At 46.1% G+C, this 70,886-nt stretch overlaps 4 protein-coding genes across 5 annotated transcripts in view; 1 reads left to right on the top strand and 3 right to left on the bottom strand.

The window, feature by feature from the left end:
* The window catches only part of LOC307221292 (homeobox protein otx5), a 70,758-nt gene extending 65,633 nt beyond the window's left edge, over nt 1-5,125 (bottom strand). The window contains exon 1 of the mRNA XM_079985722.1: nt 5,077-5,125. The gene's annotated coding sequence lies outside the window, so the exon portion shown is untranslated. The remainder of the gene's footprint in view (nt 1-5,076) is intronic.
* Nucleotides 5,126-20,378: 15,253 nt separating this feature from the next.
* Nucleotides 20,379-27,035, bottom strand: LOC307222955 (histone H3.3A). The gene is made up of 4 exons (XM_079988567.1): nt 26,898-27,035; nt 22,865-23,020; nt 22,182-22,335; nt 20,379-21,100 (listed from the first exon to the last, which is right to left on the bottom strand). The coding sequence occupies exons 2-4, from the start codon at nt 22,990-22,992 to the stop codon at nt 20,972-20,974; spliced, it is 411 nt and encodes a 136-aa protein (XP_079844693.1). The 5' UTR covers nt 22,993-23,020; nt 26,898-27,035; the 3' UTR covers nt 20,379-20,971.
* Nucleotides 27,036-33,712: 6,677 nt separating this feature from the next.
* Nucleotides 33,713-42,115, bottom strand: SELENOW (selenoprotein W). 2 transcript variants are annotated; one of them, XM_079985846.1, is made up of 6 exons: nt 41,956-42,115; nt 39,275-39,299; nt 38,426-38,479; nt 37,742-37,816; nt 34,998-35,115; nt 33,713-34,357 (listed from the first exon to the last, which is right to left on the bottom strand). In XM_079985846.1, the coding sequence occupies exons 1-5, from the start codon at nt 41,982-41,984 to the stop codon at nt 35,041-35,043; spliced, it is 258 nt and encodes an 85-aa protein (XP_079841972.1). In that variant the 5' UTR covers nt 41,985-42,115; the 3' UTR covers nt 33,713-34,357; nt 34,998-35,040. The 2 variants fall into 2 exon arrangements, with proteins under 2 accessions (XP_079841972.1, XP_079841971.1); XM_079985845.1 differs by having other exon boundaries at nt 33,713-34,354.
* Nucleotides 42,116-54,932: 12,817 nt separating this feature from the next.
* LOC307221303 (homeobox protein Nkx-2.4-like) lies at nt 54,933-58,869 on the top strand. Its single transcript, XM_079985740.1, has 2 exons — nt 54,933-55,313; nt 58,302-58,869. The coding sequence occupies exons 1-2, from the start codon at nt 55,055-55,057 to the stop codon at nt 58,844-58,846; spliced, it is 804 nt and encodes a 267-aa protein (XP_079841866.1). The 5' UTR covers nt 54,933-55,054; the 3' UTR covers nt 58,847-58,869.
* The last annotated feature ends 12,017 nt before the right edge of the window (nt 58,870-70,886 follow it).

Raw genomic sequence — 70,886 nt, 5'->3', positions numbered from 1 at the left:
TTTTTCAGGCAATCGTGCGGCTGGCGGAAAATTAGGCTTCTTTCTGCACAGAGAAGTCGACATTAATTTAATACGCTAAATAAAAATAACCGCCTGGCAATCTGACAGCAGCAGTGGCATGGGTGGGGGTGGGAGAGACTTCCAGCTCCTACCACCTCCCTGAAATTGTATTTATTTCGTTTCATAAAACTTATGTGCTGCCTTGATTGTTGAAAAAAACACACACACCTCAAACAGTTTGCAAAGACTCTTTGAATTGTTAAAACTAAAAACAGATTAAAGCTATGTGTTGGCATTCTACATATCTGGGCATGCTTCCCTAAACAAAAATGTTTTTAGCAGGCACTGAAAAGAGTCCAGCAGGGACCGATGTCAACAGGCAGGGAGTTCCAAAGTTTAGGAAGCAGAAAAATTGGGAGGAAGGAGGCCAAGAGGCAGAGATGAACCCGGCTGGGGAAGAGTCACGGATGTATCCCCCTCCTGCTGCAACAAGCTCTCCTCCCTCCTGGTCTCCCAGAACCAGAAGAGGCATGAAGAGGGCAGAGGAGAAGTTAGCTTCATGCAGGCACAGTCTCCGCTTGCTTGAGGAAAACCCTGGACAGGAAGGGACTTAGGCAGCTGAGTAATAATAATAATAATAATAATAATAATTTATTTATACCCCGCCCATCTGGCTGGGCTTCCCCAGCCACTCTGGGCAGCTTCCAAAAAAATATTAAAATACATGAAACATTAAAAGCTTCCCTAAACAGGGCTGCCTTCAGACGTCTTCAAAAAGTCTTTTAGTTGTTCTTCTCTTTGACATCTGGTAGGAGGGCGTTCCACAGGGTGGGTGCCACCACCGAAAAGGCCCTCTGTTGGGTTCCCTGTAACTTGGCTTCTCGCAGTGAGGGAACCACCAGAAGGCCCTCGGTGCTGGACCTCAGTGTCCGGGCAGAACGATGGAGGAGAATTCGCTCCTTCAGATATACTGGACCGAGGCTGATTAGGGCTTTAAAAGTCAGCACCAACACTTTGAATTGTGCTCGGAAACGTACTGCAAATCAGTCTTAATGCGAATCAATCTCTGCAACTTTGTCCCAGGGGCAAGACTTACTGAAGAAGAGCCGTGGTGCTCATTAGGCCTGACACTCCTGTGCAGATCCTGTTTTTTCTAATCAAGTGTTAACTTCACCCACACCGTGTGATTTACTGCTGGTTTGCTCCCGACAGTTAGGGAGCCTGGGGCAGCTTGCCTCCAGCTGAGGGGTGAGGAACCTGCAGGCCATTTCATGTTGCCCTGGGAATGCCTCAAGGCCACACCATCTCTTCCCCAGCCACACCCCTCACAAGCCCTTCCTTGCACCCTCCTGCAGTGTTTTTGCCTGGCTAAAAACAATTCTTGCTTGCCTGATAGAGAGAGGCACATTCCAAGAAGCCCACGGCACTGAGGTAGTGTCTACATTTGTTGCTCCACCCACTTTTGCCTCTGGCTCCACCCACCACTAGCATGTGGCCCCCAGGAGGCTGCCCAGAAAGGAAAGCGGCTCTTGGGTCTGGAAAAAAGGCTTCCTAACCCTTCCCCAGCACTTTGCATTCTTCGCTTCCGGGAAGGAAGACATTTCCTTGCATTCTGGTTTTGTTGCTGTTGTTGTTTGCTTTTTAAAAAATTGAGAGAGAATATTAACTTACAGAACTAGCTTATATAGCTCACTTAATGCAAATCAGTTACTACTCAATGGTGCTTTGATCACCTTGCTAAACTTGCAAGGAGTGTTTTCTTGCAAGACATGACTCTTCTCACTCAGGGAATCTAACCCACTTTAGCTGGGGCTGAGAGTTCGGAATCAGGGATGGCAGATCCTTGCAAGTTAATTGACACGGAGTACAAAGAGTATGGGGTGTTAGTGGAGGGGTAGTACCTCTGGTGGGGGACAGACGTGCTCCTTCTGGGGTAGTTTGTCCCCCTTTGGTCCCCACCCTGCACTCGGCTCTCACCTGGGGCTCCTAGAAGCTGTCAGCAAGCGACAGCGACCACACCCCAGGAATGGCTTTGACTGGCTGGCTAAACCAGGTGAGGGGAGCTGATAGGTCTCAAACCCTGGTGAATTAGGGACTTCTCCTGCATGCAAAAAGGGACGCGGGTGGCGCTGTGGGTTAAACCACAGAGCCTAGGACTTGCCGATCAGAAGTTCGGCGGTTCGAATCCCCGCGACGTGGTGAGCTCCCGTTGCTCGGTCCCTGCTCCTGCCAACCTAGCAGTTCGAAAGCACGTCAAAGCGCAAGTAGATAAATAGGTACCGCTCTGGCGGGAAGGTAAACAGTGTTTCCGTGCGCTGCTCTGGTTCGCCAGAAGCGGCTTAGTCCTGCTGGCCACATGACCTGGAAGCTGTACGCCAGCTCCCTCGGCCAGTAAAGCGAGATGAGCGCCGCAACCCCAGAGTCGGTCACGACTGGACCTAATGGTCAGGGGTCCTTTTACCTTTTACCTGCATGCAAAGACAGGCACCAATGGATTGAGCCAAGAGTGGGTCCAGCAGTCAAAAAGGTGATTTCTGCAAGTGCTATAGAGCAGGGGTCAGCAAACCTTTTCAGCCAGGGGCCGGTCCACTGTCCCTCAGACCTTGTGGGGAGCCAGACAATATTGTGGAGGGGATGAACAAATTCCTATGCCCCACAAATAACCCAGAGGTGCATTTTAAATAAAAGGACACATTCTAGGTAAATGTAAAGGTACCCCTGCCCGTACGGGCCAGTCTTGACAGACTCTAGGGTTGTGCGCTCATCTCACTCTAGAGGCCGGGAGCCAGTGCTGTCCGCAGACACTCCCGGGTCACGTGACCAGCGTGACGAAGCTGCTCTGGCGAACCGGCACCAGAGCAGCACACGGAAACACCGTTTACCTTCCCACTATAAAGCGGTACCTATTTATCTACTTGCACTTAAGGGTGCTTTCGAACTGCTAGGTGGGCAGGAGCTGGGACCGAACGACGGGAGCTCACCCCGCCGTGGGGATTCGAACCGCCGACCATGCAATCGGCAAGTCCTAGGCGCTGAGGTTTTACCCACAGCGCCACCTGCATCCCTCGGACACATTCTACTCATGTAAAAAAACCAGGCAGGCTCCACAAATAACCTAGAGATGGGTATTAAGTATTTAATTTGTTACTGAGGTCTGTTCTTAACATGAAACTGTTCTTAACCTGAAGACCACTTTAGCTAATGGGGCCTGCCGCTGTGCCACCAGAGCACGATTTCTGTTCCCATCCTGAAGCAAAGTTCATAACCTGAGGTACTATTTCTGGGTTAGTGGGGTCTGTAAGCTGAAGCGTATGTAACCTGAAGCATATGTAACCCGAGGTAAAAGGTAAAGGGACCCCTCACCATTAGGTCCAGTCACGGACGACTCTGGGGTTGCAGCACTCATCTTGCTTTACTGGCCAAGGGAGCTGGTGTACAGCTTCCGGGTCAAGTGGTCAGCATGACTAAGCCACTTCTGGTGAACCAGAGCAGCACACGGAAACGCCGTTTACCTTCCCGCCGGAGTGGTACCTATTTATCTACTTGCACTTTGACGTGCTTTCAAACTGCTAGGTTGGCAGGAGCAGGGACCGAGCAACGGGAGCTCACCCCATCGCAGGGATTTGAACCGCCGACCTTCTGATTGGCAAGTCCTAGGCTCTGTGATTTAACCCACAGCGCCACCCGAGGTACCACTGTACAAACATCCCAAGGCTATAAATTCACTCTCTGAATCAGATCAGTGCTTTATATTAGCCCATTCTTGCAATGCCACAGGTTGCCACTCTTTTTGCCCTTGACAGAAGCTGTGTGCATTGCAACAGCTGTAGTACAGGCTGCAATTCAACAGATGGAGCTTTCCAATGACAAGGAATAGCTGCTTCTGTTAAAGGCACAGAGACTGAAAAAGGGATGGGCAGAGAAACACAGAAAGTTTCCTTACCATTAGTCCATCTATAGAATTACTCACAGGATGAAGATAGCGGACCCAGAAACGTTTTTTCTCCAAGCAACATAATTAGCAGGAAACTAAAAAATTGTCTTATAAAGATTTCGAAATTGAACATTACGAAGGAGGCAAACTACGGAATGCACATTTAACGCAGCAAAGTTAACAACAACAACAAAACTTAAGCATTTCCAAAGAAAACACGACTAAAGGAAGCCAAATGCAAAATGCACATTTAAATCAGCATAATTTACAAGAGAATAAAATATTATCCTAAGCACCTGTAGGGTAACTTAGTTGGCAGAGCAAGAGACTGAGGTTGTAGATTTGGGCACCACACATTCCTACCTTCCAACTTTACGATTCAATCTTAGCCCCATTCTTTTGCAAGGAGAGAACGAGGTGGCAATTGTAATGTCTCGCATAAGCCATCGTTATTTTACAAACCAGGGTAGTCAGTGCCGGATTTACGTATAAGCCAAACAAGCTATAGCTTAGGGCCCCACTCTCTTGGGGGCCCCAAAAAAATTTAAAGGAAAAAGAAACTGGATGTACATTTCTAAAATATAAGATAAAAATAAAATAAAATAAAATAAAACCTACATACAGCAACAGTGTTTTGTGTTGTGTAGGCTCCTAGGATGTAAGTCATGGGTCCCACCTGCTAGCCTGTTCCCTAAAGTATCATTGGTTTGCTCATTTCTATATATAGGGTACCTACATTCTGCTATTTATAATTAGTAGTAGTTTGCATTATATATTTACACCTATTATTATTTCATGTTATAACAAGTTTCTAGAGACTAGATTATGAGCCTTTGTAAATTGTGTTTCTAAAGGGACTTTTGTTATTGCCAAATGCCAATGTGCTTGCATTATTAAGTTTGTTATGAATAAAAAAATCATTTTAAGTTAGAGCTTAATAATTATTTCACTATTGATATACTTCTTAATTGTATGTATTTCAGTTCAACAATTACTTTGATAAAAGACATATTTTGTTACGTGCAAATGGCTTTAGATACGTATTAGGTCCGTAAATTACCATATAGCATATATTCAACACAAAAAACAGCGACAATTTGTTGCTGACAAAGAACAGCTGGACATAGAAAGGGCCCCATTACCTTCTGTATCTTAGGGCTTCAAATTTGTTGAGTCCCCATTTCCATCTGAGTGACCCAACCAGCGTGAACCATGGCAAAGGATGATGGGAGTTGTAGTCCAGTCCCTCCCTTTCCTGGGTTGGAGCAAAAACTTCTGGGGGGGGGGGAGGGTTTTGTTCATAGAAGCCGACAAGGATAAGGGAGATCGGTTTGTGAAAGAGGTGCAACTTCTGCAAAGCAACTTATATATATATATATATATATATATATATATATATATATATATTTATTAAATTTTGTATAACCAATAAAAAACATACATAATAACATAATATTTTCCATTATCCACATTTCATTCTCTACTTTGGACTTCCTCACATCTCTTGTTCCTGCTTTCTAAACATAAATTTTACCAGCAAATTATTAACTTGATTTAATTCATATAATATAATTTTCCAATATTTAATATCTCAAATTTTGGGATTTAACATACACTTATTAAAGCTTAATCATAAAATATTACTTATCCCAGATTTATCTTTTCATCTTCCAATTGAATTTAAATTTATATTCTTTATAACTAGTTTGTTGAAGCCATGTTTTTACTTATCTTACATCTTTCTTAACAATCATACAATTTACAATATTTTAGATAGTCCTTTAATTTCTTCCAGTCTTCCTCCACCAGTTCTTCTCCCAGGTCTCAACTTCTGCAAAGCAACTTATAGTTGGGTTTAAAAAAATGCCCCTGCTAAAATAATGCACTGGGGGTTTGGGGTTGTTGTTTTTTTGCAGCTCGGTTGTGTCTTCGCAAAACAGGGAATTGGATATTTCACCTGCAGAGGCAAGGATTTCACCTTGGAGCCCAAAATGGAAATTTTTAGTTTAGAGAAAAAGTGGGTAAGGGGCGACAGGATGGAAGTTTATAAAAATATATATTCGTGGAATGGAGAAAGTAGATAGAAAAACGCTTTTCTCCCTCTCTCATAACAGCAGAATTTGTGGGCATCTGAATGTTGGGAGATTCTGGCCAGACTAAGTACTTCACTTCTTTATGCAGCAAATATTTTCTCCCCTTAAATCTTTTTTTATTGATTTTCTATCTTTTACAAATTGGTCCCCAATTAAAACAAATTTAATATTTATTTCCTTCCAAATCTGACTTCGTGCAAACCCTCCTAGATGCATCGATGGTTTTCCTGACTGCTGCATATATCCCCCCCTTCCAATTTATCTGCAAACGTTACAGATTACTTTACATGACAATATATTTACTTTTTAACTCAACTCCTTTTCAAATTATTTATTTATTGATTAAATTTATATACCAGCCGTCATCAAAATACCTCAGGGTGGTTCGCAGAATAAAATACAAGATAAAACACAAGTAAACGATTAAACTGAAACAACAAAACAATAACACACAAACCCCTTCCCAGATAAAGGGAAGTCATAAAGGTAAACGACCCCTGACAGTTAAGTCCAGTCGCGCACGACTCTGGGGTTGTGGCGCTCATCTTGCTTTACTGGCCAAGGGAGCTGATGTTTGTCCGCAGGCAGTTTTTCCAGGTCCTGTGGCCAGCAGGACTAAGCCGCTTCTGGCAAGGCAGAGCAGCGCACAGAAACGCCGTTTACCTTCCCGCCGGAGTGGTACCTATTTATCTACTTGCACTTTGATGTGCTTTCAAACTGCTAGGTTGGCAGGAACTGGGACCGAGCAACGGGAGCTCAGCCCGTCGCGGGGATTCGAACCGCTGACCTTCTGATCGGCAAGCCCTAGGCTCTGTGGTTTAGACCACAGTGCCACCCGTGCTCTAGTCTGCCCTGGTCAGACCACACCTGGAGTCCTGTGTCCAGTTCTGGGTGCCACAATTTGAGAAGGACATTGACAAGCTGGAATGTGTGCAGAGGAAGGCGACCAAAATGATGATGATGATGATTAACAACAACAACAACAACAACAACAACAACAACAATTTTATTATATATACCCCACTCATCTGGCTGGGTTTCCCCAGCCACTCTGGGTGGCTCCCAACAGAACACTAAAAACAGAAGAAATCTCCAAACATTAAAAACGTCCCTAAACAGGGCTGCCTTCAGATGTCTTCTAAAAGTCAGATAGTTGTTTATTTCCTTGACATCTGATGGGAGGGTGTTCCACAGAGAGGGCGCCACTGCCAAGAAGGCCCTCTACCTGGTTCCCTGTAACCTCACTTCTCGCAGTGAGGGAACCCCCAGAAGGCCCTCGGAGCTGGACCTTAGTGGGTCTGGAAACCAAGCCTTATGAGGAACGGTTGAAGGATCTGTGTATGTTTAGCCTGGAAAGGAAGAGACTGATAGGAGATTGAGAGGAGATATGAGTTACAAGAAAGGAGATTCCGACTAAACATCAGGACATGGGCAGATTTTGGTAGTATGGCACCCTGAACGTGGCCTAAATTTGGCACCCCCAAATGAATATTCTCAGTGATGGATCTTCTCAATTGTGCACCCCCCTCGTCCCAGTGCTCTGTGGGGGGGAACTTCCCACACTGCCCTAAATCTGGTGCAGATCAGGAAGAACTTCCTGACAGTAAGAACAGTGGAATGGACTCCTTCGGGAGGTTGTGAACTCTCCATCCTTGGATATTTTTCAGCGGAGGTTGGGTGGCCACCTGCCATGAATGCTTTAACTGAGATTCCTGCATCGCAAGGGGTTAGACTAGATGGCTCTGGGGGTCCCTTCCCACTCTACCCTTCTATGATTCTTTGAAGTACCATCTCCAGAAGACAAACTCTCCAGAGCACCTATTGCTAGCGTTCCACACCAGCCCTTGAAGAAACAGGGGAGGGATTTTTAGAAGTTTAACCCAGAGACACCCTAACTCCCCCACCAGCCTCCCCAAACTGCCCCTCCCCATCTCTGGCTCCGCAGGCTTCTGAGGCCAGGCCGCCAGGGAGCAGCTGGGCGGAGAGTGTGGAAATCTTGATGATTAGTTTGTTTTTTAGACGCAGGGATTTGTGGCTGATTAACCTTAATCCGTTCAGTGTGATGGAACCCCATATGCGACTGGGCTTCAGTGAAAGGGGGGGGCCACGGGACAGGGAGGGGAGAAAGCGGGCACAAATAAGGAGAACGAAGCAGGCTGCCGTCCATGGAAGCTCACACCGCAATAATTTTGTTAGGGCACGCTTCCCCAACTTGGTGCCCTCCCAGTGCCCTGTCTGGGGCTGCTGGGAGTTGGAAGTCCAACGCATCTGGAGAGCAACAGGTTGGCAATGTTTGCCTTGAAAGCTTAAGGCTGCTTTAAGATGACACAGTGCAGTACTGGCAGCAGACTAAGAATGGTGGCTTTCCGGTGAAAACGCCCAACCTTCGAAAATATATAGATAAATGCCGCTCCAAGCGCATACCTGTCAAGGCTCCTCCAGATGACCTGTTTACAGAGCATACATCCTGATTTTGCTTCCGCAAAGCTCATGCAGATATTTTAGATCGCATCCGGGTATTTACTGAGCTTCTGCTCTGCTTTGCTTGCAAGGTTGTTCATCTAAGACGTGGGTAGGCAAACTAAGGCCCAGGGGCCGGATCTAGCCCAATCGCTTTCTAAATGTGGCCTGCAGACGGTCCGGGAATCAGTGTGTTTGTACATGAGTAGAATGTGTCCTTTTATTTAAAATGCTTCTCTGGGTTATTTGTGAGGCATAGGAATTTGTTCATTTTTTATTTATTTTTCAAAATATAGTCCGGCCCCCCACAAGGTCTGAGGGACAGCAGACTGGGCCCCCTGCTGAAAAAGTCCGCTGGCTCCTGTTATAAGACAATGAGCGTTCCTCCCAATTTGATCGCATATAACTTCCCATTCACCTTTTGTCCGCCCCACACTTTTCAATGCGTTCCCCCCATCTCTTCCCTAACTATGCTAAAAGTCTGTGTCCCTTAAAGTGGACACGGGTTGCGCTAAAGCAAATGGAGCCCCTGAAACCAATTTAATTGTGTAAACCTAAATATACTGTATGCGCTGGAGCCCGTCTCCCCAAAAAGAGGCAGGCTGGACAGAGGCACCCTCGATCACACGGCAAAAGCGCCATAGCTCAGAGACAGAGCATCAAATGTTGATGTACCCTCTTCTCTTGTAGGGGGCACACACACACAATGGAAGACTCTTCATGAAGATCATAGAATTGCAGAGCTGAAAGGGACCGCAAGGGTCATCTAGTCCAACCCCGTGTTGCAGGAATATTTTGCCTCCAGGAATGTCTTGTTCTGTACCACAACTGCCTACCTAGCAACATGGGAAGTGAAGATACAGCTGATGGGAAACGATATACGATATACCGTATATATGATATACGATATACGATATCTTTATTGTCATTGTCCCATGCAGAACAATGAAATTGAAAAACTACATAAAACTACTACAAAACTACATAAAACTACTACAAAACTACATGAAACATTCAAAACCCCCTAAAAACTCTGAAACCCCATTTTAAAATACACTATACTATAGAGACCCCTTATGCTGCGTTTAGAACCAGAATTGCATTTGCGTAGAAACTGTTTCTCAGGCGGCTAGTCCTGGCCTTTATAACCCTGTATCTTCTTCCAGAAGGCAGAAGCTGAAAGAGATCGTTTCCGGGGTGAGCACTATCCTGCGCTATCTCTGCTGCTTTCTTATGGCACCTGACAGCATAGATTTGATCCAAGGTGGGAAGAGTGCACCCAATTATTCTCTCTGCAGTCTTTACAACCCTGGACAGAATTGTTTTTTCTCTGGCTGTGCAGCTCCCAAACCACACACACAGGCCATAAGTTAATACGCTCTCCAAAGTGCAATGGTAAAATGCCATCAACAGGTCCTTTGAGAGATTGTTTTTCCGCAGGATTCTCAGGTCTTTGTTCTTCCCCAGGTCTTTGCTGTTTTCTCCCCAGGTTAGGTCGTACCCAATACTGCAGAAAACCACTGCGCCCAGCTTTTCAAGCCGCATGCACACACCATACACTTAAAGCACGTGGCTTCCCTTTAAAAAAAAACCCCATGGGAATTGTAGTTTACCCCTTGCAGAACTATAATTCCCATCAACAAATGGAGGAAGTCATATGCATCCAATACATTGCGTGTCTTTAGCCTTCAGCACAGGCCAAGTCCCATTTACTTATTTTTTTTGGCCACTCCAGGCATAGGATAGTTATTTCCAGTGCTTTTTTCCTGGGGGTACACATACCCCTAAACATTTTGTGAACCTTTGTACTTTTGTTCATTTACTGTATTTGCTTTTCCTGATTTGAACAATAAAATGGTGATTTTCTTGAGTCAAAATGAGAGTAAACACTTTTTTAGAAGAAAAAAAAAGCACTGGTTCTTTCCCTTACTAGCCTGGGTCTTCAACAACAGCCTCGCATGCAGGCATCTAGCACAAAGATTTCCCTAATCGACATGACCCAAAGTTTCACCTGTTAAATTTCTGTGTATCTCAGGCAGCTTGAATGGCCATTGTGTGCAGGGGCTGTGCTGGAAAGAACAGCAGCAACCTTGAGTGAGTTTTGCACATGTGACACATAAACACACACACACACACATGGAATCTGATCATAATTTTTCTGAACGGCGCGGTCTCTTCCTAGTGGCAGAACCTGGCACGGCCTCCATCCTGTTCATTATATAAATGAGAGCAAGCTGGGAGGAAAGCTGGGCTTGAATGCTCTCCAAAAGCAAGGGCAGCCTTGCCTCTCGAGCCGAGCATGAGATGTGTGTGTGGCAACTTCTCTCCAGAAAGAGATGATAGCCATGAAGCTTCTGATTCGACCCACCACACACACACACACACCAAAAAACCACCCCAGGCATTGCCCTTATCCAAGTTGGGAATACATGCCGGACAAAGGGGTGGGAGGTGGGTGAGAGATTATGCTGTTCAAAGAGGATTAACACTTGGCGACAAGGCATCGAGCATCCTCTGATGTTCCTCGCTGTTTTCTTGTGTACCATTTTCGTTCAATGATAATTTCCTTTTGCGCAGATTGTTTTCCGTACCAAGTAACTTAAAAGACCCACGTTATGAATTCATCAGCTACAGATCATGCATACCCTCCAACACTTCTCTCATGAAGATTGGGACGTCATATTCAGTTGTTGTTGTTGTTGTTGTTGTTGTTGTTGTTGTTGTTGTTGTTCTCTGCCCCAGTGCTTTCTTTCTTTAAAAAATGTTTAGGGGTACGCTCGTTTTGACTCGAGAAAATCTCCATTTTATAGTTCAAATCGGGGGAAATAGATACAGTGGTACCTCGGGTTACATACACTTCAGGTTACAGACTCCGCTAACCCAGAAATAGTACCTCGGGTTAAGAACTTTGCTTCAGGATAAGAACAGAAATCGTGCTCCGGCGGCACGGCAGCAGCAGGAGGCCCCATTAGCTAAAGTGGTGCTTCAGGTTAAGAACTGTTTCAGGTTAAGTATGGACCTCCGGAACGAATTAAGTACTTAACCCGAGGTACCACTGTACAGTAAATGGACAAAACTACGAAGATTCACAAAATGTTTAGGGGTATGTGTCAGTATATTTCATTCTCCCATTGCTGGGTGTGTGATTGTTACATCACATGTCTGTGTTTACTTTCCAGGCTTGGAAAGTGTGAGAACGGAAGCCAGTCTTATCTTTTCCGCTGTATTGTACTTTTGTACTTTCTCTCTTGAAGAAGATGTGAGAGGACACCATGATTGCTTTGTCCTGTACATATTGCTGAATAAATTACTTAGAATGCCACACCTCATCTCCACATCGCTTCTGCTATACTCTGCTGTGTGAGTGTGCACATATCTGAGGATATGTGTCGCTGGTGCACACCGGGACTGAAGATTTATGAACGTCCTGGACTGTGCTTCATAAGGAAGACACCCGGAGAGGTTTGTCTCATTCCAGGGGCTGTGGGTGCCCCCCCAGGCATGTTCCGCTAGTATGCGTACCCCTGCGTCACCCAGAAAAAAGCACTGCTCTGCCCATCTGATTTGGTTGCCCCAGTAATTCTGGGAGGCCCCCAACACATATAAAAACATAATTTAATATTTAAAAAATTCCCTGTACAGGGCTGCCTTCGGGTGTCTTCAGAGGCTGTATAGTTACTTATCTCTTTGGCTCAGGTGTCGCAAAACTTCATACCCTCCAACATTTCTTCACTGCAGATGTGACAGCAGTCACGAAATTAAAAGACACCTGCTTCTTGGGAGAAAAGCGATGACAAAACCAGACAGCATCTTAAAAAGCAGAGACATCACCTTGCCAACAAAGGTCCGTATAGTTAAAGCTATGGTTTCCCCAGTAGTGATGTATGGAAGTGAGAGCTGGACCATAAAGAAGGCTGATCGCCGAAGAATTGATGCTTTTGAATTCTGGTGCTGGAGGAGACTCTTGAGAGTCCCATGGACTGCAAGAAGATCAAACCTATCCATTCTTAGGGAAATCAGCCCTGAGTGCTCACTGGAAGGACAGATCCTGAAGCTGAGGCTCCAATACTTTGGTCACCTCATGAGAAGAGAAGACTCCCTGGAAAAGACCCTGATGTTGGGAAAGATGGAGGGCACAAGGAGAAGGGGATGACAGAGGATGAGACGGTTGGACAGTGTTCTTGAAGCTACCAGCATGAGTTTGACCAAACTGCGGGAGGCAGGGGAAGACAGGAGTGCTTGACATGCTCTGGTCCATGGGGTCATGAAGAGTCGGACACAACTAAACAACAACAACAACAACAAAGGAAAAGCAGGACATTCTGGGATCAAATCAGAAACCAAGGTGGCTTTTCTAAATCAAGAACTGTCCCTGGAAAATAGGGACACTTGGAGGGTCTGGCATGCACTGCAAACATTTTATGTTAAATCCTTTAAAAATCATTAATTCTGGTATTTCCCCCCCTAGAAAGAACAAACAAATGCTGGGAAATTGTAGCACTGGTAGTTGGACTCTGTGAGGACCCTTTTTGCTCTCCAGTTCCCGGAGGGCGCAGGAGTAACAGTTAAACCCATGTAGGTTTTGTGGTCACATCTGTATCCCACTCTGACAGATGTATAGCATTCCTTCCTGTGTGCAAATCATTGAATAATATTTACCTCAGGTAATTCCCATAAGCAGAAATGCAGCTTTTTCTTTCTTTCAGGGCTGCTGCACATTTTAATGGCTTCGTGAAAAATGAAAGCACTACAGGTGAAACATTTTTCTAGCCCGGATGGATTTTTTAAAATTAAGGGGTCTCCCTAGGGTTGCCATATTTCAACAAGTGATAATCTGGACACAAAAGTTGTTGAAGTTTTTTTAAAAAAAGTTTTGCAAAATCTCTCTGCTTTTTAAGCACATATCCAGATTTTCCTTGACATTTCAGTGATTTCCACCCAGACACTGCATCCAACAACCATATTCTGGAAATTTCAGACATATGGCAACCTTAGTCTCCCCCACTCTTTAGTTTTCCTTGCAGCGATCAATATTTTGCTACAAAACCTATTTTAATATATTGTGAGTCTTTCTCTTTTCCACTGAGGGGGAAACAGAAATCCAGTTGTTTTCCAGGGCCGGCTCTACCATTAGACAATATGAAGGGATTGCCTCAGGCGGAGCATCAGCAATAACACCCTGGCTGTTGCTTCTGAACCCCTGAACTTATCCCCCCTACAATCTAGCCTGCTGCCTTTGGTGTGGCGATGAACTCTCTCCCACCACTAATGTCAAATTAAGTTTCAGCTGCCAGTGTGCCTGGTTTCTGTAACTGGAATGACGAGGAGCCGCCATCTTGTCAAATAAACCCCATAGCAAAACGCTAAGAGAAATGTTATTATTTGCTTATATCCCACCTTTTTCCTCCAAGGAACTCCAAGGTGGTATATGTGGTTCTCCCTCTCCTCATTTAATCCCCACAACGACCCTGTAAGGTAGCTTAGGCTGAGGGGCTGTGACCGGCTAACACAGTGGTTTCACTTCACCCTCAGTGGCGTACTCCATTGCCTCTCGAGACAGATGGATCATAGAATCCTAGGATGCCAGCAAAATGGTTGTTTCTTCCAGACCCTCCAAATGTCCCTATTCTCCAGGGATGTCCCTGATCTAGAGAAGCCATCCCGGTTTCTGATTTAATCTCAGAATGTCCCGCTTTTCCTTAGGATTTCCCTATTTTCATTGGAGAAATGTTGGAGGGTATGGCGTTTCTGACCCCCCCCCCCCGAGCCATCTGAAGGCAATCCTGTTTGGGAAGGTTTTGTTAAAACCTTAAATGTTTTATGCTGTTTTTTATATATGTTGGAAGCTGCCCAGAGTGGCTGGGGCAACCCAGTAAGATGTGTGGGGTATAAAGAGTAAAATTATCCTTATGGAATGGGACATCCCTATTTTCATCGGAAAATGTTTGAGAGTTTGTCCTAAATCTGGGAGCAGGAAGGGGGACCATGGCAGAGGGGCTCTTTGACCCCTTCTCAGAACCCACTAGTACCAATCCCCTTTTCCCCGCCACAGCCAAAGTCTCTCGCTTTGACCTGCCTTTACGCACAAGCGCATTTAATGTGCAAAACAGGCTGTGGCTTGGACAATTTAAGGTGCTGTTTCAGTGAAACACTGCTGCCCTCTGTTGATGGAAAATATAATTTTATTTTTTCAAAGGATTTTGCACCCGCTCAATTCACTTTTCGGTTTTAACTGCAATCTACCTTTGGATAGCTCTGGGATTCGACTCTAAGAAAAAAAATGTTCTTTCTGACCACCCAGTGTCAATATTTCTTTTCTTTTAATTACCCTTGAAGTTGCTTTAAGAAGGAAATTCGGGGGGGGGGGGAGGGAAGCCTGCAAACATTTTTGCTGCTGGATCATACTGCAACAGGCATAGGCAAACTCGGCCCTCCAGATGTTTTGGGACTACAACTCCCGTCATGCCTAGCTAACAGGACCAGTGGTCAGGGATGGTAGGGATTGTAGTCTCAAAAATATCTGGAGGGCCGAGTTTGCCTATGCCTGTACCACAGCTTCCATAGAATCAGTGTTGAAGGGGACTCCAAGAGCCATTTAGTCTGACCTGCTGCTATGCAGGAATTTCAAAACATGGTTCCCCATCCAATTTGAAACCATACTGGACCCTGCTTAGCTTTGTAAACGTGGTAGCATTTTTATTGCTGCATCACTAGGACGCTCCATTAAATAAAAGATGCCTCCAGGCCTTCCTCATTCCACAGAAACCAGCACCAACTTTCTGCCATCGTAGTGCCAATTCTCTTGAGGTCGCACCCACAGAATACATTTTAAAGCACTCTTATGCCTCTTAAGCATCTGTGGCTTTGTTGGAAATTAAAATAGATTGAAGGAATAAAACCAGTCATGACTTCTCCCAGAGAATCCTGGGAACTAAGCGACGATTATCTTGACTTGATTGCCTCTGACAGGTTCGCATTAAATTTAGCATGGTTGCCACATGGGCCCAGCCCTGCGCCGACCAATTTTAGCTGCCTTAATAAGTATTAGGCGTCTGGTATCTCAAGCAGGGTTTAATTTTGACAGGTGGGTGGGCACATCCAAGGACAGGTTGGCTTTCCACTCCAAAAATACAGCCTCGAATCTCCGTTGGAGCTGGAACAAAAGCAGTGTTCACTAATGGTTAAAGCTGGGTTTGTTTTGTTTTTTTTAATTTTGTTTATTCGAAATTAAAACAAAACATATTATCAAAACAAACAAACAAACAAACAAACAAAAACCTGGGTTAATTGGAAGAGAAACTGCAGGGAAAAGCTCAGAGTCCAAGGCTGCGGTCCTAGCTTCACTTACCTTGGAGCAAGCCCCATGAAATAAAGTAGAACTTGCTTATCGGTAGACATGTTTAGGATTTTGCTGTTAAGGAGAGTCTGGCTAGATTGCTTGTTGGGTAGGCAGAAACAGGGTCATAAGGGGGAAAACATAGGAAGAGAAGGCTTGAAGAACAAAGATCTCTGGCTTACTGCATTACAAGGCCTAGGGCAGGGAGGGATCACCTTTGGCCAAGGGCCGCATTTGCTCAGGGGTAATCTGTTGAGGGCCACATGCCAGGTGGAGGACTGAGCGAGCGGAGGTAGTCAGAGACAAATTAGCTCATTTGGAATAAAGACTGCTCTGCTGCAAGCCTTGCCCTGGCAGCAACCTAAAATTAGAATTCCCAAACCTCTTCCAGAGTACTCGGAAATAAACCCTTCTGAGTTTTACGGGGTTACTCTCAAATAAGATGATTTTGTGTGTCTGTGTGCAGCGGACCTGATAACAGCTGCAGGAAAGTGAAAGCAATTCCTTTCTGACTTTAGTGTACTCTACAGAAGCCTACCAATTTGTTCACAGATAGCCGACAGGGAAGACTAGGATACTGCTCTTAAACTGCATGGGCTTTTGAGAGTGGGGACATATTTTAAAGCCAAGAAAAACAAAGAGGAAATTACAACAAATTACAACAAAGAGGATGGGACTACAACTCCCATCATTCCTAGCCAGCAGGGCTGATGGGAGTTGTAGTCCCAACATCATACAGGGACCTAAGCTTGAGAAAGGCTGCGCTAGAATGTACAGTGGTACCTCGGGTTAAGTACTTAATTCGTTCCGGAGGTCCATTCTTAACCTGAAACTGTTCTTAACCTGAGGTACCACTTTAGCTAATGGGGCCTCCCACTGCCACCGCCATGCGATTTCTGTTCTCACCCTGAAGCAAAGTTCTTAACCCGAGGTACTGTTTTTGGGTTAGCGGAGTCTGTAACCTGAAGCGTCTAACCTAAAGCGTATGTAACCCGAGGTACCACTGTATATTACTTTCCAGGCACAATTCAAAGTGCTGGTTTGAAGGTAAAAATCTAGGATGATTTGGGCTGTATGTACGGTACTTTCCAGACAGCTTCTTTCCCCCCATCCACATCTGCATCTTGAACTCACAGCAATCTGCCACAAGCAAAGAGAGTAGCCACAGGATGGCACCCTCCAGCCACCAAATCTAGGCAGGAGATCATCAAGCAGGAGTGTTGAAAGTGAGGCTCTTTCCTTTGTACAGTAGGCCACCTTTAAACCCCAGACTTAAGTGAAAGGTATGTGGACACACCTCTCTCTCCTTGAAGGCAGGCAAGAGGTGTTAACACAGTCCATCCAGCCATAAACATTCAAGGGGGTGGAGGAAGGTTAGTGCAGCATTGCCAGAAGCCTGAAAGGCTGTATTTGGCTTCTGGACCCAAGGCTCTCCAACCCACCCTGCAGCTCGTTTTTGCGAAGGAAGGCATTTTCCCTTATATTTATTTATTCGCTTTAAAGGTACCCCTGACCGTTAGGTCCGGTCGCGGACGACTCTGGGGTTGCACACTCATCTCGCTCTATAGGCCGAGGGAGCCGGTGTTTGTCCGCAGACAGCTTCCGGGTCATGTGGCCAGCATGACTAAGCCACTTCTGGTGAACCAGAGAAGTATGGAACGCAGTTTACCTTCCCGCCGGAGCGGTACCTATTTATCTACTTGCACTTTGACGTGTTTTTGAACTGCTAGGTTGGCAGGAGCTGGGACTGAACAGGAGCTCACCCCGTTGCGGGGATTCGAACCACCGACCTTCTGATTCGCAAGCCCTAGGCTCTGTGGTTTAGACCACAGCGCCACCCATGTTCCCTTATTCGCTTTACACGTTGTCTTATTGCCAAGGCACCCAAGGTGGTTTACAGCTTTGCCATTCTCCCACCCACTCGCCGGCAGAGAGCAACACCAAGGCATGCAGAAAAAAATAACTGCCCTCCTTCTTGTCCGGCAGAATGGTGTCCTCAGGCCCTGGTTTTGGGGACGTTCTGACCAAAGCAAGTCCTGATGATGTCTTTGCCTCCCTCCCTCCCCCTCCAGGGAAAGGAGGAAACCTGCTTGTTCATTAAGACTGCTGGAAGGTCTCCTGATGGTGGTAGTGCCATTAGCTGAGTCAAGATACATGGGGTACTGCCTCTGCCCTCCAGAAATAAGGCAGGTACAAACTGTGATACATCTTAGTCACCTGCTTAAGGCCTGTGTCTGTAGACTTTATTAGCAAGCTTGGAATATACACTTCTCATGGGCAGGATTTTATCTGACTGTGTTTTGTGACCTGCTCCTGCGTCATTCAGATGGAGAGTGGCATATAATTATTTTAAAATGAATACTTCAACTAAACCAATGGACGGTTTCTACAAAAACCTGCGGCTTGATTAACCAGGGACACTCACCTTGTTAAAAGCATCTTCCAGGACGCAGGTGAAACCACCCAGCTCCACTTTTCATTGCAGAGTTTATACAGAAGTAGACATACTACATAGTTCTTCAAATACACTGTCAACTTCACAGTCGTAAACAATGTCCCGGCATTTCTGCCACTATTTACACCAGAGCTTTTATTTGTTAAAGAAGAAGCACCCGAGACAAAAAATATTCCAAAAAAACCTATTCATCTTTGCCATTAGAGAGTTCTTTTTAATCACACCCAATGGAGTAAAAAAAAAAAAAGTCTCATGCAATTTTTTCAAACAAACCAACCTTCCTTGGAGGATTTTAAGCAAAGGTTGGATGGGCATCTGTCATGGGTGCTTTAGCTGAGTTTCCTACCTCGCAGGGGGTTCGACTAGATGACCACAGGGTCCCTTTCTGCTCTACAATTCTATGATTCTGTAGATCAAGGGAAGCAGGTTAAAATGCCCTTCTTCTGATTCAACACACACAGCTTGGTTTAAGACAAACTTCTACCCCGAGATACAAAGATGCAAAGTCCACCCCGAATCCTGTGCCAATTGATTGGTTTTTGTTAAGAAAGGTTAACTCAATCAAAAGGATTTTAATGAATTGACTTTAGACTGCAATTTAACCCCAAACACGAGGTAGGGTTGTATTCAGGATAGCATTATCAACTTTTTTCTAATGTCATTAGAAATGGGCCTATAACAGCAGCTGAACAGATTTTCTTTTCCTTCCTAACCATGATCTTCATGCCAGGAAAAGGTTCAGTTCCTAAATTACTCTTTTTGATAGGTGTCAAGGGTTCCCAAATTTCCATGTGCCAAGTTAATTCAACGCTGTTATCTCCAAACATCCAGTTGTATAAAACAGATGTCACATTTGCAGAGAGCACTAGAGTAAGGGACCAAGGCTGCAATCCTAACCCCATTTGCCTGGGAGTAAGCCCCATGACATGCAGTAGGACTTGCTTCTCACTAGGCATGGTTAGGATGGTGATGTAAGCTGAGCCAAGCGTTCATGGTTCAAATGTCACCACTGCTACGAATGCACTGGATAGACTTAGGCAAGCCACTCTTCCCTTAGCCTCAGACCTGCAATACAAGTACAGTGGCACCTCGGTTTACGAACTTAATCTGTTCCAGAAGTCCGTTCTTAAACCGAAGGCGTTCTTAAACTGAGGCATGCTTTCCCTAATGAGGCCTCCTGCCGCTGGTACCCTTCCACTGTTCGGCTTCCGTTCTTAGACCGAGGTAAAGCTTGCTACCCGGAACACTACTTCTGGTTTTGCAGAGTCCGTAAACCGAATAGTTCGTAAACAGGCCTGTTCTTAAACCGACGTACCACTGTATATGGTAAAGGTAAAGATAAAGGGACCCCTGACCATTAGGTCCAGTCGTGGCTGACTCTGGGGTTGCGGCGCTCATCTCGCTTTATTGGCCGAGGGAGCCAGCATATGGCCAATAAAGCAAGATGAGGCGCACGGAAACACCGTTTACCTTCCCGCCGGAGCAGACCTATTGACCTACTTGCACTTTGACGTGCTTTCAAACTGCTAAGTTTGCAGGAGCAGGGACCAAGTGACGGGAGCTCACCCCATTGCGGGATTCCAGTGAGGTGTAGTGGTTAAGAGCGGTGGACTCATAATCTGGTGAACCGGGTTCGCGTCTCCACTCCTCCACATGCAGCTGCTGGGTGACCTTGGGCCAGTCACACTTCTTTGAAGTCTCTCAGCCCCACTCACCTCACAGAGTGTTTGTTGTGGGGGAGGAAGGGAAAGGAGAACGTTAGCCGCTTTGAGTCTCCTTCGGGTAGTGATAAAGCGGGATATCAAATCCAAACTCTTCTTCTTCAAGCTCTCTTCTGATCGGCAAGTCCTAGGCTCTGTGGTTTAACCTGTATACGGTAATAATGGCTTATCCTACAAAGAGATTACCAAGACAAGGTACGTGAAGTGCTCTGTACACTCAAAGAGGTGCTGTATGAATATTACTGGCAACCCATACTTTTTGGCTTTTTAAAATTTTCAACAGCACTGCAAACCACAGGGTGGTCTCGCTTTGTGTGAAAGTGGGATCTGGCAAGGTCTTCCACAAACCACCATTAAGCAAAAATTAAGGAAGCCAATATGTTGTCATTCAACATTTATTATTTTTTCTTTACTGCCTCAAGATGAGTAGTCCCTATTGGTACAAAGGTCAGAGTCACAGACACAAGACACATGGAAAATAAGGGGGGTGGGATTTAGAAAGCACTCCTTGCCTAGACAAAAATAAAAAAGACTAACCAAAGAAAAAGAGTGTAGTGTTCTTTGCAGATATTTTACAGACCGAAGACCAAAAGCTCTTTATCATTGTAATGCCTATTATCTACTTAAAGTTGTGTGTACAAAACCAGGTATTTCAAAAGTGTCCCCTGTTGGGTTTTTATTATTTTTTTTGCAATTCTGAAAAAAAAATACAAAAAACAACATCCAGAAGTCTTACAGGTTTCAAAGGATTATTTTTTTTTTGCTTGTACATGATGAATAGGAATCAAGTCTCCCGATCTTGGAGAGGTACTACAATAGATTATCTAACATTTTCTCACATGTCCTAGCCACTACAAACAGGAGTAGGGGGGGGGGAATAAAACCTGGAGTGTATTCTAAGTACACTGCACAAGCAGGGGTGGGGCTGCCTGGGGAGGGGCATATATGTTAGAAGGGGGAGGGGAGGAGAACTTAAGCCCTTTCACCACGGATGCGGCGAGCCAGCTGTATGTCTTTTGGCATGATGGTGACCCGCTTGGCATGGATGGCACACAGGTTGGTGTCCTCAAACAGACCCACAAGATAGGCCTCGCTGGCTTCCTATTGAGACAAGGAAATTCAAGTAAAAATAATGGAGGGAACAAGTTTTGAAATGCACAAGCGTGGAGGGGGCAGATACAAAACACAAGCAGCAAGGTTTTGCAACGCATTATCTGTGTGTTGACATACTGATGGATTTCAAAATGCTAGCTCTTTGTCTTGCACGCAACAGAAGGCCGATCGCATACATTACCTGCCTGCTGAAGGGATACACGCAATTCAATTCCCTTCCCTTCAATTCCCTGTAGAAGGGAGCATCGCCAGATGGAACAGGAGAGAAATATTGACAACATCTTATTCACACCCCAAGCTCCTAGGAGGAGGAGACGCTGCCACACTCTTATCTCAGTTTCATCTTTGACAGCGACACTTACCTTCTTTTTAAAGAAGTGGAAGGAACTCGCTTGCTATGGCAGCAGCTGTTCCTCCCTTACTTTCGAGCACAGATGGTCGCTGCCAGAACAAGCATGACCTCCAAAGGAGGAGGAGGTGGTGGAAGACTGGAAGGGAGAGTGTGACAGCTCCTGCTCATTTCTCTTCCCCAAGCCTGCCTCAGCCCATCTAATAGTTTCAACAGTGGCGGAGAAGCTGTGGCTCCCCAAATGTTGAACTACAACTCCCATCATCCTTGGCCACGTTGGCTGCAGCTGATGGGACCTGGGCGTCCAAGAGCATCTGAATCAGCACAGGTTCCCCATCCCCTCTTTATCAACTGAGCTGCAATAATAAAGGCAGAAAGCACCTCTCCAAACCGCAGCACAGCAGAAAGCGGCACAACACATCCCCCACCACAACTCTGCTCAGACACAAGTCTCCAGCTCACATCTAGCATGTCCAATGGATGCTAGATGCAGCTTATGAATTTAGAAGGTGACAACGGCGGAAGTGTCAGAGGGAGAGTTTCATGAAATATCGAGCAGCTCAAGAGAACAATCTGAGGGCATGTGACACAGTTTGTGCTGCAAAAAGCAAGCAGGGTTTCTTTTGGGCCTTCAAACTCCCAGAAAGGAGCAGCCTTCAGAAACTAGGCATAGTCTTCAGGACGAAGAAGGGAGAGGCAACAAGGAGACGAGGCACAAACCTGCAGAGCTCCGATGGCAGCACTCTGGAACCGCAGGTCTGTCTTGAAGTCCTGAGCGATTTCACGAACCAGACGCTGGAATGGCAACTTGCGGATCAGCAATTCTGTGGATTTCTGGTACCGCCGGATCTCTCGCAGTGCCACAGTGCCAGGCCTGGGAGAAATTACAGTCATACCTCATGTTACATTTGCTTCATGTTACATTTTTTCAGGTTGCGTACCGTCGCGACCCGGAAGTACCAGAAAAGGTTACTTCCTGGTTTCGCCGCTCGCGCAGACGCACAAAATGACGTCACACGCATACGCAGAAGCAGCGAATTGCAACCCGCACATGTGCAAACGCGCTGCTGCAGGGTGTGTTCTTTTAATGTTGCAAACAGGCCTCCAGAACAGATCCCGTTCGCAACCAGACGTACCACTGTATAGGGAAATAGCAGTCATCTCCCTCCAACCTTGCTAACACAGCCAGAAGTCATGAGGGTGGAGGGAAACAGGGTACAGAAACTGAGCAGCGGCCCCTCCTTCCCAAATCCCCAGCCCCATGACAACTTTGGAGAGCACTTTTACTTGATGCTAGGGTCTGACCAGATTGTAGGCTTGAGAGCAGTTGCCTGGCTTCTCTGTGCTCCCCACCTTGTACTGGCCAAAAAACTGAGCTGCTATCGAGTGCCTGTTCCAAATACCTGTAACGGTGAGGTTTCTTCACTCCACCAGTGGACGGTGCACTTTTCCGGGCGGCTTTGGTGGCCAGCTGCTTTCGAGGAGCTTTCCCGCCAGTGGATTTACGGGCAGTCTGCTTAGTACGGGCCATCCTGGGTGGTCCTTAAGCTGCAAGAAACCTGCCAAGGGAATGGAGTGCAGATGAGTTTATGGGGAAACAGGGACACTTTTGATAGCTCTGCGTCCAATTTGCACCGTAAGGTACTACACACTAGCAACTCTGGGGCCTTGGGCTCAGTTTACAAACCCCATTTCATGGTAAAAACATCTATGAACAGAATATATTTATTAAAAAAAGGGGGGAACCTCTAGATTTCCAGTGAACTTTCCCCAAAACCAGAAAGCACCACCCTGTCAATAACAGAAGCTAGGTTTTGGAAGGAACCTAATGGGTTATCCATAGCAGCACCCCAGAACCACCACCTGCTGTATATATGACTCCTCAATTTTGTCCAAAAGCCTGATGCATCATCTTCATGCACAGCTTATTTAAGCAATTCAGTTGCCTTATTCAGCTTCCTGAACCAATTCACTTTGGCTATCTAGCCGGCACAGTACACAGCATCAAGAGAACTACTGAAGCTTTAGCAGATGGACACATGACATGCCAAGCCCCACTTTCTTTGGAAACTTATTTCAACACCTGATAAAGTCCTAAATTTAAAATATTTACATGATGCATTACCTATATCAACTTTTTTGTCATTTCATCTGAGGCACACCTGCATTTAACAGTTGAAAGAGCAGGAGCCTTAAAGTTCACTTGCACAGAAAGATGAAGTGCGGGACAAATATAAAGTTTTACACTAGCAGTAAAGTAGTTCTTGCTGGCTACACTGACACCACAGTAGGAAGTGAACTACTCCTGTTTACTTGTATCTGCACCTACAGAGATTAATTACTTCACTCAGGGAAAGAAAAAGCCCTTCCGGGAGCGCAAGTTGTTTTTCTTCTGATCAGAAATCACTTAAGTCAGCAGTGTCTGGCATTATACACGGGGACATGCAAAAAGAGGGTCTAATAAAAGAACGTATCTCATTCGTGTGTCTCAGCTTCACAATATATTCTCTCCGTTTCACCCTTTGTCATACACGCTGTTCCACAGACCTTTCCCTCTGCTCCTCCCCCTTTAAAAAATCAAGCAGGCATCAGCTAACATAAGACTGCAATCCTATATTTGGAATTAAGTCTCATGGAACTCAATCTTACTTCTGAAAATGCACAGATAGGCTTACACGGTAAAAACTAGAAGGCCCAAGAAATGCATGTGCCATATTTTAATACAGAGAATTACTTTAATACAGAGCATTAATTTCCAGAGGGATTAATTTCCAGAGGTCTGTTGCAGCAAAACAATAATCTTGTCGCACCCTAAAGGCTTATGGTTACAGCCGTTGCTAGTCCTACTCAAGAGTAGGCTCAATGAAATTAATGGATATGACTAACATGGGTTTATTATTTCTTAGGTACCTTATTTATGTGATTGCAAGCCGTTTCAAATTGTTTTTAATATTGTGTTTTAATTGGTGTAACCTGCCCTAGTACCTGAGAGTGAAGGGTGGGTAATAAACTATAATAATAATAATAATAATAATAATAATAATGAAAATGAATTTTAATCAGTCTACTCCGGGTAGAACTTACTTGGATACAACTCTTAAAAATTATTATGGCAGAAACTTTCATGGTGTTAGAATTCACTTTATTAGACGCAGTAACTTTTCCCAGTAGGAAAAGGTCAGAGAAAAGTCAGCAGAAAAACAACTTAAGACAACACTTCCTAGCTTCCTAATTCTGGGAGAGAGTAAAAACTAGCAAGGATGCAGTATTGGAGAGGGAAACACTGTATGATCAAACTAATCAAAAGGCAGTAATGCCTCTGAATCAGAATCTGGTTCTGTAACATTGCTGGCATTTATTATTCCTCAATGAACAATTACTGGGTGTGAGAAAGTGGATGTTTTGTAGAAGCCATGCTTCCTTGCTCATATCTCAGTTCTGTTCTGGATTCAAAACTCTACCTTCACTGCTAGCAATAAAAAGTAACATCAAACATGCTGAATTCAAAGAGCTTCCTAAACTATCTCCAGTATTTGTAAAGCAATCTCACAAATATAAATTAAGGCCACAAAACAACATAAAAACCTTAACAACAACCAATGTTACAATATTATTTTTATACTTCTACATTCTCTGGGGTGAAAAAATCTGCTATCAAAATGCACAAGCAAATTTATAGTTTTTTTTTGAATTTCTAAAATACCTGAGGGGAGGAGAACCTAGACAAACCAACCGTTTCGTCTTCAAGTGTGTGTGTGTGTGTGTGTGTGTGTGTGTGTGTGTGAGAGAGAGAGAGAGAGAGAGAGAGAGAGAGAGAGAGACACCAGTATTGTGTGAACAGCAGTGAGAGAGCACCACACCTGGCTCACAGTGAAGATAGCCTGCACCTGGCTCAAAGTGGAATTCATCAAGGCTTGCTTCTAAGTAAACTTGCTCAGGATTGCACTACATCTGCACCACCATCCCCAGCAAAAAAACCCCCTGCCATTGCAACTTACAAACGGCTTTGTTCCGCCTGGCCTTTAGCTTGGAGCCAATTTGATTCCCTCCCCCTCTTTCTTTTTCCTTTCTCCTCCTGTGATGAGGCTGCATTTTAATATTTCAATATTTTAATGTTGTATTTTAATCTTGTTTTTAAGTTGTATTCATTCAACTTGTTTTTATTATTGCTTGTTAGCCGCCCTGAGCCTGGCCTTGGCTGGGGAGGGCGGGGTATAAATAATAATAATAATAATAATAATAATAATAATAATTATTATTATTATTATTATTATTATTATTATTATTAAAATCCTAGACACATACTGTGTTTAGAGACCGAGCCTTATGAGGAATCCTGGAAAAAAGGAGACTGAGAAGAGATTCTATAAGCCATTTTCAAATATATTAAGGGCTGCACATGGAAGATGAAGCAAGCTTGCTATCTCCTGCTCTGGATGGCAGGACTCCAACCAATGGCTTCAAGTTAAATAAGAAAGGAGATTTCAACTAAACATCAATTAGAACTTTCTGACAATAAGAGCAGATTGATGGTGGAACAGTCACCCCTCTGGCCTGGATGAGGTTGGTGGGGCAGTTCCCCAGTCACCCTAAATGGACAAGTCTCCACAGCTGATTCTGTAAAACCTAACTTTAGAAAAACCAGAGTTAACAGCAAAGGCCAAAGAAAAGGAACCGCCTGTCGTCATTAGGTGGTCCTGGCAAACAGAAGAGGCAGTTGCCATGGTAACCACAGCCCCCCATCCCCTACTGGTTAGGTGGGGAGCACGTGCAGTAACAACATTAGGAAAGCGGGGGGGGGGGGTTGTTTGTTCACGGGGAGGGGCTGCGATGACCTCTGGGAACAGGAAGCATTGGGGCGGCGACATGGCCAGGACACCTGGGGAACACCTATGAGCCACATCGCAAATGGACTACACGCCCCAGGAGCCTTTGCGGAGAACGCTTCCTCCTATTGGCTGCCCGGAGTCAGGTGGCACAAAAGGACTCTCGCCCCCCCCCCACCCGCAGGCCGCAGAAGCCTTTCTTCCCGACTGGCCAGCGCGCGGCCGGCCAATTGGTTTGTAACCCGGGAGAGCAAAAGGGGGAGGGGGAGGGCACAGAACCTCCGAAAAAAAAATGCTCCTCGGCGATTGACACCGGCTGCCGACCAATCCCATCCCGAGCTCCCTCAGGAGTTTCGGACCTATCAGCGAAGCGGCCGTCAACCTCGCTCTTTCAGCCAATAGGCGGCGGGATGCAGACGGAAGGCGGGACTTGGCGTCTTAGCGTTGGCGTGTGTGTGTGGGGGGGGGAGAGAAATGAAGGAGCGAAGGCATCGCCTCAGACGACCTCGCTTTCCAGTTGCCCCCCTTTACTTCCCTCCCCTCACCCAACAGGACAAGAGCGGGCGGGGAGCGGGGTTCGGCCGGCGGCCCCTCGCGGCGTTTTCGTTACCTGAGCTGTACGCCTCGCGCTTCAGCGGCCGTTGGTGCCGTTTGGTCGTCCCGCGGCGGCGCTCGCGCTGCTCTCCGCTCCCTTCCCGCTTTTCCCGCCAGCCCCAACAGAAAATGGCGGGTTCCAGGGCCAGGCTATTTAACCATCATGCAACGGGGCTGGAGCGGGGTGGGGGAGGGGGAGGGAACGGCTGGAAGAAGCGGCGGGTCGGCTGAGGTGAACGAGGCTCCTCGGGAGCCATCTTGCGCGCCTTGCCAACGCCTCAGCGAGGCCCTCTCCGCCTCGGAGAGAGCCCCAGAAAAAGAAAACCATGAAACGCCAGGCTTTCCTTTCACATTTCACATATGGCAACGGTTGCCCTCTCCACAAATACCTAGCCGTCGTTTGAAAGAAGCTGCTCTGGTGCAGACTATAGACACTATAAATGGTGCCAAAAGCAATATGTTTTAATGGAACAGCGCCCAGCCAAGCCGTGCACCCTTCTTACAGGAGAATGGCCGGTTTACATGCGAGTCGAACTGAGTCTCTCTCGCGTGTTGTTCTGAAATAATCGCCTCAACACGTTTTGTAACAAAAAATCAGCACACCTGTAATAATATCAGGAATGTGAACTTCAGTTGCGCAGAATTGGGCCTACGTAAATCATGTCAACAGCAACTTAAAATATTTTTTGTAAGTGATCACTCTTTGTTCACAATCATCGCCGTGATCTCAAATCATGATTTGATTTCCATAGGATCCTCACCACAGATTCCATGCAATACTAAATGGATTCTGTGTGCCATGTGGAGAGACTAAAATTGCACAATAGTGAACTTACCATATCTAATTGGACATCATGTTTCCTCAGAAACAAACTTGGTGCTTTTAGGGCAATTCAAATCTTTTGTCACTTTCCATTCTAGTCTTTGTTAACTACTGGATTTGCTTTTAGGTGAACATGGATAAAAATAGGCAGGGTGGCTGCAATTCTAAGAGCGTATACTAGGGAGTAAGTCCCATCAGGACTTAGACCTGCTTAAAAACACATAGGACTGAATTACACAGCAAACACTTATTTATGGGTTGGCAGGCAACTATAAAAAGAGGAAATTCCTACAGAAATAAGAAGCTCTTAATTAAAACTCTTAATTAACAGAAAATGCAGCTTGATTCTTTACATTAAATGCACACACTTCATTGAAAAAACCCAAAAAACTATGGGACTCTAAGTGTACTGCTTGACAGCAGTTTCCCTAACAGCAGAGGGGGAAGAGCGGTGGGTCTCAGATGGTTTTGGTCTCGATTTGGTTTATTGCGGGGGGAAATTCACATTTTTTTATTAAACCTGTATTCTTCCCTTCCTCCCAAAGAAGCCCAGGACATTAACATCCACAGAGAGGTCCGTGCAGTTGAAGTGGCTCAGGAATTCATAGCTTCCATGACAACCATGGGGCTGTCTCAGTTTACATCCAGACCTTCTCATGTTGCAGAACACTCTTGGCTTGGTCTTTTGTCAATTTGAGGCAGGGAATGGAAGCAGGGGGCTGAAGCCCCAAGCAGCTTATATAGTACCCTGTAGGTGGGTTTTTGGCATCAGGGGGATATGTACCAGGAGGTTAGAAAACTCCTCACCCTATCCTATGTGGAGCTTTTCTGAGGGAGAGGGAAAATACTCTATTGGGACTCCCCCTTTCCTATTCTGGGACGCAGGTGGCGCTGTGGGTTAAAGCCTCAGCGCCTAGGACTTGCCGATCGAAAGGTCGGCAGTTCGAATCCCTGCGGCGGGGTGCGCTCCTGCTGCTCGGTCCCAGCACCTGCCAACCTAGCAGTTCGAAAGCACCTCCGGGTGCAAGTAGATAAATAGGGACCGCTTACCAGCGGGAAGGTAAACGGCGTTTCCGTGTGCGGCTCTGGCTTTGGCTCTGGCCAGAGCAGCGATGTCACGCTGGCCACGTGACCCGGAAGTGTCTCCGGACAGCGCTGGCCCCTGGCCTCTTAAGTGAGATGGGCGCACAGCCCCAGAGTCTGTCAAGACTGGCCCGTACGGGCAGGGGTACCTTTACCTTTACTTTCCTATTCTAAAGACATTCCCCAGCCCCCTATCTTGCAATCTAATGCTTACGTTTTGAACTGGCTACTAGCCCTTTGGAGCTTAGAAAGGGCGAAAGCTAATTTCTTAGCCCTGAACCACAGCATTCTGTAAAGTTTTTCTTACAGGCTAGTGGGATCCCTGTTGTTGGAGTGTGGGAACAAGCCACATAATTTACATTATGCTCCCCCACCCTACACCCTTGCTGCTAATACTAAATATAACGCTTCTGGATTTCTTTCTGCTTCCTCCACTGACCCCTTCATTCTTGTTATTCTGTTTGCAAGCAATCCACAGGCATTTAGCAGATTGCATCTTTTCACATAGAATCAAAGAATTCTAAAGTTGGAAGGGACCCTGAGGGTCATTAGTACAACTGCCTGCAATGCAGGAAACTCAGCTAAAGCATCCATGACAAATGGCTATCTAACCTCTGCTTAAAGACTTAAGGGAGACTATTCCACTGTCAAATAGCTCTTAATGTCTGAAAGTTTTCCCCCTGATGTTTAGTTGGAATCTCCTTATCACTTGGATCCATCAATTCGGGCCTTAAGCTCTGGAGCAGCAGAAAAGATGTTTGTTCCCTCTTCCATGTGACAGCCTTTGAGATAGATGGCTATCATGTCTCCTCTTTCCTGGACTAAACATACCCAGCTCATTCAACCATTATTCATAAGGCTTGGTTTCCAGACCCTTGATCATCTTGGTCCCCTCCTCTGCACATGTTCCGCCTTGCCAACATCCTTCTTAAATTTATTGCTACTTGTTGCACGCTTCACACAGAGCAAGGAAATTAACTTATAAAAAAGGACTAGCTACTGTGTAGAGGATTCTTTTTTAGACGAGAGAGAAAAACTTGGCAACTTCCCAAGGCAGTTCTCCGCCTCAACATTTGCAGTGTCTGGTTCAAATATTTTTCATCTTATTTGCGGGTTGAGAGGAGCAATGTTGGACCCCTGCCAAATGTCTCAATGTGTAACAGATACTTGGATGATCTCTGGTGGATGTTAGCTGTAAACAGTGAGCAAAACCAAAAACTATCAAAAGCAACTGTGGGCCAACAGCAGCAGTAGTAAGGGATGGAATTATATAGTGCCACTATTTTCATAAGATATCTACTTAAGCCCCTATTGATCAGTGCAAACTATTCTAAATGAGCCCAGCAACTCTGTTTTCAGCACATAACTTTACATAAGCAACAAAGCTGACTAGTTTCCTGCTTTTGCTTGTTTGGAGTTCCTGACGTTGGACTGAGAATGTTTGGTACGGATTGTTTGCGTCAATATTTTAAATTATGAATTGCCCTGAGAGTGACAGATGAAGGGTGCTATACAAATTTAATAACTAGTAACAGCTTGCTCCTTCACCCCCGTGACCACCACCAAGTTTAGGACAGACAGCTCTCTACAGATCACTGTGAAAAGACCGTGCACATCTATTGAAACGCCCCTGAACTATATAGTCCGTTGCGCTCTCATAACAGCTACTTCTTTTAAATCTAAATGCCATGCTTTGTTTCCCATTTTCATGCTGCGTCTTGTTGGGTCCTAGAATTTTTTCCACATGCCTTATCAAGTCTGCCCCCTCACGCCATTCTCTCATCCCATGACTTCCTGTTGAAGTTCAGTGCCTTCTGCTCAACAGCCATGCCTGTACAGAGAACACTAAACCAGAGGTGACAAACCTACAGCCTTCCAGATTTTGTTAGACAACGGTTTCCATCTTTTCCAATCATTGGCCATGCTGGCTGGGACAGATGGGAACTGGAATTCAACAGCACCTGGAGGGGCAGATTCCACATTTCTTTTTCCCCAGTGTATTTTTTATTGAATGTTTCACAATAATCTTCATAACAATTACCGTATTTTTCGCCCTATAGGACGCACTTTTCCCCCTCCAAAAATGAAGGGGAAATGTGTGTGCGTCCTATGGGGCGAATGCAGGCTTTTGCTGAAGCCTGGAGAGCGAGAAGGGTTGGTGCGCACCGTCCCCTCTCGCTCTCCAGGAAGCTCTGCGCAACCCTAGGGAGCCCAGCGCAAAGTCGCACCGGGCTCCCCAGGGGTTGCACAGAGCTGCCTGCATTCCGAAGCCTGGGGCGCGCTGAAGAGCGCGCCCGGGCTTCGCGCAGCTCTCCACAAGCCTGGGGAGACCGGTGCAACTTCCCACCAGGCTCCCTAGGCTTGCGGATAGCAGGCTGTTCTGGGGGCTGGGGTCAGGGGAAGCCCGGCTTTCCCCGTGCCTGGGGGGGGGGGGAATATTTTTTTCCTCTTTATTCCCCCCCCAAAAAAAATTAGGTGCGCCCTATGGGACGAAAAATATGGTAAATTGTTTCATAAATTGACTTCCCACCCCACCTTGTGTTTTTCTACTGCTGTCAGAGCTGCCTCCAGGTCCCAGCTCACAGAGGACCAACGCTAGGCTGTAGTTATGTACAAAAGTCTTTATTGAGATTCAGTTTCCATTTTAAAGCCGCAGCGTGCAGCTCTACGTCTCGACCTTAGACCGGCGAAGTCCCGTCTGAGTCTCCTCCCCTTCCACACCAGTTTAAGACCCTCGCCTTGCTCCACCTCTTCCTAAGTTCCTTTCTCCTCTGGGCCCTCCTGCCCGCTAGGGTCTCATCCTTCCTGGACTCCTCTGACGCTGACCCTGACGATTCTTGCCCCTCCTTCCGGCGGGCTTTAGGACCTGGTTCCCTATCCGGGCTACCTTCTGTGCCGCTCGCCTGTACCTTTGAACTTGGCGCGCGCGCCCAGCCTGCAACTTTCCTCTTGACCGTTCCCTCGCTCTCCGATGGAGGCGTGGCCAACCCTGACTCATCTTCTCTCGCTGGTGGTGCATATGTGGGCTCTGACACCTGGGACTCCTCCCCCCCACTACGCTCTGGTGGGGAAGCTGGTCCTGATTTCCAACTGCTGCTCTGGGAGTCCCCGCTGGCCCCTTGCTTCTGGGGTGTCCCCCTTGGGTCGCCCCTTGCCCTGCCCATCGGCGCCCCCTTCTGTGAATCTTCCGATTCGCTGGAGAGGCTCATGGAATCTATCGGGCTGCTGTCATATTCTCCTACGCTGCCCTCGGATTGCTCCCCCTCGCTCTCCATCTCCTCTCCTCCCTGCTCTCCCGCTGAGTCCCTGACAACTGCGTTATATCTTTATTGCAAAATGTTTCTCTATTATCATTTTTCTTCTACAGCTTTTATTGCAAATCCTGCTTGCAATTTCATTAGACTATAATTTTTTAAAAAAACAGTCCACAAAAGGTCTCCACAATTCCCCTAGGCTTTTTGGCAATCGTTTATCCTTGCCCCAGCACACTACAAAGGGCTGCACTTGAAACTGTTTCTTTGTGAGGAAGTCAAAGTGCTCAAACCAAGTACCCTGCTTCCCTGGAATTTTAGTTTGGTTAAGCAATTTAGGAATGGGATTTTTCCTGCTTTTAAGAAGCAGGGTGCACACAGTCATATGTATACAGTACCATACCATAATGGTACTACATAACTGTGAGGAGAGCCACCATCTCCTCAACTCCATTCCCAGCTCTCTTGTTATGAAAACAAAAACCAAGAGCAATTTCATTTTGCGAAGCTCTGAAGGAACCACTTAATTCCTGCTTTGTAAGCAGCTTAGTACCCAAGTGATGCCATCCTGTTGGCATAGCAACGGCAGACCAGAGCTTCACATAAGCACCACAGTCGGGGACCTAAGAGCTCTTGCTCAGTATTTAAACTTGAGATTTAGCCCTTAAGCATTCTGTAATAGGTACAAATTGTACCTATTACAGCTGATTAGTGCCCTTTAAAATGAAAATATTTTGGATGAAACATGTACTGGCAAAATCAGTGGGAAGCTTCAATATACCAAACAAGATTAGATAATTTAAGGTGGCGCCCCTCTTGCTCCAGCAGCACTCCATACTCCTGGTTTTACTTACAATGCTTCTCAGTGTTTCTTCCAACTATGGAAAAGGAGGTCATGTTACTATTTGTAAATACAATTCAATGTTTTTCTGAGGATTACAGCAGATGTCACACATTTATGAAGATTGGAAATCAAATTTCACGCATGCCTTAAGGGGGGGGGAGAGAGAGAAAAGTATTTATTTGCAGAGTTTTATTCATCCCAACAATGCTATGGTGGTCTTGGGCAGTCACTAAAATCAACTTCTGGAGGAGTCTTTTGCACTTGGATCTCTTTTCAGAAGAGGGTATACAGGCTACAAGAAGTTACGCTTTCACTGTGAGGGGACGGGAGAAGACAAACTACAAAACTTAAATCACAGGATGAAATGGGCATGGAATACAAGGCAGCCATTCATCCATGGCACTCATATAAGCACAGCTTTGATCTACAGTAGCTTAAGACCTTAATCTGGAAATAATGATATTATTATTATTTGTACCCTGCCCATCTGACTGGGTTGCCTCAGCCACTCTGGGCCACTTCCAACATATATAATAACGTAGTAAAACATTAAACCTTAAAAAGCTTCCCTATACAGGGCTGCCTTCAGATGTCTTCCAGAAGTTGTATAGTTTCTTATCTCCTTGACATCTGATGGGAGGGTGTTTCACAGGGTGGGTGCCACTACCAAGAAGGCCCTATGTGCTGGATCTCCGTGCCCGGGCTCAACGACAGGGGTGGAGGTAAAATATTATAAGGTAAAATATTGGTGTAAAAACGTAGGTAGCCTATGCCTCAACTTTGTGTAGTTACGCACAAATATGCAAGAGAATAAAGTGTTTCCACACAGGTTACAACTTGAAATGTCTTTTATTGGATACCAAATGGATTCAAATTTTTTCCCCATCTTGCAACTTGAGAATCGGGAGTGGGGTGGAAAAGGAACAAGAAAGAATACTCAAGTTGCATGTTTTGGGCCTATATTAAATGAAATGTTATTTTTTTGTGTGTGGAAAAGGAATTGGATTCCACCGTGTTGTGTAAGCACTGGGTAAGCATATTTTAAGTTGCCAACTCGCAGAAGGCAAAAGCACCCAAGAGCATCCCGTGATCTAAGAAGCCAGAACAAGTTTGTTTGTTTGTTTGTTTGTCGAGAGGGCTCTACGATGCCTACCCTCCACTGCGATCTAGAATCAGTTTCCACCATTAGTATATCAGATTAAAACAAGAACTACAGAGAAAGCCAAGATCGCGTGCAACACACACTGAATACACAAGGCGTTAGGCACTGTAGTTGCTGGGCGCTGCCCAGGTCAGCAGCACACAGGTGTCAAAGTGCATCTTATTCAGAGCTCAAATTCTCCCATCAGGCTTTGCTCAAGCTGGCATCCTACGCAAAGGTTTTCAGGAAACTGCCAGGTGTCGGGTGACGTTTCAGCAGCTCCCATCATCAAGCGCTCAGCCAAGGTGAACAAAACAGATTTTTCTTTGAGCTGCTGAGCAAAGAAGAGAAAGAATGCGGTTATGTCATTTTGCCGCTGTACATGAGCAGCTGCTTCTCCAAGCTGCCACCCACCCACCAGCTATGCTAAATGCTTCAAGCGTGGCACGCAGAGGGCAAAAGATGCTATTGTATACAGCCAGACAAAAGACCGCATTCCCCATATCTAGGTGTTGATTAGAACTCTGCACATGCTCAGAGACATTTCACACGTGCCAGAGCTTATCTCCAAACTCTGCCCCAAGGATCCTGATCAGCAAAAACAAAAGGTCACCCTTGATCTTGAGTTGCCACTGACTCATGTAGCTGTGTTTTTGGTTCACGCAATTTGCAAGACAGGACAGAACCATTTAGAAGGATACATCCTAGCCAAATGTAGGCTTCAAATCTGTATCAGACAAAGTAATTTGGCATCATCATGCAGATACACCCCCCTAGCCAGGGTATTAAGCAGGCCCAGCAGTAGAGGGACCTGATCATAATGGGAGTGTTTGAGAAAGCCTAGCCTAACTGAACAATATTGCAAGCACTAGGGTGAGAAAGTAGTTTGATCCCAGTACAGACCCCACTGTGGAGCCAAGACTCTTGACAGTACATGTATTACAGGCAGAAATATGTACTGGTTGTTTTTTTACCTCTGCTAAGCATTAAGCAGTTGGTGCATTCTTCCAGCCGTCCTTACGCCAAGGCGGCTTTGATGGCCATGATTATCTTCTTCAGCTTGGCACTATCATCTACAAAGCCATCTCCATTCTGGCAGAAAGAAAAAGCAAGGTCAGAAAAGGACGTCCCCATCCCACCTCTCAAAAAAGTTTCAGAAGCTACCAGATTGATCATTGTCCGCCTAGAGCTCCTTTACAGTGTAGGGACAGATCGATGTCACAAGGACACAGAGTTGGCACACACTGGTCTTTGGGTGCTACATTACGATGTGACTGTAGTTTATTTATGCCACTTGCAGAATTCGGCTTCTCGGCACAGAAGTTCCTTTTCCTTTTCCTTTTTGAACTCTTAGATCTGCACTTGCCCAAAGCCCCGTATAGGGACGTTTTTAATGTTTAGTGCTTTATTAAGTTTTTGTATACGTTGAAAAGATGAGCAAGGTACAATTAAAATTTTTATTATTTTACTTTATTTTTATTATTATAGGACAAGCTGCATTCTTGCCTACTTGATAATTTGTTCTTTTACTCTTCATTCACTTCACTTGGGACGCGGGTGGCGCTGTGGGTTAAAACACAGAGCATAGGACTTGCCGATCAGAAGGTGGGCGGTTTGAATCCCCACAATGGGGTGAGCTCCCGTTGCTCGGTCCCTGCTCCTGCCAACCTAGCAGTTCGAAAGCACGTCAAAGTGCAAGTAGATAAATAGGTACTGCTCTGGCGGGAAGGTAAATGGCGTTTCCGTGCGCTGCTCTGGTTTGCCAGAAGCGGCTTAGTCACGCTGGCCACATGACCCGGAAGCTGTACACCGGCTCCCTCGGCCAATAAAGCGAGATGAGCACCGCAACCCCAGAGTCGGTCACGACTGGACCTAATGATCAGGGGTCCCTTTACCACTTAATCTAGCAATCCCTTCTCAGGAAGCATCCCAAAGCAATTTAACAATAAAAAAATTATATAAATACAATTTTTAGGCCCATATGGATTAGATAAACATCTCCACTTGGCCTGGTTTTTTTTTTTGGGGGGGGGGGAATAACAAAGGACTATGTAGGCATTTAAGTACCACTCTGGCTGGACTGTACCATGCCCAGACACATGCAATAGGTGTGTTGACTATACCTATTCTCCCATAAGAGTCCTCCCACATTTTAACTCCTACTGAGTCAGGGGGAAAGGGGATAGTCCATTTCTTCCCCAACCATATCCATGTGCAAGTGCAGAGACAGGATCCGTGGCCCTCTAGAAATGCTTGGTCTCCCAACTCCCATGGCCCCCGCCAATGCCTGAAGCTGCAAGCCAACAATAGCTGGAGGGCTAATGGGTTGGCTTAAGATGGTATTTAAAGGTAAAGGGACCCCTGACCATCAGGTCCAGTCGTGACTATGGGGTTGCGGTACTCATCTCGCTTTATTGGCCGAGGGAGCCGGCGTACAGCTTCTGGGTCATGTGGCCAGCATGACTAAGCCGCTTCTGGCGAACCAGAGCAGCACACGGGAACGCCGTTTACCTTCCCGCCAGAGCAGTACCTATTTATCTCCTTGCACTTTAACGTGCTTTCGAACCGCTAGGTTGGCAGGAGCAGGGACCAAGCAACGGAAGCTCACCCCGTTGCGGGGATTTGAACCACCGACCTTCTGATCGGCAAGTCCTAGGCTCTGTGGTTTAACCCACAGCGCCACTTGCATCCCTAAGATGGTATTTAAGAGAGCAAATTTAAAACATGCACACATCTCTCTGAAAATTCCTCCATCTTGAAGGGAGAATACCACCACCCCAGCAAATAATCTAAAACTTCTACAGTTCAGAGAGACACACAAAATCTTGTAAGGTTGCTAAATTGTGTTTTCCAGCGTTTGAGAACAATCTGCAACCACCCACCACCTTGCATAGCTGTGTGCTCAAGAACTGGCCTTCCATATGTATGTCACTACAGCAACAAGAATGTTGATTGCACAAAATTGGAAGACTGGAGAAATACCAACTAAAGAACAATGGCAAGTGAAGTTGATGAATTATGCAGAATTGGCAAAAATGACAGACAGACTAAGAAAAAGACAACAGTGACTTTGAAAAAGAACGGGAACCATTTATATCATGCTTGCAGAAACAAAGACAGTCGATAGACGTGATGGCAGGATTTAAATAAACATTCACATCATTTGTATTAGAAAATGTGTAGGAGATAAGAGAAATATTACTGTGTATTTACTTTTACATTTATGTTTTTAGGTTTGATGTTACAGTGGTACCTCGGGTTACATATGCTTCAAGTTACATACGCTTCAGGTCACAGACTCCACTAAGCCAGAAATAGTGCTTCAGGTTAAGAACTTTGCTTCAGGATAAGAACAGAAATTGGGCTCCGGCGGTGCGGCAGCAGCAGGAGGCCCCATTAGTTAAAGTGGTGCTTCAGGTTAAGAACAATTTCAGGTTAAGTACGGACCTCCGGAACGAATTAAGGACTTAACCCGAGGTACCACTGTATATCATTAGTAACTTTTTCTATTAGGAGGTAGCAAAGTGGGTGAAAGGAGAAACAAACAAGAAGTGGGAGATGGGGGAAGCCTAGGAGGGGAGGGGAGGAAGGAATACATAGTAATGTTAAGAATTTGAGATGGATGTAACGACTGAAAAAGAAAAATGAATCAAAATGTTATTTAAAAAGTATTGGCCTCCCATTGTCTTGCCAAGCAGGGCTCCCCGGAACGGCTCACCTTTTTGGAATGCACAAGCTTCCCAGCCACCGTGACTTCAAACCATCCTGTGGACTCACGAGTCCCTTCGCCAGTCTAGGTAAAAAGTGGGGGGAGAGAGGACGAAACCACCTTAAGGAGCCATTGCACATCTTGGATTATCATTAGACGCAATTTCTTCTTCAAGCGTTTCTGGAGAACGGCAGTAAGAGCCAGCATACAGTTTGGGGGCGGGGAGAACCAGAGTTGCACGGAAAATGTACTCAGCAAACAGTACTGGGTGAAGATGGAGGAATAGGATGTTGCCTTAGTTCTGTTAACAGAACTAATGACCTAGGCAGCTGAATCATCAGCCTAGAACACTAGTCAACACCATCATGGGTCTGCAAGTTGAAGGGGATCTGCAGTGTGGAGATCTCGGTCACTCGTTTACAGTGGTTTCTGCAAAACAAGTCCAGACATGCATTGCAGGTTTTCAGTCCATACCAGGTGCCTTTGTTGAGGGTGTGTGTGTGTGTGTGTGTGTGTGTGTGTGTGGGCCCCGGAGGGCCATGAGTTAAAGTGTATCTTGCATTCCGCCCTAAGAGGCAACCGAAATGCCAAATTCCTTCCCTCCTGCTGCTTAAATCGCCACGGATCGCCATAAATTGCACGGGTCGCAGGTCAGCAAGACGACTTGTGCCAGGAGCACCTGGATCCACTCACCATTTCCAGCTTGCCCGGAAACTCCTTTTCGAGTTCCTTCTTGAGCTGCTGATACTACAAGTTAAGAGGAGGGGGAGGGAGATGTTGTTTAAGAGTTCTGAAGTACCGACTCACAGCTGTTATCAGAGAAAGTTAAAGCCCTCCCTAAGCACGCATGGACTGGTTGGACCCAGAGATGCTGGGAGACACCAGCTGGGGAACCCCAAGGGAAGAAGGCTCAGAGCCTGCGGTCTGGTGGTGGGATGATGATGAGTGGTCAAAGGGAGAAGCCCGGAAAAAGGAGGTGTCAGAAGCTGAAGAGGTAACAGGGCTTAGTGAGCAGGGAGAATCTGTGGCAGAAAGCAGTCCGGAATCAGAAGAGGGAGGCCAAGACCTTTGGCATTGCCAACAGCTCAGACTCAACCCTTGTGCTCAATTAGCACATGCAAGCCACGAGAAAGGCTGTGGTTCTTTAGCAGAGCACATCTTTGAGTGCTAAAGGTCCAAGGTTCAATCCTGGAAATCTCCAGGTATGGCTAGAAGAGAGACGTTATCCAAAACCCTCGAGAATCACTGCCAGTCAATGTCAACAATACTGAGTATAAGTTCCTCCAGATGCTGGCATTTTCTGTTCTCTACCAGTGGAACCGTCATAGCCCAGCCCAACATTAGAAAGCCTGGAAGTGAAATATATGGTGCGTTAATACAGGCATGACTCTACTGCGCTAGCAAATATTGCTTGGGTCCTGCACTAACTGCCACTACCGCTGCGTCATATCCAACCAGCAGTTACTTTTGGTTCTTTCAGCCAGGCTGCAGACCAGGATGTTAAGTGTTTTTGCTACAAATCAGGCAGAAGGATCTACTCACCTTGGGACTGTATCCTCAGGCCCCACTACAAGAAAAGGAAAAACAAGTGTTACTGCAACATCACATTTAGCACAAAGCAAAGATGGAAATTGTGGCTGCACTACAACTCCCATAATCTCCACCCACCGGCCATGAACTGGCTTCTGTAGTCACCAGGCCACCTGCAACTAGCCAGATCCCTTAAGCAGCTCTCCTTCTGTCTAGCAATCAAATGGAGCCAGGAAAATAACTTTGATGGGTCCTACAACTTTTGATCCGATTAAAGTTTCAATCCACTGGTTCCCATTCTGCTGCTCCATCACAGTTTCTAGATCTGTGTGTATCCCCCCCAAAAAAAATATTTATTCCAATTTAGGATGCTAAATGTTGGGAGACGGGCCACAAGCTTTCACAAGTTCTCTAAAGATGCTCTGATTTCCAGATGCCCTCCATGGCTAGCGTGAAAGAGCAGGCGAGCTAAAAAGTGGCAGGTTAGTAACTTTTGTGGACTCATTTACAAGGTCGATTAACAGATTGTAACAGGATAGCTTTTCTTGATACTGAATCCAAGGGCAAAGTTAAGAGCCCTGTATGAGGCTTCCAAGATGTGAAACATCACAGACAGCCTTGGTTAAACCAGACAATGCCTACAGCCCCTCAAACAGGCATATTCAGGAAGACTCTCAGAAGCAGGAGGTAAAGGTAAAGGTAAAGGGACCCCTGACCATTAGGTCCAGTCGAGGACGACTCTGGGGTTGCGGCACTCATCTCGCTTTACTGGCTGAGGGAGCCGGCGTACAGCTTCCAGGTCATATGGCCAGCATGACTAAGCCGCTTCTGGCGAACCAGAGCAGCGCATGGAAACGCCATTTACCTTCCCGCCAGAGGGGTACCTATTTATCTGCTTGCACTTGGACGTGCTTTTGAACTGCTAGGTTGGCAGGACCAGGGACCAAGCAACAGGAGCTCACCCCGTCGCGGGGATTCTAACCGCCGACCTTCTGATCAGCAAGTCCTAGGCTCTGTGGTTTAACCCACAGCGCCACCCGCGTCCCATTTAGTAAAGAAGAGGAAGCCACTAAAAACGAAGGTTTGGGGATCCATTTTCAGTTTTATAATTCTCCAAGTTTCTAATAAACATTCCCCTTGCTTGGGTTTTCTTTTTTATGGTGAGCAAAGAATTTCTTGAATTACCATATGATCACTGACAGCTACATTTATGAAGACAACCAACCAGTGGACACATCATGCACCGCTTAACATGGGGACCTTCATCTGTCTATCTGTGGGAATGCGGACATCAATGGTGGATTCATGTCAAGCACCGTACACAATTGTTCGCATCAGTCTGAAGAAGTGGACTCGGCTGGTCCAACATATCCTCAACTTATGGGTCACAACTCACAAGTGGGGCCTAAAGCCTGTGCAAGCGGGTCATTGGGCTTTAAAATTCAACCCAAAATAATTCTTGATTTTAATCCTTAACTCTCCTTAACCTCTTCCAACTTTGCTTTCCTGGCTGTGTTGACACTTGCAGCCGGACATCTGAGAGGCTTGAGGGTTACATTTAAAGACTTGGGACTTGCTCTCTAAGCAGAAAAGATCCAGTGATCTGGTGCTCATAACAAGGGAGTTGTTTTGAGCTACCTGCACATCAGAGGCAACCTGTAACAGTCACTCAAAACTAATGAACTGTTGCCAGATCTGCTGCCAGGATTAGCCAACTGTGCTCCGAAGTTTGCTTAGTCAAAATTTGTCCGCTACTTTTCTGCTGAAGGAACAGAAGTTTGAGCAACGCCACTCAATGCTCTCTCTGGGCAAAAAGGACACCACATTGAACTGTTATGTGATAGGGATCCTAGATACTACATTTCTGGAAGTGAAGCTACCCAAACCTTGGCTTCATGTTACCTGCTTTACTCAGTGACCACTGAATATCCTGAGTTTACTGCTACTACCCGTTGGTAGCACAAATCTTTGTGAGACATGCTTTCCATACTGCTCTTCTGCAATCAGATACCATGTGTTCCCTTTTTAAAAAATAAAAATCCTGAATAACTTTGTAAGCACTATAAATATTTCAGCAAAGCTGCACAATAGTACACTTCTGTCTGGATTATATAACAAGCTATAAAGCAGGCCAATTTGCAATCAAAATGCATAAAACGGAGCTGCCAGAGTCCAAAATCCAGAATTCATGTTCCAATAAACCGATGGGTCACCCATACCAAGTGACGAAACCACCAACCTTCAAGAGGCCCCATAGGAACCTCCCTCCCCACGTTACCCAAACGCCCACGGGCAGAGAAACCGGCATCCTGTGCCATTTTCACTGTCGTCGACGGAGAGACCTTGCTCTAGAAATAACAGCAAGATCACCACCGCAGCAACGAAGGAAACGACATCGAGAGGCGTGGCGCCATCAGCCCGCTTGGCAGCAAACCCCAACGCGGAATCTTGCGGGGTTATATTGAGCAGCGGCGGCCTCGAGTCTCCTTCGCCACATGCACGATTGCAAATGGATGATGCAGGAGCATAAACTTATGCAATAGCAAAAAATCTGTTCGCCTTTTAAGGAATGGCCCGTTGGCCCGTTCAGACGAACAGCGTTCCCAGCAATCGAATAAAAAGGCGGCGGAAATGAGCACAATAACCGCAGCAGCAGCAATAGTATATATATTTTCCTTGCAATGGTTTCTTACCAATACACCACCTTGATTTTGACATGCATGGCGACGGCTGGACCCTGCGGCTCTAACCAGCAGCAGGGGAGGAGCAGTTCTCACGCGCAGTTCAGGCCTCCAACGTTCTACTTCGGAACCTTGCAGCAAGGAGGGTTTTATCTCGACGTTCGGACGACACCACTGTGACCGCGAAAGTAGGGGGGGCGGGAAATGGGAAAAACCACCCTCTTTCCCATCTTCCCTCTTTCGCATCTCGCTCCCCCGCCCCCACCTCCTCCATAATAACAGGCACCAGCGCGCAGGCACGATTGTGCCAGCCGCTCGAGACCATTAAATAGAAAAAGGAGCTGAAGAAAACTACTTCCTTTTCCTCCCCCCCCCCTTCTCCTGCTATGGTATCGTCCCAACCCCGCCGCGACCAGACGCGGGGAGTCCACGGCTCGCAGGTGCAAAGCGAGGGTTTCACGTGTCTCCGGGCCCGCAGAAAAAAAAAAAAAGAGCTTGGAAAATCGACAGGGTTACGGGCTGTTATTTTATTAAAAGCACCTGATTAGGAATTAGCGGGAACATTCTGGAAGGAAGGAAGGACTTTGGTTCTGCAACATTAAGCAGTTGAGCGGTGGGAGCCGGAGGCTCCTAAATGACCCGAACGCGTGTTAAAAGCCAACCATGCCTGAACGTGGCCCGAGGGATACGCAGAGAGCAAGGATGGCACAGTCTGCGGTTCTCTGGATGTTGATCTGACATTGCATGGGCAAAGCTCAGGAATGGGAGGCAGGGCAGCCTGCAACATCTGATTTTTCACAGCCTTTGGCAGACATAATCAAATTTTATGGGCGTGGCGTATTAGTTCCAGTGGAACATACTTCCAAGCAAGGCTGTGATCCTGTAGCATACTTAGAATTGAAATACTTTATTGTCACTTGCCAACAAAGGTCCGTATAGTTAAAGCTATGGTTTTCCCAATAGTGATGTATGGAAGCGAGAGCTGGACCATAAAGAAGGCTGATCGACGAAGAATTGATGCTTTTGAATTATGGTGCTGGAGGAGACTCTTGAGAGTCCCATGGACTGCAAGCAGATCAAACCTCTCCATTCTGAAGGAAATCAGCTCTGAGTGTTCACTGGAAGGACAGGTCCTGAAGCTGAGGCTCCAATACTTTGGCCACCTCATGAGAAGAGAAGACTCCCTGGAAAAGACCCTGATGTTGGGAAAGATGGAGGGCACAAGGAGAAGGGGACGGCAGAGGACAAGATGGTTGGACAGTGTTCTCAAAGCTACGAACATGAGTCTGACCAAACTGCGGGAGGCAGTGGAAGACAGGAGTGCCTGGTGTGCTCTGGTCCAGGGGGTCATGAAGAGTCGGACACGACTAAACGACTAAACAACAACAACAACATATTTTCATGTACACCACCCAGGTTTCGGCAAATAGGTTTGGGGTTTATGGGGCTGTGTTAAGGGAGGGGTAGCACCTCTGGTAGAGGACACGTGCTCCTTCTGGGGCAGTTTGTCCACCTTTGGTCCCCACCCTGCACTCAGCTCTAACCTGTGGCTTCTAGAAGCTGTCAGCCGCACTCCAGGAATGGTTTCAACTGGCTACCCTAACCAGGGAGCCAGAAAAGCTCTGACAGATTGAGCAGATGAGACCAAGAGTGGATCCAACAGTCGAGAGGGTGTTTTCTGCACATGCTGAAGGCAGATCTTCTCAAGAAACGCTCTCTGGATTCAGAAAACCTAAGTAACTGGCAATTACTAGGGAAATTTGTTGGACAAATGACATCCCACCAATCCCACTTCTTGCCAAATCACAGATGCGAAGTCTTAACAGCATGAGAAATGGCAGAAAACAACATCAAGCACACACCACTTGTTGCTCAGGCCTGAGGGAACAAACTTGTGTGTGTGGTTTGGGAGCTGCATGGCCAGGGAAAAAACAATGCTATCCAGGGTTGTAAAGACTGCAGAGAGAATAATTGGGTGCACTCTTCCCACCTTAAATCAAATCTATGCTACCAGGTGCCACAAGAAAGCAGCAGAGATAGCTCAGGATAGTGCGCACCCCAGAAATGATCTCTTTCAGCTTCTGCCTTCTGGATGAAGGTACAGGGTTATAAAGACCAGGACTAGCCGGGGACTTCCGGGTTGGCGCCATCGCCGAATGGCGGACTCCCTCCGAGCTCCGGAGGGAGCCTGCTGGGCAGGGGTTGGGTCCCGCCGCGCCGGCGACGCGGGGACCCTCAAAAACCATGGGCGGTGATGCCCATGGACTTGGTGACTCGGCGGGCACCGTTTGCGCCCCCCCGACCCACGAAGGAGCCTTTTTAAAGGCTGCGGAGCGGGTGACGGGGGGGGGGTGTGGTGCTATGAGTCCACTGCTTCCCCTGCCTAGCGAAGCTGCATGCCATTCGACGGAGAGCACCGACTTCTTAATTTGAAAATTTGGATTAAAAAGAACAACCCGTGAGTAAATCTTTCGGACTTAAAAGGAAAAATTTATTTTACGAATTTGGAGCGAGCGGGGGAGGTGCAAAAAGGAAGTCCGCCCCCCCCCTGTTGTAGAGGTTTTAACGCAAGGATTTGACAACTAAGATCGAGAGAAGAATCTGTTTATTTGAAAAAAGTTATTAATTTCACGAAGGGAAATTACAAGTAATTGTGCTGGAGGAGAAGAGTGGTTTGTGAGAACTAAAGTGTAACCTCCCGGGAACCGGGAGTGATCCGTTATGAGAGACTGGTGAAGAGATATAGAAATTTTGACAGCTGTCAAAGTAGCTGTCAAAATGGGAGAATAAAAGAGAACTTTGTTACGAGGACTCTGCCGGCTAGATTCATTACAATTTGGATATAAATTACTGAAAATAAGGGCAACAAGTTAATTTGACTTTTGGGTGTGATCTGGAAGGAAACTATGTTACCATAATCCCTCTAGAGGGAGTTCTGGGACATTGCAAGAATGGCAGCAAGTGGAAAAATACTCATGGAATTGAACAGGACATTTTATCTCCTGGGAAAGCTGCAAAAACGAAGTATTATTTTGTCTACAGAGGTCTCTACACTAAAGGAGACAATGGATTTATCTATTGAAGAAAGGAAGGGACTTGACGTAAGTTTGTGTTCCTGAACAAATAAAACCTCTGTAGAGGAACTAGAAGTTTTTGAATTAGAAGGTTTTTGCAGCGGAACAGGAAAAGAAACCTGAGGAATAAAAACTGGACTAAGCTCGAAGTTGGAACATTTGGGACATCCAGACTTTAAAAGGATCAAGAAACAGAATTTGAGTTATACTCTTAAATATAGAGGTCTGGATGGAAGAAGAATGATCTTTTCTGAGAGTTTCTCTAAGATTGGGCCTTCTGAAATTAAAGGCTACCAAAAAGACGGCAAAGTGGAATCGAGAGAGATTTAGATTTGGACGTGGGATCTCCAGGCCGGCAGTAGACAGATGGATGGATTTTGGGGATCGAAACCGGGAAAGGGGGGAGGGAGATTTGGAACCCAAAGGCTGTAAAATTATATCTTTTTATTTTCTCTTGTTTTATTTTGTGTGACAAAAAAAAGGGGAATTCGTGGAAGGGAACTGGGGTCGATCTTAGGGATGTACAAAAAATATAAAGAGAAATGGTTATACAAGATAAATTAAATTTGAATAATGGGCTAATTATAATTATAATAAGGTTTTAAAATTTGGGGCAAGAATTTGTGGAACTAATCTAATGGAAATGGAATACAAGAGGGGGGGGAAGTTCTGGAAAGATGTTAATGAAAGTAAGGTTTTAAATGTAAATTTTATCTTTTTCTTTTTTCTTTTTTTCTCTTTTATTCTGGATTTATTGGAAATTTTAATAAATATCATTTAAAAAAAAAAAAGACCAGGACTAGCCGCCTGAGAAACAGTTTCGACACAAATGCAGTTCTGGTTCTAAACGCAGCATAAGGGGTCTCTATAGTATAGTGTATGGGACGCAGGTGGCGCTGTGGGTTAAAGCCTCAGCGCCTAGGACTTGCCGATTGAAAGGTCGGCGGTTCGAATCCCTGCAGCGAGGTGCGCTCCCGCTGCTCGGTTCCAGCGCCTGCCAACCTAGCAGTTCGAAAGCACCTCCGGGTGCAAGTAGATAAATAGGGACCGCTTACCAGCGGGAAGGTAAACGGCGTTTCCGTGTGCGGCTCTGGCTCGCCAGAGCAGCGATGTCACACTGGCCACGTGACCCGGAAGTGTCTCCGGACAGCGCTGGCCCCTGGCCTCTTAAGTGAGATGGGCGCACAACCCCAGAGTCTGTCAAGACTGGCCCGTACGGGCAGGGGTACCTTTACCTTTACCTATAGTATAGTGTATTTTAAAATGGGGTTTCAGAGTTTTTAGGCGTTTTTGAATGTTTTATGTAGTTTTTATGTAGTTTTATAGTAGTTTTCTGTAGTTTTTATGTAGTTTTATGTAGTTTTTCAATTTCATTGTTCTGCATGGGACAATGACAATAAAGATATCGTATACCGTATATCTTGTGCTGTTCTGTGCTGTCTTGGCTGCTAGCACTGAACCTCGCAGTTCCCATCTTTGGCCAGATTCAGCTGACATCTTTAATTCACACATGGTTTTCTTGATTTCTTCATGCCTGTGTTGTCCTTTAGCAAAAGCGCAGAGTTTGCACTCTGAATCACTGGAACAGATAGCGCCGTGCTTTCACCCAGCCTCTTAGTGGAAACAAGCATTTTATTTGCACCACACAGAATACGCACCTGGTTTGCAGGAGATGTTAGTGGGTTGGAAGAGCTGAAAAATATTTCACATCTAGCAAGCAATGGCCATTTCGGTATCAGAAAGTACATGGGTAGACAAGTCTAAAAACCCCAGGACACAAATTTCCACAGCCCTCTGGCAGCTATGACAGCTCATTGACAAGAAGTATACTGGATTCTCACCAAACTAGGCTTCCTAGACAGTGGCGTAGCGTGGGGGGTGCAGGGGGGGCCGGCCGCACCGGGCGCAACATCTGGGGGTTAGGGTTAGGGGGCGCAAATCCACGGGTTAGGGGGCGCAAATCCATGGGTTAGGGGGCGCAAATTACTTGCCTTGCCCCGGGTGCTGACAACCCACGCCACTGTTCCTAGATCAAATTATACATGGGGAATAATTTGATCTGTTCCTAGATCAAATTATACATGGGGAATGCGAAAGAAAGAGGGGGCTTTGCCCTGCCAGACCTAAAGTTGTACTATGAGGCCGCAGCTTTCTGCTGGCTAAAAGATTGGCTACTTCTCGAGGACACTGATGTATTGGATCTGGAAGGTTTTAACAATGCTTTTGGTTGGCATGCATATTTATGGTATGACAAGGTTAAGATCAATAGGGCCTTTAAGAACCATATTGTCAGAAAAGCAGTGTTTAATGTCTGGACAAAATACAAAGACTTACTGGAAAATAAAACTCCAAGGTGGCTTTCACCGCTGGAAGCTAAGGCCCGAAAAAGACCCAGTATGGAGGCCAAATGGCCAAAATATTGGGAAATATTAGAAAAAGATGGAGACAATTGGAAATTGCAGAGTTTGGAGAAAATTAAGGACAAAGTGCGAGACTGGTTACATTACGCTCAGATTAATGAAGTTTTTAAAAATGACAAAAAGTTAGGGTTCCGAGTGGAGAAATCGAAATTGGAAACAGAACTGTTAGAACCTAAGACTAAGATACTTTCAAGAATGTACAACCTGCTGTTAAAATGGAATACACAAGATGAAATGGTTAAATCGGCTATGATAAAGTGGGCACAGGACATTGGGCACAACATTATGTTTGAGGACTGGGAAAGGTTGTGGACCATTGGGTTGAACTTCACTGGATGTAATGCTTTGAAGGAAAATGTAATGAAAATGATATATAGATGGTACATGACCCCAGTTAAACTTGCCAAAATATACCATTTGTCTGATAACAAATGTTGGAAATGTAAAGAAAATGAAGGAACATTCTTTCACCTCTGGTGGACTTGCCCTAGAGTGAAGGCTTTCTGGGAAATGATATATAATGAGCTGAAAAAGGTATTTAAGTATACCTTCACTAAGAAACCAGAGGCCTTCCTTTTGGGTATTGTCGACCAGAAGGTGTTAAAGAAGGACCGAACATTTTTTATGTATGCAACAACAGCAGCAAGGATACTTATCGCTAAGCACTGGAAAACCCAAGATCTACCCACACTGGAAGAGTGGCAGATGCAGCTGATAGACTATATGAAACTAGCCGAGATGACTGGCAGAATCCGAGACCTGGGAGAAGAGAAGGTTGAAGAAGACTGGAAGAAATTTAAGATTTATTTTAAAAAGTATTGTAATTTGGTTGAATGTTAAGAAGGATGCTAGATCATAAATAATTGACCACCACTAAATTAGATGGAATTAGGATGATAAGTAGATCGAGGAAAATATAAATCATTTGGAGAATGATTAGATTATGTTTAAAAGAATGGAACCTAAGAATTTAAATAAGATGATAATTTGCTGGTTAAAATTTAAGACGATGTAAGTGGGAGCGGGAGATGTGAGGGAGTCCAAAGAGGTTTTGAAAATATGTTATGATATATGCTATATTGTTGATTATTTTTGCATTTGTATTTAAAAAATCTTAATAAACATTTATATAAAAAAAAGAATTATACATGGGGAAGCTTAGTTTGGTCAGTATACCAAATTTCACCCATGTACCATCTGAAACCAAAGGGGCCCACTGGTTGCCAGATGTGAAATATATTGGCATCCTTTTCAGTTCTCCTACCCCACTATATTCAACCTTGCTTAAAAACCTCCAAGGAAAGACCCAAATGAGCAGAGAACATTACCATAGCTGTGTCAGATGTTTCTCCCATTCTGGTTCTGTGGGAAGAGGGTGGAGAATGGAGCGTTGCATTCATGTTCGTGCAAAAGGGCTTAATGTGCCTTTATCCATAACTGGGGTCAGGGCAGGGCTGTGATTTACTGCAGAGCTGTGATTGAAAGCCGAGTCTGTCGCACAAAATCAGCTTGGCATTTTCCTTATGCACAGATGTTGCCCGATTGGTTGTGCTGGGGTGTGGCTGATTTACTGTGGCACATCAAAGTCGAACAGCAAAAGCAGGCGGCTGTTGCCCTGCAAGGCGTGCGTGTCTTGCGTGACAGTTCTGTGAATCAAAAGCAGAGGCAGACCACACACAGGGGCTATGCCATCTTTCATTTGCAAGGCAGCATCATGAGATCAAAGCACAATCCTGGATGCCAGGCCAGTTCTGATCAGAAGGGCTAGGCCTGACTGCTCTTGTAAAACTCTTCAAGTATATACAATATAAGCAAGCCATTATGTCAGAGAGTCTGTAAACTCAATGCCAGCAGGCATCAGAAACCAGAAAATTGGTTTCTACCCCCTCCTAGTGGACCCACAGAAAATAACATGGCTCCCTTTTGACACCTTTTTCCCCAAGCTGATGCCCTCCAGAGACGATGTGCTGTTAGGGGAGGGGTCGTGCATCTGGTGGGTGACACATCATGCTCCTTCTGGGGTCGTTTGTCCACCCAGCAGCACCAGGGTGGCGGTGGCAGGAGGAAGAGGCCAAGCGGCGACTCTGCCAATCAAACCAAGCACGGCGTTTGATTGACAGAGACATCCCCGCGCCATGTTGAGGTAAACCAGGCACAACGTTTGATTGGCAGAGCTGCCACCGCTCGGCCTCTTCCTTCCGTCACCATCGCCGGGAGTCTCGGCTTCACAGCGGGTTCCGGCTTCGCGGTGCGGGCCAGATTTACAAGCCTGGGGGGCCGCATCTAGCCCCTGGGCCTTAGTTTGCTGACCCCTGTCCTAAACCTCCCCTGCCTTGTGGGATATACAGTGGTACCTTGGGTTAAGAACTTAATTCGTTCTGGAGGTCCGTTCTTAACCTGAAACTGTTCTTAACCTGAAGCACCACTTTAGCTAATGGGGCCTCCTGCTGCCGCTGGAGCACAATTTCTGTTCTCACCCTGAAGCAAAGTTCTTAACCTGAAGCACTATTTCTAGGTTAGCAGAGTCTGTACAGTGGTACCTCTGGTTATGTACATAATTCGTTCCGGAGGTCTGTACTTAACCTGAAACTGTTCTTAACCTGAAGCACCACTTTAGCTAATGGGGCCTCCTGTTGCCGCCGGAGCACAATTTCTGTTCTCATCCTGAAGCAAAGTTCTTAAACCTGGGTACTATTTCTGGGTTAACGGAGTCTGTAACCTGAAGCGTATGTAACCTGAAGCGTCTGTAACCCAAGGTACCACTGTATATAACCACCTCAGAGGGAAAAGGCTAAAGAGTAAACCCTACACAAATCTGGAGTGGAGCCTCTGTGATGGTTGAATGGCACCTTGTAGGCCTTCTTCCAGCAGCTCTTGCAGCCACGCTGCAGCCAGTTCATGATGGCTGGGAGTTTGTCATCTGGGCACCCCAGGACCTCCACGCACACTGCCCACGCACACTGCCCAAGGAGGTCAGGAAAGACAAACCACAACCAAAACAGTGGCAAAATTACAGTTTTGGCATTATGCAGATTAAATCTTGAGGTATCAGCCTTAATGGCTGCGCTACTGAAGATACAACAGGGTAAGAACTCTTTTAAAGAAAAGAAAAAAGCTTGGATAGAAAATTATAAACACTTGATCTTTAGAAAAGAACGTGTTGCCACGTGGAATCAACAATATGCTTGTCAGATTCCATTTCCTACAGAATAAACATTGAGAAGATCATAGAAATAACTCTTCAGAATTTATGCCATTCAAAAGACAGTTCAAGGAAGCTATAATTTAGATACTGCCACAAAAGCTATAATTTAGATTCCGCCACAAAAATTCTTATGGTCACGAAACAAGAAGACAGAACAATTACTCTGGATAATCTAAATGTCAGCATGAAATCCAGTCGTTAAAAAATAAGGCCCAGCTCAAATTTGCCATTATAGCTAATATGTGTGTAGAATCTGGACTAGTATTCCCTTCTACGTAGATTATTTTATGCCTGAATTTGACAAATCCCTGAATTAATCCACCTCTTTATGAAGTTGCCATGCGTAATATAATAGATTCTATGTCCGAAGGAGGAGGCAGAAAGTGAAGCAGCCCTTTCAAAACCCAGAATAAACATCTGGAGGATAAACCTGCCCAGGTAGTCGCTAAACACAGTGGCGTAGCGTGGGTTGTCAGCACCCGGGGCAAGACAAATAATTTGCACCCCCTAACCCATGGATTTGCGCCCCCTAACCCTAACCCCCAGATGTTGCGCCCGGTGCGGACGGCCCCCCCTGCACCCCCCACGCTACGCCACTGGCTAAACAATCTGCTGTGCGAAAATGTTTAGAAGGTAAAGGGACATGGCCCTTTTTATCACTAGGTGAGGAGGATGAGGACTGCAAAAGCCTAAGGAATAGCCCTAATGAAGCTGCTGAGAGAGTAAATTAATTTGTACTACAGTGGAACCTTGGTTCTCAAACTTAATCCATTCCGGCAGTCCATTCCAAAACCAAAGTGTTCCAAAACCAAAGCGCACTTTCCCATAGAAAGTAATGCAAAATGGATTAATCCATTCCAGACTTTTAAAAACAACCCCTAAAACAGCAATTTAACATGAATTTTACTATCTAATGAGACCATTGATCCATAAAATGAAAGCAATAATCAATGTACTGTACTGTAAAATAAATAAGACAGTATTGTATATGATTAAAAAAAATGTAAAAATTGCTTACCTGCACTGATGATATCCTGATTTTATCCATTTCTGCAGTCACACAATCAATCAATCAATCAGTCAGTGGCTAATCTGGGTTGCACACCGTCACAAAAACAAATTAACCGGAAAAAGCCTCAAAAACAAAAATGCAAAATAAATAGCAAAATGCAAAGCACCAAACTTATTCTCTGCTGTCTTCTACTTAAACCGCCTTTGTTTTGTTTCGGTATTAGCTCACTAGTTCATGAATCAAATAAGTTGTAATTAAATAGCAAGTCAGTTGCTTTATTTGCTATTCAATAAGTTCATATGTAAAGCATTGCATCTGATTTTATTATTAATCAATGGAACGCAGGAAATTATTTATTTATTAGATTTCTATACCACTTTATATTTTTAATAAAAATCTCAAAGCGGTTTACAGCATATTAAATCAATAAAACAATAAAACAATAGCCGGGCAATGTTCCTCCGGCCTCAGTAGGGCTGGGTGAGTGTGGGCCAGGCGGAAAGGAATGAGAAGCTCATGTGCTTTTAACAGTATGGTTATAGGGAGCAGTGTGTATAAAATATTGAATGTAATGGGGTTATTAAGGTAATTGTATCAGAATTATTATGGGGATGTTAAGGAGGGAGAGGGGGAAATGGAGAGTGTGGAATTCTGGTGGTGGGTGGTGATTGGATGAGGATTTGAAAGGGAGTTTGAATGTGGGACGCGGGTGGCACTGTGGGTTAAACCACAGAGCCTAGGGCTTGCCGATCAGAAGGTTGGCGGTTCGAATCCCTGCAACGGGGTGAGCTCCCGTTACTCAGTCCCTGCTCCTGCCAACCTAGCAGTTCGAAAGCACGTCAAAGTGCAAGTAGATAAATAGGTACCGCTCCGGCGGGAAGGTAAACGGCGTTTCTGTGTGCTGCTCTGGTTCGCCAGAAGCGGCTTAGTCATGCTGGCCACAAAGCAATGACAAACCTAGACAGCATCTTAAAAAGTAGAGACATCAACTTGCCAGCAAAGGTCCGTATAGTTCAAGCTATGGTTTTCCCAGTAGTGATGTATGAAAGTGAGAGCTGGACCATAAAGAAGGCTGATCGCTGAAGAATGGATGCTTTTGAATTATGGTGCTGGAGGAGACTCTTGAGAGTCCCATGGACTGCAAGAAGATCAAACCGATCCATTCTGAAGGAAATCAGCCCTGAGTGCTCACTGGAAGGACAGATTTTGAAGCTGAGGCTCCAGTACTTTGGCCACCTCATGAGAAGAGAAGGCTCCCTAGAAAAGACCCTGAGGTTGGGAAAGATGGAGGGCACAAGGAGAAGGGGACGACAGAGGACGAGATGGTTGGACACTGTTCTTGAAGTTGCCAGCATGAGTTTGACCAAACTGCGGGAGGCAGTGGAAGACAGGAGTGCCTGGCGTGCTCTGGTCCAGGGGGTCACGAAGAGTTGGACACGACTAAACGACTAAACAACAACAACAACTCTTGCTCCTTTTATTAAATGGTGGTTCTGACAATCCCTTGAGGGAAGCCATGTTTAAAATGGGGTGATCCTGCTGTACACACACAGTGCAGAGACGGCCTTCTGAGATTTGTCTAGCTCCAAGAAGACTCTAGCTAGGAAGCCAACTTTTTGCGTACCAAAAGCCAGCCAGCCCAGGGCCACCTAGACGAGGGTCAGCCAGGACCCATTTGATTGCAGGATTCAGATCCACATTGGGATAGAGGTCAGCAAGGGGTTGCTATCAAGGACCTCTCAGCTCACGATGGGGAAAAATAGACCCCAACTCATCCACAGCCTTTCCATTGACCGGCCCCACAGTTATTCCTCCATAACGGATATGTTCTTGCCATGGTAAGAACAATGGTCGCACAAGCACAATGAACCCGTGTGTGTGTGTGTGTGTGTGTGTGTGTGTGAGAGAGAGAGAGAGAGAGAGAGAGAGAGAGAGAGAGAAAGAGACTTCTCTGCCCTCAAACATCCCCCCTATTGAATGGAATGAGTTTGGGGTGGGTTGGGTGGTGTTTACAAAATATTTTATAGTTGAAATGAAAAGGGACAAGAAATTGCTTAATGGTTCCTCTTTTTTGCATTTGTTTAAAAACCAATAAAAAAAGTTGTTAAAAAAACAGGGAGGGGGGGAAATGGCATGTATTTAACTCCCCAGACCAACAAAAGGAAGAAAAAACCAGAAGAGAAATGTCTAAACCAATAGAGGTTTTTCAGAACTGTTTCAGAAAATTAGTTCATTTTACCTACAAACCTAGAACACCAGGCTGCCAGCTGACATTTTGGGCCAGCTGGGCCCTTTCCCCTCACCTCCTCCTGTGAGAGGATATTTATTTGCCAGGCTCCATGTGGACTTTCAAAAAGGCCCTGGGAAAATTGATCAATATCTTAGTGCATTTACCCCCTAATAGACACCCACCCTGTATGTCATTTTGCCAAACGTACACCTTTTTGCAACGCCGTTCCCCTAAAACAATGCCTTTGCGCAGGTTGTTTTCCCAAATACGTGCATTTCCACCTCCTTGCTGTCGTCGTAGTTACAGCATCTGCATTCTTAAATAGATCTTTCTGTACTGTTTTAATTCTATGAGTGTTCGATTACTTTTTAATGATCACCTATTTTTTTTAAAAAAAATAGAGGCGGATCCTACTAATTCTGTCATAGCTACGGCTTAAAGAACTGTGAACGTCATTTGAAATTGTCTGATCTATCGCTGCTCCTCGGAGGACTCCAAAGTCCCGCAATTTATACAATTGTTAGCTTTGCTTATGTCATTTGCTTGATGGGGGATCACCGCCTTGTTTTCTGACCACGGAGAATCCTCCTCTTCCTCTGGGGCTTCCGAGATCTCAGCAGCCATGGCCCGTTTGCAATTATGCCAGTTTTGCAGCCATGTGGACTAGAAACCTGATTCAAATACAAAAACGAAATCCCGCACCCAATGTACGGCCATCTGGGTGGCATGCCTGGAGACAGCATACCTCGTCGCGGACAGGTAGCCCCTACCTTTGTCTGCAGTGATGCCAGCGAGATGTCCCAGGTTAAAGGTTCGAGAACTGAGCCTCCCCTCTCAAACCAATTCACCGCTTCCATTAACTTGGACTGCCTGCTTCTTCGCTCCTGCTGTTTTGTTTAACTCCTGAAGAGGAGGGGCTGGCTCCTTCGCCCCCACCCACCCACCCACTCCACCTCCATTGCCGTAGGTGGAGCACTTAAATCCCTGATAAGGTGCAGACTTTGAGATAAAAGGAGGAGAAGGCCCCTTGAATCATCACCGCTGCAGAGTCCATCTGGAAGAGGGGTGGGAAAGAATAGCAGGTCAAAGAGTGTGTGTGTGGGGGGGGGGGGTACCTCAGCATTCAGCTCTAAATCCTCCATCTTTTTTGGGGGGGAATAATCCATCCACATGGAGGACCTCAAAACGTTTGCTGCGGAGGCACTGGAAGATTTTGCCCAGTTTTTGCCTGGCACCCACCAGCCTACTTTGGGGGGCTCCAGGTTGTCCATCGGCAACTGCCTGCCTCCGAACTCCATGTTGGGATGCTACCCAGGGGCATTCCCAGGCCCAGCAGAGCTGCCCGCCTACCCGCAGGAGAACTTCAGGAACGGGGTGGCCCACGCAGAGTGGTACTCCTCTGGCACCGCGGACGGACCCTACCCTTCATGTAAGTGATGTACCCTCTTAGCTACCCTTCATGTAAATGATGTACACCAAAGTGTTGGTGCTGACCTTTAAAGCCCTAAACAGCCTCAAAGGCCCAGTATACCTGAAGAAGCGTCTCCACCCCCATCATTCTGCCCGGACGTTGAGGTCCAGCGCCGAGGGCCTTCTGGCGGTTCCCTCACTGCAAGAAGCAAAGCTACAGGGAACCAGGCAGAGGGCCTTCTCGGTGGTGGTGCCCGCCCTGTGGAACACCCTCCCTTCAGATGTCAAAGAGATAAACAACTACCTGACATTCAGAAGACATCTGAAGGCAGCCCTGTTCAGGGAAGTTTTTAATGTGTGACATTTTAATGTATTTTTAATCTTTGTTGGAAGCAGCCCAGAGTGGCTGGGGAAACCCAGCCAGATGGGCGGGGTACAAATAGTAAATTATTATTATTGTTATTGTTATTAGCTGTCAGATGGGTTGCTGTTGTTACCTTTGTAAGCAAAATGTCTGTAGGGCAACTTGTGTGGGGCTGTCGGCGGGCTTCTGAGCTGCCTAGTGCATAAACGTGGCAGAATAACGCTCTCGGAGGAGGCTGTCTGTCGCACCCCTGCAGGAGTTACGAACATGCGAAGAGCCTGTACCTGGATCAGCCCAATGGCCCACCTAGTCCAGCATTCTATTCTCGCAGTGGCCAGCCTGCGGGAAACCCGAGAGCGAAACCTGAGCAGGACTCTTCCCTCCAGGTATTCATTGCTGCCTCTGAGTGTGGAGCAGAGCAGAGCCATCAGGTCTAGTAGCCGTCGATAGATTTCTTCATGAATCTGTCCAATCCTCTTTTGAAAGCCATCCAAGTTTGTGGCCGTCCCTGCCTCTTGTGTCGGGGAGTTCCACAGGTGAACTACACTCTGCATGAAGAAGGGCTTTCTTTTATCTGTCTTAAATCTTCCAGGTTCGCCCCGGTCTTGCCACCTTCCAACCAGGAATGGGGCCTACGTTCGATGTGGCAGAGAATGCCTCTTGCACACTCAAAAAGTCAACCCCTTATTTTTGAAGCTACAGTTGGAATCCCCCTGCTATCAGAAGTTAGGGGAACCCTGCACTGGAACGGGTCAGAATGTCGGAAAGGTTGTTATTATGTACGGAGGGAGTGTGGTGTAGTGGTTAGACTTTTAGACCAAAGAGTCCTGCTTGCTCACTGGGTGACCTTGAAACATAGCTGTCAACTTTTCCCTTTTCTTGTGAGGAATCCTATTCGGAATAAGGGAATTTCCCTTTAAAAAAGGGAAACGTTGACAGCTATGCCTTGAAACAACATAGGAAGCTGCTTTGTACCGAGACAGACCAATGACCTGGCTCAGTAATGTCTACACAGGTTGGCAGCAGCAGCAGCAGTGCAACACAGTTTCTGCTTGCAACATGCTGCTTGCAAAGCCTGCACTCCAGCACTGATCCATGGCCCGTCCTCTGCCTGCACCTAGCCTTCCTCTCAGGGTCGTTGTGAGGGCAGAAAGCACTCTGCGCTCCTTGGAAGAAAAGTTACGACAACCCGATAGATTACAAATATACATTATGGTATGCAACCGAATCTTATACAGTGGTACCTCGGGTTACATATGCTTCAGGTTACATACGCTTCAGGTTACAGACTCCACTAACCCAGAAATATTACCTCAGGTTAAGAACTTTGCTTCAGGATGAGAACAGAAATTGTGCTCCGGCGGCGCGGCAGCAGCAGGAGGCCCCATTAGCTAAAGTGGTGCTTCAGGTTAAGAACAGTTTCAGGTTAAGAACGGACCTGAGGTACCACTGTATAATAAAATCAAACTCATTGTCCTCATGTCTATTTGTATGTAGTCAGAACACCACCCAAGAGGGAAGTATCAGTGGCCTTGGGGGAACCCCAGATTTGTGGGGAAACACATTAAGGGGGAGCCCCACCCCCAAAACCCCCCTGAAACCCAGCCCTATGACAACTGAGCATGCTCAGTGGCTTGGGATGCTGACTGTGGGTTTTGCACATGGGAAGAAACTGAATGGAATGGAGAATTTCACTTTGGATAGCTCAATCGGTAGAGCACGAGATTCTTAACCTCAGGGTCGTGGGTTTGAGCCCCACGTTCGGCAAAAGATTGCTGCGTGGCAGGGGGTTGGACCAGATGACCATTGGGGGCCCTTCGAACTCTACAATCTATGAAATAAAACATATTCTTTCCCACAAAGAACAATCACTTCCGGGTTTGCGGCGTTCGGGAGCCAAAACGTCCAAGTTCCAAGGCGTTTGGGATCCAAGGTACGACTGTCTTTTTATCTTGTGAACCAACCTGAGATCTTCAGATGAAGGCGGTATAAAAATCAAATGGAAAGCGGCACAATTAGTTGTTGTTTTGAGTTTTAATGTGCTTCCTTGGTGGGTCATGCCAACCGCTATTCCGAACGATGCTTTTACTGAGCAGGGGTCACTGCAGATGAATTTATGGGACTGAGAGAGTGACCGTCTGAAAAAAACGAGGAACTGCTGCTTTAAATGTATAGTGTGGATCTGCAAGAATCCACATGCTACAGAGAGCTCCCCCACCACCCAAAAATGGGGCTCTGCATTTGATTATTATTATTTGATTATTTATTTGATTTCTATACCGCCTTCATCTGAAGATCTCAGGTTGGTTCACAAGAAAAAAAGACAGTCGTACCTTGGATCCCAAACGCCTTGGAACTTGGACGTTTTGGCTCCCGAACGCTGCAAACCTGGAAGTGATTGTTCCGGTTTGCGAACATTCTTTTGGAACCTGAACATCTGATGGGGCTTCCGTGGCTTCTGATTGGCTGCAGGAGTTTCCTGCAGCCAATTAGAAGCCGTGATTTGGTTTTTGAACGTTTTAGAAGTCCAACGGACTTCCGGAACGGATTCCGTTTGACTTCCAAGGTACGACTGTACAGGATAATTTTTGATTTTGAATGACAGCCTGACTCGCTCTCATTCTTTCTCTCCCCCCCCCCCAGTCCCCAGGTATGTGGGGACATCGGGGTTCAGCGTAGCCGGAGCCGACTGCCTGGGCTACATTGGCGAGGTGATCAAGCCGCCCTCGTTCTTCACCGGGAACCCGTCCAAAAGGAAGCGCCGGGTGCTGTTCACCCGGGCTCAGGTTCACGAGCTGGAGAAGAGGTTCGAGCTGCAGAGGTACCTGACAGCCCCAGAGCGTGAGCACTTAGCCACCGTCACCCGCCTCACCCCCAACCAGGTGAAGATCTGGTTCCAGAACCACCGGTACAAGATGAAGAAGCAAGGCAAACAACAGGATCCCAAGGCTAACCCAGGGCAAGAAGCACACCAAACCTGCGACAACAGTGTGGTTCCGCCACATCCAGGGGGTTACGGTTTTGCTGGGTCTCTGATGGAGGAGAAGTCCTTGTTAGGGTCTCCTTATCCCTTCCCCGGACTCGCACCCAGCACCCAGAGCTTATCCGCCAGCCCCAGTTCCAGCGCCGACTCTCAGCCCGGCACAAAGGCTGCGGAAAGCAGGCTTGCGTTCGGCAAGCCCTGGTAGGTGATGGAAGGGGAGTGAGATTGGACCAGGCTGTGATGTGCACCTGACAACCTACGCAAACGGCTGCCTTGTCTTGTCGCACTGGTAGCACCCAGTGGACGGAGGCATCAGATGTGACTTGTGTGCCGTCAGGCTGGCCGCTCTGAAACCAGCTCAGATTTGCTTTTGTGCTGTGGGTTAAACCACAGAGCCTAGGACTTGCTGATCAGAAGGTCGGCGGTTCGAATCCCCGCGACGGGGTGAGCTCCCGTTGCTCGGTCCCTGCTCCTGCCAACCTAGCAGTTCGAAAGCAGGTCATAGTGCAAGTAGATAAATAGGTACCACTCTGGCGGGAAGGTAAACGACGTTTCCATGCGCTGCTCTGGTTCGCCAGAAGCGGCTTAGTCATGCTGGCCACATGACCCGGAAGCTGTACGCAGGCTCCCTCGGCCAATAGAGCGAGATGAGCGCCACAACCCCAGAGTCGTCCGCGAGTGGACCTAATGGTCAGGGGTCCCTTTACCTTTACTTTATCAGGTCAGGGCTAGACATGACAAGACTGGAGCCAGGGCAAAACCTGCTTGGTGTCAGGAGCGAGCCAGCAGTAAATCACACCGTGTAAGTTGGAGTGGACTCTTTCTTGACAAATACGGGATCTGCTCAGGCCTAGTGGGCAAAGCAACTTATCTCTGGCAGGTCTTGCAGTTGCCGAGACTGAAAATCCCCGTCTCCCCACAGCTGCCTAAGTCCCCTACTCTCTAGAGCAGTGTTTCCCAACCTTGGGCCTCCAGCTGTTTTTGGACTACAACTCCCATCATCCCTAGCTAGCAAGACCAGTGGTCAGGGATGATGGGAATTGTAGTTCAAAAACAGCTGGAGGCCCAAGGGTGGGAAACACTGCTCTAGGGTTTTCCCCAAGCAATCAGAGACTGCGCCTGTGTGAAGCGATCATCTCCTCTGTCCTCTTCATGCCCCTCCTGGTTCTGCAAGGAGGTTCAGGGGAAAGGGGAGCTTGTCACAGCAGAAGGGGGAGAACTCCCTGGTTTCTTCACCAGCCTGACTCATCTCTGCCTCTTGTCCCCATCTCCTCTCCAGCCTTTGCTTCTGCCTCTGATTCTGGACTGCTTTCTGCCACAGATTCTCCCTGCTCACTAAGCCCTGTAAGTAAAAAGGCAGGCAGGATGGATGAAGGCAGGCTGAGGTTGGTAGGGCAGTACCCCATTCACCTGAACGCAGGGGTGAGGAGCCTTTTCCGTCTGGCAAGACAGATCTTTGATTGGGCCAACTCTGATAGGTGGGCAGGACCACTCCTCTGTCAATCATCCAATACCCTAATGGTGGCAGTCGATGGACAGGTGAGCAGCCAGCGCAGCGACGTCTCCACCTGCCCCACACCTGACATCACCTATAATAATATGGGGCAAGTGGGATTGCTCTGGGGAAGACAACATGGTGGGCCAGATTTGGCTCGCAGGCTGAGGGTTCCTCACCCCTGCTCTAACCGACCTTCACTCTGGCGCTTTTTGGCTTTTGAGACAGAAGAGACCAGACTAAAACATAATGAGAAATCTTGGTGGGAAGATGAGGTGGAGCCAAGCTAACCACAGACTTAAACCAGCAAGTCCCAAACCATTTTAAACCCCGCAAAAACAAAAGAAAAAGGTTCGCTGCTTGGACCAGACACATGCATCAGCTGCAGCTTTTTAGATCAGCCAGCGCTTCTGATCGATTGGTGCTCCAGGATCGATCGCTGTAGCTTTCTTGGGAAAAGGGAAAGATCCGTCAAATGGCTTTTGCTGATTTCTCTGCAGGCTCCCTTCTTATTGCTTTGTCGAAAGCAAATCAGCACAGATTATGGCAAGAGTGAGCAGGGGGAAATGGAACGTCAATTCTCTTTAGACCAGCCTTTGCTGGCCTGGTGTCCTCCTGGTGTCCCACCATCTCTAACCATTGGTCATGCTGGCTGGGGCTGATGGGAGATAAATTTGCCTCTGACTGAACTACCAAGGTTTTTTTCAAGGGGGTGGGGAGATAATTTGTTGTTAGGTGGTCAAATAGCAGGCGACAGCTCAGGGCTTGCTTGTTGCGCCGTGGTGACAGAGTGCCTGAATCCGCTTTAATTGTGCAAAAAATCTGCTTGAGTTTGAAAACCTCCTGGAAACAGGGACCGACTGGGCTCACCCTTTGGGATACTGCCTGTCTAGCAGTTGCCCAGATGTGAAACTACTTGCCGTTGCTTCCTCTGGTACAGAAAAGTATTGCTGATTGCTATGCAGGAAGAAAGAAATTGTACACAACATTTAAGGGAACTCGGGAGAGACTGGGTACATTTGGTGCCTTATGGCAGAGCTCTATTTCAGATCAAACACAAACAGAACACACCTCAGGTTGCCTCTAGATATGGAACTCACCTGAGGAAACTGTAGACCACATGCAGACTAGACACATTTAAAGCACATTCGAAGCACATTCTTTTCCTCAAAGAATTCTGGGTACTGTAGTTTGCTGAGAGATGCTGGGAACAGTAGCTCAGCGGGGTGGGGGTGGGGTTAAACTACAGTGCCCAGAATTCTTTGAGGGAGATAATGAGCTTTAAATGTGCTTTAAAGGTATAGCGTCCCCTTCTTTAGATTGTCCAATTCTGTTACATTCGTTTACTATGGATGTGTTCTACATCCTGCAAGTTTTACGAATTGTACACTCTGCCAAACCATGATTAGCTTGGGGTCTGGAAATTCCCGACCCCTGCTGTAAGGTACATTACCTGTATGCATGACATTTGGTGTATGTGGCGTGTGCTCTGTATCATAAAAGCAATTTTTTAAAAACCCCAGTTATGCCTTTTTAAAAAACAAGGCTAAAGATGAAACAGCGCCAGCATAAACCTGAGTGTTGCGCTGAGATAAAAGACAAGTATTACTCCAAATGTTGTTTTTATATGATATTGTAAGACTGGGCAACGTATAACGCAGCACAAACGTCATCCTGGAATACGCTATGCCAGGAACACCATTTCTCAACAAATTTGTTTGCAGTGGAGAACAATTTCTCAAGAAGCACATTCAGACACTAGTGCAGTTGTTCACATTTTCTGGAACAAATACTCATTAAATATCGGTGGTGAGTCATTTTTCCACCCTGAAACATTATCCATGTTTGCTGCTATTATTTAGGGAAAGGTTTTTAGTATCTTCTGCATGTCCAAATTAACTTGATTTGCTCATTTATTCATCTGCTTTAAATATATACTCCTATCAAACTGCCTAAATATATACTCCTATCAAATCCTGCCAATGTTCTTACCCATTTACAATTCATCTGTAAATATTCAATAAACTGTTCCCATTCTTTTATAAAAAGTTTGTTATCTTGATTTCTTATTCTTCCAGTAAGTTTTGCCATTTCTGCATATTCTGTAAGTTAGAACCATCAATTCTAGCATGTGGGGGGCCACCGAAATTATATAATTTGATATCTGAATGATTGGTATTAGTAATTGCATTATAATTTGGCATTTTTATAATGAGGCTATTATTGGATTGTAATTGAAAACTAATAAAAATTATTATCAAGAGAGAGAGAGAGAGAGAGGAAGGAAGGAAGGAAGGAAGGAAGGAAGGAAGGAAGGAAGGAAGGAAGGAAGCAGGATTGCGTATAATAGCCCCACTACCATCAATTGCACAAATCATCATGGACAAATGATCAAAAGGCGGCCTGCAGGGTCCCTGCAATCAAAATCTCGAGCCCCAAGAGATCAGAAACCAGCCGCCTCAGCAGAGACGAATGCCTCTACCAGAATTTTGCTGCCTAGTAAATATTTAGCCGACTTCTGTTCTCCAAGACTCGGCATTCTTTGACGGCATCTAGAATGATTTGGCACGGACAGCTTTTAGCAAATACACGTTCCGAACTCCACTGCGGCAGCAATCTTGTTGAACCTGGGTTGCTCTGAACCTCCGGGCAAATATGTACCCGAGCAGGAAATAGGGACTGTATTTCACATCCAGAAGCTCTGATTGATGCCTCAGGGCAGCAGCTGAAGGCTACCCTCTGCCCTTAAATGTTGTGCCACAATTTCATAAGTTTTTCTTTGCCTTTGCAAAGACAAAAGCCAGCAGGGCTTACCTTAAGTCAAGAGCTCATCTCAGAAGCCTGTTTTGCAGCGAGCAGACTCAACTTGGGAGCACACATAAAGCAATGCAAGTGTTTCTGAACATGTGCAGAGTGCATTTTTCTGGGTCATCGCAACCAGGCCTATTCCATCTGGGTTGAGGAAGAAGTGCTTCCAGATCAGAAGGACCAATGTTTAGACCCAGAACCTCTCTCCCTCTTTCGTTTATAGTCACAGTTTGTTCAGCATCATTAGCCCTAATTGGGAATAATCCACATTTTGGTATCTCTTTAATCCCTGCTGATAATAAGTACATCAGAATCATTAAGGAATAACCAGCACAAGTATGTAAACTAGGAGCCAAACCAGAGCCAACAAATAAAGGTTTTTGTGTGTGGATTATAACAAATGTGGATTATAACAAAGCTACAGGACTGAGTGCTTCTTGGATATTTAAAAGGTTTAATCCGTTTTAGTATTTTAACTTTGGTATGTTTTAAAGAAGAGTTGTGATTTCCCCCCCTTGCTGTTACTGTTTAATCTTTTGTAAACCACTTAAAGGTTTTTGTTTACAATCAAGTGGTGTATAATTTTTTATCAAATAAATGTTTTTTTCCAGGAAGGACATTTTTTCAGTGGGTAATATAGCACCACAACTCGGTTTCTGATTGCTGTATCAAGTGTTCCATATTTAGACTAATTTACTATATGTTTTGGCAAGCTGTTTGCCTGCTCACCATAGATATGGACACCTCTTTAAGATCCCATACCCAAATTTTGCATCACTGCTCCCGAGATAAAGGAGCAGATTTTCGTTGACATTTGGGTAGAACTGGGTGCCATTTTGAATCAAGATGGCGGACTGAACCTCTCAAAACTACGCTGGTTTTAACAACTAATCACTTATATTAACCACTGATTTCAAAACTTGGTTGCTTCCTAGGCTTCCCAAGCAATGCTGGGTACAAGTCTGTTTTCATATTTCTGTTAGTTTTCTTTGCTGCTTTTAAATGGTAAAACTGAATAGCATATATTCCTCTTTTCTTCCCTTGGGAAGAAACAAATATAATGAAATATACTGAGGGTTGTTCTTTTTTATTTAAGCAAATATAACATTTTCTCCCCACCTGGCTATTTTTTTACACTTCACCTCTTACAACTGCAGGTGCAACCTCTCTCAAAGCCAGTGAAATCGAGGTAAGGAATCGATTTGAGTCAATTTGAGGCCATTGTTTCAGCAAGCTGAAAAGCCCTGTTCTTAGAGATATCCAAGAATAAATCACAGAAGGTGGAGAGAAGAAGGGGCAAAGTGAATTTTAAGGGCATAGGTTCGTGGCCGATGTATTTCAGTCACCCGCTATCCTGAAGTATAGGGATTTGTGCTTGATGTGCCCATTTCACTGTCACCAACTATATTCTTTTCTGTACACAAAACAGAAGAACATAGGGAGATACCAAATCAGACCATTGTTTGGCCGGCAGCAGCTCCTCAGAGTTTTGGGCAGGGGCCAGTTCCAGCCTTACCTGCAGACACAGCCCTTACTTCCAAAGCAACTACTCTATTCCGAACTTAAAAATGGAAAGCGTAATGCTGGCGGTCAACAAAAGAGGTTTAGAGACTGTCTCAAGGCAAATCTTTAAAAATGTAGTATAAACACCGACAACTGGGAAACACTGGCCTGCGAGCGCTCCAGTTGGAGAACAGCCTTTCCCAAAGGTGTCATGGGCTTTGAAGACACTCGAACTCAGAACGCAAGGGAGAAATGTGCTAGGAGGAAGGCACGCTTGGCAAATCCACACTGTGATCAACTCCCGCCCGGGAACCCATGACCCCACTGTGGAAGGACGTGTGGATCCAGAATTGGCCTCCATGGTCACTTATGGACTCATTGTTAAAACCGTGTTTATGGAAGACAATCTTACTCAGCTACAAGTGATCACCGAAGAAGAAGAAGAAGAAGAAGAAGACTCACAGCAAGCTAAGTAGGTGATATTTCTCTCCCCACAGCAGCGTGATGTAGTGGTTAGAGTGTCAGACTAGGACCTGAGAGACCAGGGTTCGAATCCCCGCTTGGCCACGAAGCTCACTGTCGGGGGGGGGGAAACAGGTGCTGCTTCTCTACCTAACCAACCTCACAGGGTTGTTGTGGGGATTAAATGAGGGCAGGGAACCATGGTTGCCACCTTGAGCTCCTTGGAGGAAAAGGTGTGGGGGTAAGGTCAGTCAGTAGAGCACGAGACTCTTAATCTCAGGGTTGTGGGTTCGAGCCCCACATTGCGCAAGAGATTCCCGCATTGCAGGGGGATGGACTAGATCAGGCATAGGCAAACTTGGCCCTCCATATGTTTTTTGGCCTACAACTCCCATGATTCCTAGCTAGCAGGACCAGTGGTCAGGGATGATGGGAATTGTAGTCCCAAAACACCTGGAGGGCCGAGTTTGCCTATGCCTGGAGTAGATGGCTCTTGAGAGCTCTATGATATGCAATAAACAAATGAGAAGAATAAATGAGAATTGCATGCCACCTGAAATACCAATGCGTGTGTGTCGGACGACCCCACAGCCCTGAAATAGCCTGCCTTTGCTTCTGCTGTCGCCCCTATTACGTGTCCAGGAAGCCACAAAAAACGTGCTGGCTTTTCATCCTGGCCTAACCTCAGGGCACCTCTGCACTCCTTCAAGAATGTAATGAGCTCACTGAGCTTAGATCTTCAAGTGCCTCCGTCAATATTGACTGTCCTTTGCACACAACACACCCACCCCACCTCTGCTTATTGCTTTCTTCTTGGATAAGTACTTGAGGAGAAGCCGGTTCCCTGCATGGCGCCGGGGTGAAAACAAGCCATGTTGACTTTTCACCTTCTCAGGCTGAGATTAAGGGCAGGCAATTGTTTGAAGGCACTGTCCATTTTGGACAGGAAACAAACAGGCTTCCCGTCCTCCAGAGATCATTAGCAGGAAGACAGCAGGCAGACAGCAAATTTCCATGTGCCACCCGCCCAAATGCAGCTAGACCCCCCATTTCTCTCTCCCCCCCCCAATTTTTTTTATTCATTTTCCAAAATTATAACAAATATAACATACTAAAAAGGGAAAAGAAAAAAGAAAAACTATAAAGAAAAGAAGAAAAAAAACATACAAATAAACACATCATTCTTCTAAAATCCGATTTAGTTTTCATTGTTAACTGACTTCCTCAAATCCCCCCTAACTGAATTCCATTGTATCTCTTTGTAACAGTTTTCCAATATCTTCTTTCTATCAAAATTAACTCCTTCAAATTGCTATCTTTAGTTCTTTTCAAGATTTCTAGACCCATAATGTTTTACAATTTAATCATTTCTCAAGATGATCAGTGCAGCAGGAGAGTCAGGCTTGGAGCTGCATTGTGCTCTTAACTTAAAAAAAAAAAAAAAAAAGCTTTATTGATGTTTAAAGCAGAAGGTTTTGGGAACAGCACAGCAGAAAGCACAATGCAAAACTGCTTACGGTCAGCTTGCATCACCAGATAGATGATTGTCGGCATCCGTCTGTCTCCAGAGACAGCGGAATGCGCCTCTGTGGGTGAAGAAAAACCGCTGGGAGAATTGCTACACCAGCTTTGGCTGCAGAGACTGGTAACGCGTAACAGCTGCCACCTGCATGGTTTTTGCTGGGTTTTGAAGCGACTTCACTGGGGTGTAAGCCTGAGCTGTGTGCATGGAGGTACTGGGCTGCCCAGATGACAAGACCCCCCTCTCAGCCTCACTGATGTGTCCAAAAGAAAGCAGAACAAGACGTTTGGCCCCAGCCTGGCTGCAGGAGTTGCCTGAAGGAGGAATGCAAGGCACCACCCAACTGCCTTAGGGACTCCCCTCCAGATTTGTGCAGGGTTTGCTCCTAAGCCTTTTCTTCTCCCAAAGATTTGCCATAAGGCAGCAAAGGTATGGGATCACAGTTTCCCCTGTGTCCTATGGGACCGCCTCACCCGGTATGTCCCATGAAGGACCTTAATTCCGGGCTGCAGGAATTTCTGGAAGGAGGCGTACAAAGCGCCATCCAACCACCTTAGGGACTCTTCTCCAGATCTGTGTAGGGTTTACTCCAGCAAACTTTTTCAGCAGGGGCCGGTCCACTGTCCCTCAGACCTTGTGGGGGGCCGGACGAAATTTTTTGGGGAAAAATATGAATAAATTCCTATGCCCCACAAATAACCCAGAGATTCATTTTAAATAAAAGCACACATTCTACTCATGTGAAAACACCAGGCAGGCCCCACAAATAACCCAAAGGTGCATTTTAAATAAAAGCACACATTCTACTCATGTTAAAACACGCTGATGTTCATCAGCTGGGTGTTCATCAGTATGCGGATGATACTCAGCTCTACCTCTCTTTTAAATCAGAACCAGTGAAGGCGGTGAAGGTCCTGTATGAGTGTCTGGAGGCGGTTGGAGGATGGATGGCAGCTAACAGATTGAGGTTGAATCCTGACAAGACAGAAGTACTGTTTTTGGGGGACAGGAGGCGGGCAGGTGTGGAGGATTCCCTGGTCCTGAATGGGGTAACTGTGCCCCTGAAGGACCAGGTGCGCAGCCTGGGAGTCATTTTGGACTCACAGCTGTCCATGGAGGCACAGGTTAAATCTGTGTCCAGGGCAGCTGTTTACCAGCTCCTTCTGGTACGTAGGCTGAGACCCTACCTGCCTGCGGACTGTCTTGCCAGAGAGGTGCATGCTCTGGTTATCTCCCGCTTGGACTACTGCAATGCACTCTACGTGGGGCTACCTTTGAAGGTGACCCGGAAACTACAACTAATCCAGAATGCGGCAGCTAGACTGGTGACTGGGGGCGGCTGCCGAGACCATATAACACTGGTCTTGAAAGACCTACATTGGCTCCCAGTACGTTTCCGAGCACAATTCAAAGTGTTGGTGCTGGCCTTTAAAGCCCTAAGCGGCCTCGGTCCAGTATACCTGAAGGAGTGTCTCCACCCCCATCATTCTGCCTGGACGCTGAGGTCCAGCGCCGAGGGCCTTCTGGCGGTTCCCTCATTGTGAGAAGCAAAGCTACAGGGAACCAGGCAGAGGGCCTTCTCGGTAGTGGCGCCCGCCCTGTGGAACGCCCTTCCAGCAGACATCAAAGCGATAACAACTACCTGACATTCAGAAGACATCTTAAGGCAGCCCTGTTCAGGGAAGTTTTTAACGTGTGATATTTTACTGTATTTTTGGTTTCTATGGAAGCCGCCCAGAGTGGCTGGGGAGGCCCAGCCAGATGGGCGGGGTATAAATAATAAATTATTATGATTATGATTATGATTCCCAGACCGTCCGCAGACCGGATTTAGAAGGCGATTGGGCCGGATCCAGCCCCTGGGCCTTAGTTTCCCTACCCATGGTTTACTCCATAGCCCTTTTCTATATTTTTGCAATTATTCAGCTCATCACATAGACCACAGAAAGTGATGATGTGACAAATTGCGCTCAATGCTGGTCCATGAAAGAGGCATAGGATTGCCTGTGCTTTTCCCTTCACCCCACCTTCCCACATTAAGAGGGAAGTTCTGATAAGGGATTGTAAGCAGTTTCCGCTAAACGCGATTACAACCCAGTGCTGGATTTACGTATAAGCCAAACAAGCTATAGCTTCGGACCTCACTCTCTTGGGGGCCCCAAAAAAAATTAAAGGAAAAAAAAGCTGGATGTACATTTCCAAGATATAAGATAAAAAACAAATAAAATAAAACCCACATACAGCAACAGTGTTTTGTGTTGTGTAGGCTCCTGTGATATAAGTCATGGGCTCCGCCTGCTAGCCTGCTCCCTAAAATATCCCTGGTTTGCTCATTTCTATATATAGGGTGCCGACATTCTGCATGTGCAAATGGCTTCAGATACCTATTAGGTCTATAAATTACCATATAGCATATATTCAACACAAAAAACAGCGAACATTTGTTGTTGACAAAGGACAGCTGGACATATAAAGGGCCCCATTACCTTCAGTAGTTTAGGGCCTCATCAAACCTAAATCCAGCCTTGTTACAACCTTCTCCGTGCTCTTGAACCCTGGCTGTGCAGAGTCTGCAATGGCTCAGTTTGCTAGGTCATAATTGTGGCACCCTGCGGCACCCCCTAGGCTCAGCGCCCAGTGTGGCAGAACTGGTCGCATCGTCCTAAATCCCACCTCTGCTCAGACAGCGCCTCTCAACCTCGCACACCTGGCAGGGTTGTTCTGAGGATAAAACAGATGCAACCTTGAGCTCCTTAGGGAAAAGGTAGGGTAAAATATAATTAACAAATGAATACATAAGTAATCTGCAAAACACGAAAGTTGGTCCCTGCTTTGGAAACACGTGTTGAATTCTTCTTGTTGTTGTTTAGTCGTTTAGTCATGACCCCATGGACCAGAGCATGCCAGGCACTCCTGTCTTCCACTGCCTCCCACAGTTTGGTCAAACTCATGCTGGTAGCTTTGAGAACACTATCCAACCATCTCGTCCTCTATCGTCCCCGTCACCTTGTGCCCTCCATCTTTCCCAGCATCAGGGTCTTTTCCAGGGAGTCTTCTCTTCTCCTGAGGTGGCCAAAGTCTTGGAGCCTCAGCTTCAGGATCTGTCCTTCCAGTGAGCACTCAGGGCTGATTTCCTTCAGAATGGAGAGGTTTGATCTTCTTGCAGTCTATGGGACTCTCAAGAGTCTCCTCCAGCACCATAATTCAAAAGCATCCATTCTTTGGCGATCAGCCTTCTTTATGGTCCAGCTCTCATTTCCATACATCACTACTGGGAAAACCATATCTGAAGAAGTGTGCATGCACACGAAAGCTCATACCAAGAACTAACTTAGTTGGTCTTTAAGGTGCTACTGGAAGGAATTTTTTTATTTTGTTTTAAGAATCCAATGTCTTTGTTCAGACCAGGTCTCTCCATGGTTTTAAGTTTGGTGATAAGTTGCAATTCAGCAGCTTCTCTTTCCAGTCTATTTCTGAAATTCCTTTGTAATAGAACAGCTACTTTGAGATCTTGTATAGAATGTCCTGGGAGATTGAAGTGTTCTCCTACTGGTTTCTCTGTCTTGTGGTTCCTGATGTCGGATTTATGTCCGTTTATTCTTTGGCGTAAGGTTTGGCCTGTTTGTCCAATATAGAGAGCTGAAGGACACTGTTGGCATTTGATGGCATACACAATGTTAGACGATGAGCAATTAAATAGTCCCGAGATGGTATGTGTGATGTTGTATGGGCCAGTAATGGTGTTGTCCGGGTGTATGTGGCAGCAAAGTTGGCATCTGGGTTTATTGCAGGCTCTGGTGCCAGTGTCCGTGTTAAGTCTGGTTGTAGTATTATTGTGGGTTAGGAGTTGTTTAAGATTGGGTGGCTGTCTGTAGGCAATGAAAGGTCTTCCTCCCAGAGCTTGAGAAAGAGAACCGTCATTGTCATACAGCTCCCAAGTTAAAACAGTACAACGCATCATCAGAGATCTACAACCTCTCCTGGACAATGACAGTTCTCTTTCTCAAGCTCTGGGAGGAAGACCTTTCATTGCCTACAGACAACCACCCAATCTTAAACAACTCCTAACCCACAATAATACTACAACCAGACTTAACACGGACACTGGCACCAGAGCCTGCAATAAACCCAGATGCCAACTTTGCTGCCACATACACCCGGACAACACCATTACTGGCCCATACAACATCACACATACCATCTCGGGACTATTTAATTGCTCATCGTCTAACATTGTGTATGCCATCAAATGCCAACAGTGTCCTTCAGCTCTCTATATTGGACAAACAGGCCAAACCTTACGCCAAAGAATAAACGGACATAAATCCGACATCAGGAACCACAAGACAGAGAAACCAGTAGGAGAACACTTCAATCTCCCAGGACATTCTATACAAGATCTCAAAGTAGCTGTTCTATTACAAAGGAATTTCAGAAATAGACTGGAAAGAGAAG

This window comes from Podarcis cretensis, assembly GCF_951804945.1.
Source record: "Podarcis cretensis genome assembly, chromosome: 8".
Taxonomy (NCBI): domain Eukaryota; kingdom Metazoa; phylum Chordata; class Lepidosauria; order Squamata; family Lacertidae; genus Podarcis; species Podarcis cretensis.
This window is presented reverse-complemented; position numbering and strand designations above follow the sequence as displayed.

Bases quoted from the DNA above. Each gene is read 5' to 3' on its own strand.
- LOC307222955 (XM_079988567.1), bottom strand. From the start codon at position 22,992: ATGGCCCGTACTAAGCAGACTGCCCGTAAATCCACTGGCGGGAAAGCT. The intron at 22,336-22,864 runs GTATTTGGAACA...AATTTCTCCCAG, and splicing joins AAGAAACCTCACCGTTACAG to GCCTGGCACTGTGGCACTGC. The intron at 21,101-22,181 runs GTTTGTGCCTCG...TTGTCTCAATAG, and splicing joins CTGCCATCGGAGCTCTGCAG to GAAGCCAGCGAGGCCTATCT.
- LOC307221303 (XM_079985740.1), top strand. From the start codon at position 55,055: ATGGAGGACCTCAAAACGTTTGCTGCGGAGGCACTGGAAGATTTTGCC. The intron at 55,314-58,301 runs GTAAGTGATGTA...CCCCCCCCCCAG, and splicing joins GGACGGACCCTACCCTTCAT to TCCCCAGGTATGTGGGGACA.